General features: G+C 39.6%; 6 protein-coding genes and 1 pseudogene across 8 annotated transcripts in view; 4 read left to right on the top strand and 3 right to left on the bottom strand.

Annotated features, from left to right (window-relative positions):
* Positions 1-102: 102 nt before the first annotated feature.
* Positions 103-1,262, bottom strand: LOC149116374 (melanocyte-stimulating hormone receptor-like). The gene has a single exon (XM_089278826.1). It carries the CDS (start codon positions 1,260-1,262, stop codon positions 324-326), a length of 939 nt encoding a protein of 312 aa, XP_089134952.1. The 3' UTR covers positions 103-323.
* A 5,056-nt stretch (positions 1,263-6,318) lies between these two features.
* Positions 6,319-7,534, bottom strand: LOC149116373 (protein carrier GPR45-like; annotated as a pseudogene).
* Positions 7,535-10,225: 2,691 nt separating this feature from the next.
* LOC110047026 (adenosine receptor A3-like) lies at positions 10,226-12,002 on the bottom strand. Its single transcript, XM_089278818.1, has one exon. It carries the CDS (start codon positions 11,462-11,464, stop codon positions 10,526-10,528), a length of 939 nt encoding a protein of 312 aa, XP_089134944.1. The 5' UTR covers positions 11,465-12,002; the 3' UTR covers positions 10,226-10,525.
* A 10,015-nt stretch (positions 12,003-22,017) lies between these two features.
* LOC110047204 (adipolin-like) lies at positions 22,018-32,544 on the top strand. Of its 3 annotated transcripts, XM_089282297.1 has the most exons (9): positions 22,018-22,226; positions 22,374-22,509; positions 27,541-27,663; positions 28,063-28,183; positions 28,774-28,811; positions 29,115-29,234; positions 29,772-29,962; positions 30,494-30,572; positions 31,338-32,544. In XM_089282297.1, exons 2-9 carry the CDS (start codon positions 22,399-22,401, stop codon positions 31,434-31,436), a joined length of 882 nt encoding a protein of 293 aa, XP_089138423.1. In that variant the 5' UTR covers positions 22,018-22,226; positions 22,374-22,398; the 3' UTR covers positions 31,437-32,544. The 3 variants fall into 3 exon arrangements, with proteins under 3 accessions (XP_089138423.1, XP_089138422.1, XP_089138421.1); XM_089282296.1 differs by lacking the exons at positions 22,018-22,226; positions 22,374-22,509 and adding an exon at positions 23,569-23,850 and having other exon boundaries at positions 27,547-27,663; XM_089282295.1 differs by lacking the exons at positions 22,018-22,226; positions 22,374-22,509 and adding an exon at positions 23,571-23,850.
* Positions 32,545-34,792: 2,248 nt separating this feature from the next.
* On the top strand, positions 34,793-39,179 carry LOC110047016 (uncharacterized). Its single transcript, XM_020752738.2, has 2 exons — positions 34,793-34,930; positions 36,121-39,179. Exon 2 carries the CDS (start codon positions 36,141-36,143, stop codon positions 39,054-39,056), a length of 2,916 nt encoding a protein of 971 aa, XP_020608397.2. The 5' UTR covers positions 34,793-34,930; positions 36,121-36,140; the 3' UTR covers positions 39,057-39,179.
* A 1,020-nt stretch (positions 39,180-40,199) lies between these two features.
* LOC110047009 (WD repeat-containing protein 70-like) lies at positions 40,200-63,256 on the top strand. The gene is made up of 24 exons (XM_089282292.1): positions 40,200-40,731; positions 40,900-41,055; positions 41,451-41,516; positions 43,301-43,390; positions 43,813-43,898; positions 44,224-44,298; positions 45,045-45,104; positions 45,968-46,030; positions 46,608-46,748; positions 48,043-48,126; positions 48,725-48,801; positions 49,157-49,227; positions 49,338-49,405; positions 49,863-49,901; positions 50,368-50,467; positions 50,826-50,910; positions 52,510-52,576; positions 53,088-53,159; positions 53,859-53,959; positions 54,232-54,311; positions 58,714-58,830; positions 61,317-61,432; positions 62,358-62,401; positions 62,711-63,256. The coding sequence occupies exons 1-24, from the start codon at positions 40,692-40,694 to the stop codon at positions 62,796-62,798; spliced, it is 1,986 nt and encodes a 661-aa protein (XP_089138418.1). The 5' UTR covers positions 40,200-40,691; the 3' UTR covers positions 62,799-63,256.
* Positions 63,257-68,876: 5,620 nt separating this feature from the next.
* Positions 68,877-70,768, top strand: part of LOC110046776 (phosphatidylinositol 4,5-bisphosphate 3-kinase catalytic subunit beta isoform-like) — a 24,797-nt gene continuing 22,905 nt past the window's right edge. Inside the window, exon 1 of the mRNA XM_089282288.1 lies at positions 68,877-69,798. Coding sequence (XP_089138414.1) covers positions 69,010-69,798 — 789 coding nt within the window. The 5' untranslated portion in view covers positions 68,877-69,009. The remainder of the gene's footprint in view (positions 69,799-70,768) is intronic.

Here is a 70,768-nt window from a genome sequence, read left to right as displayed (position 1 = left end):
CGTTAGTGGGCTGAAGGACCACATGGCTCGTGTACAGATTTCACCTAACCACCTATAACAAATCATCTTTTTGTGAACATTCGTCGAGTTGGGAAGAAAAGCTGCTTTTTTCATCTCTTTATTTACAATTGTAAACCTACAGGATTTTATTGAGACCAGACTTCATTTAAAACAACGCTGAGAAATTTCCCCAACGACTACTTTACTGCTACAGAAGCATGTAACACCGTGTAATTTCACGCGATCTTTGCGACAGCTTCAAAAATCTTTATCTTTAAACTTCATGAACTTTGTTATCTTTTCATCGTACAGATCTACAACATCTAAGTCGAAATACGATAGCAAAGCACCTGTCTGATTGTGTTCTGTAGTGCTTGTCTGACTTCTCCTATCTTCCAACAGTAAAGAATTGGGTTTAACGAAGAGTTCAAGTTAGCCAGAGTGACTGTATAATACCAAGCGTTATAAAGAGATAAAGATCGTCCACCACTGGTCGCCAAAGCCGTCACTACACCAAGGGATGGATAACAAGCGACCAGCGTCAGTTGCAGCCATATTGTATTGGACACTGCCTTTTTGTATCGCGCTATGTTCAGTTGATTTAGTTGGTTCGGTTGTTGAACATGGTCTTTAACTTGATTGTGGTGATGACGGAGGGTGAGGAAAATCTTTGTGTAAGAGAAGAACGAGATAATAACACACAGTGGTATACCTATGGTGCCATACCGAAATGTTATAAGGGGGTTCCAAGCGTACATTGCTGAAGAAACAGTGGACACAAACCAGAAGTTAATGACGACCACATAGACCCGGTTTAAAGTTACAACTTGTCTGTATCTCAGTCCCAACAACAGGGCGAGAAGTCTGTCCACGCTTATTGCACTTAGAGTCGCCAGTGACACACCACACAAAATATTGCTTGTTATAGAAACTGCCACTGATATGTAGCGGCACATATTCCAATGTTCGCTCAATGCAGATATCAACCATATAACATAAAGAGGACCTGAAATAAGACCAACACAGACATCAGTTGTTGCAAGGCAACGAAGCAAGAGTTTGGATGGCGTATGAAGCGAAGGCTCCTTGTGAAGAGCAATTAGTATCAGAGCATTCATAAGAAATGCAGTAACGGACAGAAAAGAGTTAAAAACTGAAATAAATGTCAACTGGCCGCTTAGTTTATCAATTAATCCTGGGGAATATAATAGTTGTTCAAATGTTTTCTGCTGTCCATCTCCAGTAAAGTTTGCAGTTGCCATGTTGATTTGCAAGATAGCTATTTGTAGCTTAACTGCAAACTGGAATCGATCAGCTATCACTGTCTAAAGTTACAAAGCAGCTTCTTAACATCTGACGAACTACTGATCAAGACGCTTTTTATAACGCCTGATTTCAAGTTTGCTGAAATATGTCGGTACAAGAATGATTAATAGTTTTTGGAAAGACAAATTAACTAGCCATAGGTGAGCAGCTGGGTTAAGCCCAATGAGTCAATGGTTGTTGTTTCCCGGGGTTAAACTATCCGCATTTTATTTCATGTGATAATAAAGAATTGTCTAGTTTAAATATTAGTTTCAAACGTTATATTTTAACTGCAGGAAATATTTCGCAAATTCTGCAAACTCTACCGGTTATCCTGAATTAATTTCTTCCTTAGTCATGAATCTAACAGATAGTCCATTTCCGAATTACCTTCAGCCTATGTTTCAAAACTAGTCCTCCTGCAAAATCTTTCATATGAAAATGAGTTTGTTTGCATGAAAAAAAAAAACCTTAGGCGGAACTCATTTTCATGTCAGTATATCAAACACGAAAGACCGAGTTTGGCCACATTTCCAAACACCGAGAAGAGAAGTTGAAAGTACGACACGTGGCGGAGTGTTTTTGAGCGAAGGAAAAAGACGGAGCAAAGAAGGTGGACCAAAGGAAGGAGACAGAGTTCATGGGGAAAAAAAACTCTTCATTCAAATGTATATAAAATGCAAAGAAAACACAGAATTAACATCTGTTTTGATCTCAATCTACATTCACTGAGAGTCTAAATGAAACATGCTTCCCGAATGCCAGAAGCTTCTAATGTCATCTTTATTTGACTTCATGGATGTAAGCTCCAATGACAAAACTTGTTTTTGTAAATAAATTTGCTTTGGTTCTACTCCTCAAAATTTTGAAAACTTTAGCAAAAAATACAATTATCCGTTTTATTGGGAAAAGTTAAACAGCAAGATCTCTGCAAAACGATGCTTAAATTCATGCAGCCGATGCCTGGTTGCGACCGCCTCTCGTAAGCGACTACCTCTCCTCGACGAGCAGTTTTCCAAACTACCAAGAGTTTTCAAGTCAAATCACTATATTTGAAACCTCTTGTAAGCGATCAACTCTCTTAAGCGACCGCGACCACTTTCACAGCTAAAAGTTGGAAATTTCCTATTGTTTCTAGCCTCTCGTAGGCATGCAGCGTGTTGAACTAGTTTGGCTTGTTTGGTGAGGTGGACTTGCCTTTTCCCTCAAGTAAACTTCCCTCAAAATGATCAGATTGTCAATCTCCCCAAAAAAGCTATGAATGCTGGGGAAAAGTCGGCGTGTCTCGCATAAAAGTAAAATTAATTGTCAGCCTTTAAATATCCTCTTGCCATCTGCGCTAAGGATATCACATATTGAGGACTGGATCTTAACTTGCAACTTTCCGTACCTTTTACTTCTGGTTTCCTCCTTCCCGGTTCCTTGGTAGACTCTTGGTGGCTCCAAACGCAGGGTGCTTTATGCATTGCAAATTATTGGGTCCCCGTCCTACGATGGATCATTTTAGTTATTATTTTCTTGACAATGCTATTCAACGGTGCATCTATGCTTTGCCTCCAATAGACCGTGTTCGATATATCAATATTCTAACATGGTTCCAAGGCTTTCAGGACAAAACTGCAAATTTGTTAAGCTTCTTTTGTCTCTCAGTTCCCAAAAGAGACATCATTGGATACAAAGAACACATCTCTATCAGATGACTGACTGACGCATCCTTCAAAAACTATTGGCATTGAATGTCTCGCCATTTAGTGAATCCTTTTCCTCCCTGTGGCTGTAGGCCGAACCCTGGCCGAACCAAATTTGACAGTGAAAGGAATTCTTAACCCAATTATTTACAAGAATCATTGTGATGTGGGAGATCGTGGTATGCTCATTATATTTAGGAACTGGTCGAGATAACTGGGTACAGTGCTGTATGTGCTTGAATTGAAACTAGAAAAAGAATTGTATGAAATTGAAACAGTATTGTAACTGCGACTCGAAAGGCAGACTTCCGAGTACGTTTCGACCGACCTAACAGTTGTTAGATTTTTTTAGGATTCATCAAAATAGAAATTCCTTCCCAAATTAGAGCGCGGGCACTTCACTAGACGAAAGAATAGTTTGGCAACATTTAGCTCATTTCCTCTCGTGTCAAGCACGCTAAAACTTTAGGACAGTGTTTTATCGAGTTTTGCATTCCTGTGGCAAATAGGTATCACGTTTACCTGAGAAATCAATAGCCTATTAACGCTCCCGAAACGCCAAACCGACCGAGGCGACTGTATTCGTAGGCTGCTATCACGTTTGATGGATGGGAAATTGATTACTAAGCTCAGCTCGACCACACGCTGAAAGATACCATGTCAATAATGTGAAACGGAGTCTGATATTCTCGCTAAACAAGCGTAAAATTTCTAAGAAATCTTTGAAAACAGCATTTTTAAGCGAAAACAAGAGATTATCTCTTGGTGAAAATAGCTAACGGCTCCTGTATTTTTTTAATGGTTGCCTTCACTGTTTTACTTTGTTAGCGAGCGTTGACAGACCTTAATAAATAGAAAACATTTTCCCTGTTCCTATGGATTTGAAACACGAGTTTAGTTTGATAAAACGATAAATAGCTTTTACGTTTTCTCACGAATTTCACGAGCGTTTTCTACTAAACAATTAGATTATGAGCTCGAGATTTCTATCGCGTGAAAGTTGACGAGAGCGCAGCTCAAGTCAACTATCACACATCGAAATCGAGAGCGAATAACCGATCTAATTGTTTTAGTAGAAATCTACTAGTAGCTTAAAACTTTATCTAAATCCTCTTCACAAACACTTCGAAAACGCCAAGAATCAGAACTAACCCTAACCCTAACCCCAAAAGACAGTCAGCTGTTCGTCGGAAAACAGTTCTTTTCCAACGCCCAAGATTATGAAACAACGCTTTTCGCTAACACTGTACTAACAGGTGTCCTTAGAGAGGGCTTCACTGTATTTGAATCTTTGCAAAATTGTCCTCAGGAGTAACAAACGAAACGAAACACTCGAAATAAAGCTATAATCACTTTAACTTGCTGGAATTTACCGGGCCCAAAATAAGGAGAAATACGTAGCACATTACATCAACGACCCTCGATCTTCGGAAGCTCCCTTAAAGCCCCCAAAAGTTCCCTGAAATACATGAAAGAAAGCGAGGAATTCCAGACCAAATCAGTTTGAAGAACCCATGACTGTATTGACAGAGGTACCTTGTGCGTGGTGTCTTGCTCAAAAATGACCACAACAAGGAAGCCATGGCAAGCCTTGCACCGAGCCCTCTTGGACTCTCCGCAGCCTCTCTATTAATTTTCAACGTGCGCGAAAGAAAAAGCGAGCGAAGCGCGCGTGAAACAAGCAGGCGTGGGGGCGTGGAGGCGAGCGAAGCGAGCCAAACAAAGAATGGAATCAAAATACAAGAAACTAGTCAGAGGGCTATGAACAGTGTAAGCCCTCTGACATGTTTGCGCTTCACTGAAAACCTTCTCGCTCCATCTTTCCCCACTCAGGCTGTCTATGACTCAGGCTGTCTATCTCCAAGAGAAAATGAGGTGCAGATCATGGTCTCTCGCTAGCTCTTCATCTCCTTCAAGCTTAGCGAAAGGTTTGCTGAAGGAGTGTAATCTTTAAAACTTTGAAAGCTACTTAAGTATCCAAGTATGCAATCTATTTTTGATAATTAATTTCGAACGAATGGAAACGCTTGCAAATAAGCTACTGTTTGTAGAGAAAGCAAGCGTTTTTTCTCATGAAATATGATGTAATTTTCTAGTTTGTCGTAGCGATGGCGACAGTTAACCAGCAATTTGCCAAATTTAACTTTTTTGGAAAATCTTCTTTATTTATCACTTTTAATTAGAGATAGCTAAATAAAGGTTCACTACTAATATTTGTCCATAGATCAGATGTGAATTGCTTCCATACACTTACTCTGAGATGATCCCATCATTTTCAAGCAAATTGGCCCCCTATGCTCATGTTTACGGCATGAATTAAATCAAAAATTAAAAATATGTTTGCAGCATGTTGACTGCTTTGGCTTGCCTGGCCAGGTTGTCTTGTCTCTTCATTTAAGTCAGCATCCCTCATTAATCTCCCTACGTTGAGAGCTAGTCAATGCTGGGGAAAAGTCGGTGTGTTACAAAAATTCTACGCGGAAACGAGGAAAATATACCTTGCGTTCCCTTCCTCTCGGCTACACCCTTTAATATACGAGGGAAATATACATTGCTTTCCCCTCCTCTTGGGTAACATGCTTTAAAACGAGGGAAATATACATTGCTTTCCCCTCCTCTTGGGTAACATGCTTTAAAACGAGGGAAATATACATTGCTTTCCCCTCCTCTTGGGTAACATGCTTTAAAACGAGGGAAATATACATTGCTTTCCCCTCCTCTTGGGTAACATGCTTTAAAACGAGGGAAATATACATTGCTTTCCCCTCCTCTTGGGTAACATGCTTTAAAACGAGGGAAATATACATTGCTTTCCCCTCCTCTTGGGTAACATGCTTTAAAACGAGGGAAATATACATTGCTTTCCCCTCCTCTTGGGTAACATGCTTTAAAACGAGGGAAATATACATTGCTTTCCCCTCCTCTTGGGTAACATGCTTTAAAACGAGGGAAATATACATTGCTTTCCCCTCCTCTTGGGTAACATGCTTTAAAACGAGGGAAATATACATTGCTTTCCCCTCCTCTTGGGTAACATGCTTTAAAACGAGGGAAATATACATTGCTTTCCCCTCCTCTTGGGTAACAAGCTTTAAAACGAGGGAAATATATATTGCTTTCCTTCCCTCATAGGTAACACTCTTTAGAACGAGCAAAATGTATATTGAGTAGAAATACTCAGTCCTGATCGCCTCATACTACAGAGACCGGAGATAAGCGTTGGTGGGCTGATGGGCCACTTGGCTCGCGTGCAGATTTCACTTAAGCAACTATAACAAATCATCATTTTGTGAACATCCGTCGAGTTGGGAAGAGAGGCTGCTTTTTTTATCTCTTTATTTACAATTGTAAATTTACAGGATTTTCTTGAGACCAGACTTTATTTAAAACAACGCTGAGAAATTTCCCTAACGACTACTCTACAGCTACAGAAGCATGTAACACCATGTAATTTCACGCGATCTTTGCGACAGCATCAAAAATCTTTATCTTTAAACTTCATGAACTTTGTTATCTTTTCATCGTACAGATCTCCAACATCTAAGTCGAAAAACAATAGCAAAGCACCTGTCTGATTGTGTTCTTTACTGCTTGTCTGACTTCTCCTATCTTCCAACAGTAAAGAATTGGGTTTAACGAAGAGTTAAAGTAAGCCAGAGTGACTGTATAATATCAAGCGTTATAAAGAAATAAAGATCGTCCACCACTGATCGCCAAAGCCGTCACTACACCAAGGGGTAGATAACAAGCGGCCACTGTCAGTTGCAGCCATATTGCAGTGGACACTGCCTTTTTGTATCGCGCTATGTTCAGTTGACTCAGTTGGTTCGGTTGTTGAACAAGGTCTTTAACTTGATTGTGGTGATGAAGAAGGGTGAGGAAATCTTTGTATAAGAGAACATCGAGATAATGAGACCCAGTGGTATACCTATGGTGCCATATTAAAAGGTTATAAGGGGATTCCAAACGTACATTGCTGCAAAAACAGTGAACACAAACAAGAAGGTAATAACGACCACATAGACCCGGTTTAATGTTACAACTTGTCTGTATCTCAGTCCCAACAACAGGGCGAGAAGTCTGTCCACGCTTATTGCACTTAGAGTCGCCAGTTACACACCACACAAAATATTGCTTGTTATAGCGACTGCCACTGATATGTAACGGCACATATTCCAATGTTCATTCAATGCAGATATCAACCATATAACATAAAGAGGACCTGAAATAAGACCAACACAGACATCAGTTGTTGCAAGGCAACGAAGGAAGAGTTTGGACGGCGTATGAAGCGAAGACTCCTTGTGAAGAGCAATTAGAATCGGAGCATTCCCAAGAAATGCAGTAACGGGCAGAAAAGAGTTAAAAACTGAAATAAATGTCAACTGGCCGCTTAGTTTATCAATTAATCCTGCGGAACATAATAATTGTTCAAAAGTTTTCTGCTGTCCATCTCCAGTAAAGTTTGCAGTTGCCATGTTGATCTGCAAGATGGCTATTTGTAGCTTAACTGGAAACTAGAATCGATCAGCTATCACTGTCTAAAGTTACAAAGGAGCTTCTTAACATCTGACGAACTACTGATCAAGACGCTTTTTATAACGCCTGATTTCAAGTTTGCTGAAATATGTCAGTACATAAATGAATGACAGTTTTTGGAAAGACAAATTAACCAGCCAGAGCTGAGCAGCTGGGTTAAGCCCAAAAAGTCACCGGTTGTTGTTTCCGTTTTTTTGTTTTTTTGTTTTTTTGTTTTTGTTTTTTTTTTGTTTGCAAAAATGATACTATGGGGTTAAACTATCCGCAAAAATTTGCACGTTATCTGTTAGTTTTAAACGTTATATTTTAACTTCGGGAAATATTTTGCAAATTCTGCAAATTCTACCGGTTATCCTGAATTAATTTCTTCCTTTTGTTTGCATAAAAATGAACCTTTGAGAGACATTTAATATCATATTTATGTGATTCACAATGACGGAACTAGCCTGGAGACACTTCTTCGGAAAAACATTAGCAAAATTAACATAAAAGGTGATGAATATGCAACAGCTTTACGGCTCTAGACAAAAACGCTTTAAAATTAATCATTACGAGCTTCCTTAGAAAATGAAAACTCTGGAGGCAGCGTAGCCGAGTGGGTGGGGCGCCGTACTCGAAATCCGAAGGTTTCGAGTTCAATTCCCGCTCTGACCACTTAACTGGAGTTGTGAGACGGGAGACCCTAATTCAACTCCTTGGTCATGCTTGTAAATAGCGAACTGGTCTGCCTCCCGCCAGTTGGGATTTTTAATTCTATTATGTTTGGTTTATATATTTGATTTTTTCCATTTACGTGGCATGCCTGTGAACTAGCTAGGTGTAGCTAAGCGCACTGACCACTATAAACAACAACATCTGAACATTTTATTTTGCACCAATTTCGTTGATTCCGCCAACACGTCCAAAGCACTGTGGCTGCTGTTCATGTTATCGAAGACAAAACCTTTCCAGCTTTACTGTTTCTTTGTCATTTAGAATTAAACGACTGATTTCTCTCCTTTTTAGTCACTCTGGCTGATAAAAAAATTCTCTTTAATATATAGATTTAGGCCAGCCTAAAAGCGTAGCTCCTGGGCCGGGTTATTCAGAGCCAAATAACCCAGGAAAAGGTAGCATTTTGATTTGAGTTTTGTAACTGCATCGAGGTTTTCTGTATATTGTTTGGCCTTCTGTTTTGGGTTTTAATGATCACTATATACACAAAACAAAGCAGCAAAAAACATTTGTATAGAAGAAAAAGTTATAATTCGGTTAACTGTTAATCCTGGGTTAGCGTTAACGGGCTTCCGAACAATCCTGCCCTGTTTTCAGCAAGTTAACCTGAGATGAGCCCGCGATACAATCGAAAACCAGCACTTGGTTAGCGCTCAACTTCTAAAAAACACGCGGCCTCGATGAGCTATAAACTTGAGCCCGCGATATGGTCACGTGATTCTGGTCAGCGGATACCTTATTTTGGCAGGTGTCAATTGATCGTAACATGGATGTCCAATATCAAAGAAGTACACGGTAAACCGAGGCTCCATGTCTCTGTCAACCTATTATTTGGGGTATGGCCGCCATGTTGCGCGACTCCGTCGACGTCGTCGCTGTCGTACGTACGCGCCCACGAGCAATACCGCTAACCATGATAACCATGAGAAATCAACTCATGGGTTTTTTTTTCTTTTCCTATATGAGTATGGGGCTCCGCTTGGCGGCCCTTCGGGCCGCCGGAGCTCCGCTAAAAACTCTGCATGCAAATGAATGATGCAGAGAAAACAAAGAATTAACCATCTGTTTTGAACTCAATTTACATTCACTGACAATCCAAATGAAACGTGCTTCCTGTGTGCCAGAAGCTTCTAATGTCATCTTTATTCAACTTCATGGATGTAGGCTCCAATGACAAAATTTGGCTTTGTAAATTTGCTATTGTTCGGTCTTTAAATGTGGAAAAAAAAAGACTAAAAATAAAATTAACCGTTTTTCCCAGGGAAAAGTTGAGCAGCAGTCTTATGAAATATGATGAAATTTTGTAGTTTGTCATGGCGATGGCGACAGTTGACCTGCAATTTCCGAAACTTAATTTGTCTGGAAAATCGTCTTTATTTATCACTTTTAATCAGAGATGAAGGCTCACTCCTAATGTTTGTCCATAGATCAGATGTGAATTGCTTCCATACACTTCCATACTCTGAGATGATCCCATAATTTTCAACCAAATTGGGCCCCCTATGCGAATGTTTATGGTATAAATTATATCAAAAATTAAAAATGTGTTTGCAGCATGCTGACTGCTTTGGCTTGCCTGGCCAGGTTGTCTTGTCCCTTCATTTAAGTCAGCATCCCTCATTAATCTCTCTACGTACAGAGCTAGTCATTGCTGGGGAAAAATATGTTGCTTTTTGTTCCAATGAGGGAACACGCTTTAAAACAAGGGAAATATACATTGCTTTCCCCTCCTCTTGGGTACCATGCTTTAAAACGAGGGAAAAATACATTGCTTTCCTTCCCTTTTAGGTAATAACCTTTAGAACGAGCAAAATGTATCTTAAGTAGAAATACTCAGTCCTGGTCGCTTCATACTAAAGAAACCGGAGATAAGCGTCGGTTGGCTGATGGGCCACTTGGCTCGTGAGCAGATTTCACCTAAGAACCTATAACAAATCATCATTTTGTGTAAATCCGTCGAGTTTGGAAGAAAGGCTGAAGGAAAATCATGGAAAAACTAGAATGGGGCTAAACTCGTGGCGACTGCTGTCAACATTTTGCGTAGTCCACGAGGAGAAGAAATTTTTTTCATCTCTTTATTTGCAATTGTAAATTTACAGGATTTACAGAAACCAAACTTTATTTAAAACAATGCTGAAACATTTCCCTAACGACTACGCTACTGCTACAGAATCTTGTAACACCGTGTGATTTTAGGCGATCTTTTCGACAATTTCACAAATCTTTATCTTTAAACCTCATGAACTTTGTTATCTTTTTATCGTATAAGTCAACAACATCTAAGCGGAAAAACAATTGCAAAGCACTTGTCTAGTTGTGTTCTTTACTGCTTGTCTGACTTCTTCTATCTTCCAACAGTATAGAATTGGGTTTAATGAAGAGTTTAAGTAACTTAGAGTGACTGCATAACACCAAGCGTTATAGAGAGATAAAGATCTTCCACCACCAGTCTTCAAAACTGTCACTACACCAAGGGGTAGATAAGAAGCGACCAGCGTCAGTTGCAGCCATATTGCAGTGGACACTGCCTTTTTGTATCGTGCTATGTTTAATTGATTTGTTTGGTTCGGTTGTTGAACATGGTCTTGAATTTGATTTTGATGGTTACGAAGGCTGCAAAAAATCTTTGTATAAGAGAAAATCGAGGTTATAAGACTCAGTGGTACACCTATGGTGCCATACCAAAAGGTTATAAGGGGATTCCAAATGTACACTGCTGAATAAACCGTGGACACAAACCAAAAGGTAACAACGACCACATAGACTCGGTTTAATGTTACAACTTGTCTGTATCTCAATCCCAACAACAGGGCGAGAAGTCTGTCCACGCTTATTGCAGCTAGAGTAAACAGTGACACCCCACACAAAATATTGCCTGTTATGAAGCCTGCCATCGATATGTAGCGACACATACTCCAGTTTTCATTCAATGCAGAAATCCGGCTGCTAACATAAAGAGGTTCTGCAATTAGACCAACACAGAGATCAGTTGTTGCAAGGTTTCGAAGCAAGAGTTTGGACGGCGGATGAAGTGAAGACTCTTTGTGAAGAGCCATCAGGATCAAAGCATTTCCAAGAAATGCAGTAACGGACAGAAAAGAGTTAAAAACTGAAATAAATGTCAACTGGCCGCTTAGTTTATCAGTTAATCCTGCGGAACATAATAGTTGTTCAAATATTTTCTGCTGTCCATCTCCGGTGAAGTTTTCAGTTGCCATGTTGATCTGCAAGATAGCTATTTGTAGTTTATATGCAAACTGGAATCGATCAGCTCTCACTGTCTAAAGTTACAAAGCAGCTTCTTAACATCTGACGAACTACTGATCAAGACGCTTTTTGTAACGCCTAATTTCAAGTTTGCTGGAATATGTCGGTACAAGAATGATTGACAGTTTTTGAAAAAAAAAGATTAACTAGCCATAGGTGAGCAGCTGGGTTAAGCCCAAAGAGTCAATGGTTGTTGTTTCCCGGGGTTAAATTATCCGCATTTTATTTCATGTGATAATAAAGAAATGTCTAGTTTAAATATTAGTTTCAAACGTTATATTTCAACTGCAGGAAATATTTCGCAAATTCTGCAAACTCTACCGGTTATCCTGAATTAATTTCTTCCTTAGTCGTGAATCTAACAGATAGTCCATTTCCGAATACTTTGAGCCTCTGTTTCAAAACTAGTCCTCCTGTATAATCTTTCATATGAAAATGAGTTTGTTTGCATGAAAAAAAAAAAAAAAAAACCCTTAGGCGGAAATCATTTTCATGTCAGTATATCAAACACGAAAGACCGTGTTTGACCACATTTCCAAACACCGAGAAGAGAGTTGAAAGTACGACGCGTAGCGGAGTGTTTTTGAGCGAAGGAAAAAGACGGAGCAAAGAAGGTGGAGCAAAGGAAGAAGACAGAGTTCATGGGAACTCGAACGGGGCTGGGTTGCATGTCATAACGCCTTGATAACTCTAATTTTTTCTCCTGTTTTCCATTGATAAACTTAATTGTCCCCCAAAATCTTCACAGAAACGTTCCCTTTTTCGATGAATCGAATATCAAACGAAAAGGAATGCAGTATCTCCAAAGGTAATCCAGAAATGTCCCTATAAATGATCATGTTGATCTGTTGCCAGCTATGCCTAGGAGACTATCATTTACCAAAAGACGTAATTTTCAGTTTGAGCGACATTTAATATAATGTTTAAGTGATTAACAGAGACGGGACTGGAAGAGACATCACCTTTTTTTCTGAAACACACTTACAAAATTTAATGTAAAAGAGTGAACATGCAACAGCTGTCTCCAGACAAAATCGTCTTAAAATTAATCATTACGTTGTCTCAGAAAATGAAAACTTTGCACAGGTTCCTTTGAATTCGCCAACACTTTAAAGCACTGAGTACAAGCTGCTGTTTATGTTATCGAAGACAAAATGTTTCCAGCTTTACTGTTTCTTTGTCATTTAAAATGAAATGACTGACGTCCTTCCTTTGCTGTCTCTCCGGCTGATAAACAATTTTCTTTTAAAAACTCTTCATTCAAATGTATATAAAATGCAAGGAAAACACAGAAATAACATCTGTTTTGATCTCAATCCACATTCACTGAGAGTCTAAATGAAACATGCTTCCCGAATGCCAGAAGCTTCTAATGTCATCTTTATTTGACTTCATGGATGTAAGCTCCAATGACAAAACTTGTTTTTGTAAATAAGTTTGCTATGGTTCTACTCCTCAAAATGTTGAAAACTTTAGCAAAAAATACAATTATCCGTTTTATTGGGAAAAGTTAAACAGCAAGATCTCTGCAATACGGCGCTTAAATTCATACAGCCGATGCCTGGTTACGACCGCCTCTCGTAAGCGACTACCTCTCCTCGACGAGCAGGTTTCCAAACTACCAAGAGTTTTCAAGTCAAATCGCTGTATTTGAAACCTCTTTTAAGCGATCACCTCTCGTAAGCGACCGCGACCACTTTCACAGCTAAAAGTTGGAAATTTCCTATTGTTTCTAGCCTCTCGTAGGCGACCATTTGACAGATAATAGAGCGGAAATTGGATAATAAGGTGTTGTAACATCACTTGAATAAAACACTTAAAACATGAGGTAAATCTCTCTAGTTACCTTATGCTAATGAGACAAAAATTTTGACCCAGTGTGGTCTAAGCCCTCGTAAGCAACCACCTCCCGTAAGCGACCACCTAGGCTTTTGGGTTGTCGCTTTCGGGAGTTTCGACTGCATGTAGCTTATCATAGCGATGGCGGCAGTTGGCTCGCAATTTGCCAAACTTATTTTTTGGTGAAAAATCTCCTTTATTGGTCAGTTTAGAGATAGTTAAAGGGGCTCTCCTAATTTTCAAGCAAATTGGCGCCATGTGCTCATGTTTACTGACAACATCTATCAAAACGTTAAAGTGCGCATGCAGCGTGTTAAACTAGTTTGGCTTGTTTGGTGAGGTGGACTTCCCTCTTCCCTCAAGTAAACTTCCATCAAAATGATCAGATTGTTAATCTCCCCCAAAAAAGCTAGTGAATGCTGGGGAAAAGTCGGCGTGTCTCGCATAAAAGTAAAATTAATTGTCAGCCTTTAAATATCCCCTTGCCATCTGCGCTAAGGATATCACATTGTGACTGGATCTTAACTTGCAACTTTCCGTACCTTTTACTTCCGGTTCCCCCCTTTCCGGTTCCTTGGTAGACTCTTGGTGGCTCCAAACGCAGGGTGCTTTATGCATTGCAAATTACTGGTTCCCCGTCCTACGATGGATCATTTTAGTTACTATTTTCTTGACAATGCTATTCAACGGTGCATCTATGCTTTGCCTCCAATAGACCGTGTTCGATACATCAGTATTCTAACATGGTTATAAGGCTTTCAGGACAAAATTGCAAATTTGTTAAGCTTCTTTTGTCTCTCAGTTCCCAAAAGGGACATCATTGGATACAAAGAACACATCTCTATCAGATGACTGACTGACGCATCCTCAAAAAACTATTCGCATTGAATGTCTCGCCATTTAGTGAATCCTTTTTCTCCCTGTGGCTGTAGGCCGAACCCTGGCCGAACCAAATTTGACAGTGAAAGGAATTCTTAACCCAATTATTTCCCAGAATCATTGTGATGTGGGAGATCGTGGTATGCTCATTATATTTAGGAACTGGTTGAGATAACTGGGTACAGTGCTATAAGTGCTTGAATTGAAACTAGAAAAAAATTGTATGAAATTGAAACAGTATTGCAACTGCGAATCGAAAGGCAGACTTCCGAATACGTTTCGACCGACATAACAGTTGTTAGATTTTTTTAGGATCCATCAAAATAGAAATTCCTTCCCAAATTAGAGCGCGGGCACTTCACTAGACGAAAGAATAGTTCGGCAACATTTAGCTCATTTCCTCTCGCGTCAAGCACGCTAAAACTTTAGGACAGTGTTTTATCGAGTTTTGCATTCCTGTGGCAAATAGGTATCACGTTTACCTGAGAAATCAATAGCCTATCAACGCTCCCGAAACGCCAAACCGACCAAAGCGACTGTATTTTTAGGCTACTATCGCGTTTGATGGATGGGAAATTGATTACTAAGCTCAGCTCGACCACACGCTGAAAGATACCATGTCAATTGCGTGAAAAGGAGTCTGATATTCTCGTTAAACAAGCTTAAAATCTCTGAAAGCAGCATTTTTAAGTGAAAACAAGAGATCATCTCTTGGTGAAAATAGCTAACGGCTCCTGTATCTTTTTAATGGTTACCTTTACTGTCTTACTTTGTTAGCGAGCATTGATAGACCTTAATAAATAGGAAATATTTTCCGTGTTCCTATGGATTTGAAACACGAGTTTAGTTTGATAAAACGATAAATGTCTTTTACGTTTTCTCACGAATTTCACGAGCGTTTTCTTCTAAACAATTAGATTATGAGCGCGAGATTTCTATCGCGTGAAAGTTGACGAGAGCACAGTCCAAGTCAACTATCACGCATCGAAATCGAGAGCGAATAATATAATTGTTTTAGTAGAAATCTACTAGTAGCTTAAAACTTTATCTAAATCCTCTTCACAGACACTTCGAAAACGCCAAGAACCAGAACTAACCCTAACCCTAACCCTAACCCCAAAAGACAGTCAGCTGTACGTCGGAAAACAGTTCTTTTCCAACGCCCAAGATTATGAAACAACGTTTTTCGCTAACAGTGTATTTGAATTTTTGCAAAATTGTTCTCAGGAGTAAAAAACGAAACGAAGCACGCGAAATAAAGCTATAATCACTTGACCTTGCTGGAATTTACCCGGCCCCAAAATAAGGAGAAATACGTAGTACATTACATCAACGCCCCTCGATTTCCGGAAGCTCCCTTAAAGCCCCTAAAAGTTCCCTGAAATACAAACGAACTACAAGCAGAGGAACAGCCTGAGAAAAGGTTCCGTATAACACCAATTTTTGTGCCTTCTGATTTGTGGTTTATAGATGGATGATAGAAAACAAGGAATTCCTGACCAAATCAGTTTGAAGGACCCATAACTGTATTGAGAGAGGTACCTTGTGAGTGTTGTCTTGCTCAAAAATGACCACAACAAGGAAGCCATGGCAAGCCTTGCACCGAGCCCTCTTGGACTCTCCGCAGCCTCTCTATTTTTCAACGCGCGAGAAAGAAAAAGCGAGCGAAGCGCGCGTGAATCACGCGGGCGTAGAGGCAGGGAGGCGAGAGAGGCGAGCCAAACAAAGAATCGAAAAAATACAAGAAAATAGAAGGCTATGAACAGTGTAAGCCCTCTGCGCTTGACTGAAAACCTTCTCGCTCCATCGTTCCCCACTCAGGCTGTCTATGACTATCTGCAAGAGAAAATGAGGTGCAGATCATGGTCTCTTGCTAGCTCTTAATCTCTTTCAAGCTTAGCGAAAGGTTTGCTGAAGAAGTGCAATCTTTAAAACTTTAAAAGCTACTTAAGTACCCAAGTATGCAATCTATTTTTGATAATTAATTTGGAGCGAATGCAAACGCTTGCAAATAAGCTACTGTTTGAAGAGAAAGCAAGCTTTTTTTTTTTTCTTTACCGGAAGTTTGCACGCGAGTCAGTTTCTCGTCTTGTTACTGTCCTCTTAGCAGCTTCCTGGCATAGTGCCGCGGTTCTGAAATTCCAATTTAGGAGATAAAACTTTCAGATCGATCATTTTAGGTACCTAGAAGTGATGTCCAATCAGTGAAATACGAATAAATGTAACACGATAAAAACATGCTTGGGTGTCCACCTCTGGCCAAATGGCGTTTGCGTCCTGCTAAGTATTTTGTCCTTCTGAAAACACCGCAAATATTTATTTTTCTTGAAAGTGCTTCAAAACTCAAGAGGGATTAGGCCTGAGCAGCTTATGAAGGGCAACACTTGGTCAACTTATTCGATTTCCAAAGGTGTTTTATTGAGACACTGGCCATACATGTTTCCTCCCAGTCTGGCCGTTTTAATCTTTAATGAGTGAGCTGATAACTTAAACGCCACGGGAAATTTAACTGATAACTGGACCGGGGGAGGGGGGTTTCTACCAGAAACATTGTGTGGAGGTGTGCGGCCCACTTCTCAAAACCCTTACTCTATTTAAGACAAAAATCTGCTATTTTCCCCATCCTATTTATGACCTGACCAAGTTAAATCCTATTCAAGACCTGTGCTTAAATCAATACCCTGTTACAGACCTGCCCTATAATAAGTTCCCGTGTTCAAATTCGATGTTAAAGGCAATATTTATATGCTTTAATTAGGCAGGATAGCTTCTTCTGAGCAACATAACCAATTCAAGACTAGAGTGCCAAACCTTACCCTGTTTGATGCCAAAATGGCCAAAATCGGTGCCCTATTTCTGACCAAGAAGGTTAAAAAAAAAACCATATCCTTTGGGGCCGCACATACCCATGTAACAGAGCACCCCCCCCCCCGTTCCCGGGTGACTAGGACTCCAGCACCTTCATCAAGACCAATCGAGAGGGATCACAATGTCGCAATTCAGTTTTCTCAAGATTAAACCAGATAAACACTTAGGTTGTTATCCCGTGTGCGGACCTGGGTCATTCTTGTCGATAATTGCCGTTTCGTGCTAATAAGACGTTATCTCCTCGAGATAACTATCGTGCAGACATACAGGAAAAGCCCCTGACGCCATGCTAACAAGTCAGGAGGTTCAGATAAGATAAACTTTAAAACACGAAAAACATTCAGTAAGTATTTTGCCATTTTTCTTCGTGAGTAGACAATCGTAAATCGGAAAACCTCCTCCAAAAATTTTCCGTTAAACGATAGTTTCCTTTTCAGAGGCAGTGCAGTTGTTTTGAATTTTCTCTTAAGACCACACTTCACTTTGGAGTTTAGCCAACGCTGGGTCAATGCTGCAATCGGACCTGCTATTCTATTAGTTTTGTTTTAAAATCAGATATCAGTAATCGTTCTATTTAGCAAAAATGTAACCTTTTGATGAGGTTGACGAGACAGCCATGTAGCTTTAATTCGAACAGCGAAAACAACAACAAATTAAAGCTAAGCATGTGATTACGTTTTCATCTTTTTTTAAGAAATAGAAATAATTTTCGTGTTTTTATCAAATTATGGAAACACGAATGGAAGTTTAGCAGAATGAAGACATGCTGCGTTTCCTCAGCTTTTTAGTTCTCCTAAACTACCACGACTGTTTCTATAACTCGACAGAAATCCGGAAAAAAGTGTTTTCTATTCCTCTTACAAAACACCGTGAGTAAAAAGAAAGGTTAATCACTCGTATATTGCCATTTGTATGCGTTTCAGTGCGCGATTTCGTTCAAGGTGTTTTGTAGTTCTTCGTACAATGTCAACAGTCTCAAGGTTCTTGTTACATAAGATAACAGAAACAGCCTTATTACACGCAGCTGGTTCGCTGATAGTTCGTCAGTCGCTTTCCAGAGGACCAACGGGTACAGACAATACATGACTGAGGCGAGATAATTGTTCTGATATCTGAGAAAGATTCTTCTTTACCTAGCACCCAGTTACGCGTTTGTTTTCGGCTCTCACAGCTAAGACCGGTATAACCATATCGGTTATCTTTTCTGAGCCTTTTCGAATGGCCTCTCAGTAGTTCTGGGTGGTAACATCGAAACGACAAACTGTTTGACTGAACAGGCCAGCCGACTGACTTTAGTTAGTGGGTATTCCTCAAAATCGAGAAGGTTTGAATCGTTCTGCATTTCTGACTCGACTGTAAAATCTTCACTCTGTGTCATGACTAAGCCACTTTTGACGGCTTTTTATGAAATCGAATTACTTTTATTTTTCTGCGTTTACTGTCCTTTTTCATACGTTCTAAGACCCATTCCGAGCCAGAAAGCCAAAATTCCGGTATAACCCCTTTTTCAACATTCAAAACCCATGGCCACCACTAGATGAAACATGGCGCGGCTATGAGGGTGGGAGGGGTAGCGCCCATGCCCGGTGGGGTTGCCCCCAAAAATAATTGTGCGGTGTGCGGCCCGCTTCCCAAAACCCTTACCCTTGTTATGATCAACATTTGGGATTTTCCCTACCCTATTTATGACCTGAAAAAGAAGTTTCTTCTGAAAAAAACACACCCAGTTTAAGACTAGAGTGCAAAAACAACACCCTATTTATGATCGAAATGGCCAAAATCGATACCCAATTAATAACCAAAACGCCTGAAAAACCGTACCCTTTGGGACTGCACATACCTATATGGCCCATATAAGGGAGTCTCCCCCCCCCCCCCCCCCCCGCGCCCGGGGCGCCCATGTTCGTATATATCAGTGTTTTGGCGTTACGTATTTACCGAGAAGTTAATTAAGATATCCTCAGTAGCTTTGGCACAATCACTTCGCTTACGACTGTCCCTAGTAACTCGGCGTGACAAGCTGATTCCGGCTGGCAAGGTTGTTGTGGCTTTTCACGGACACGCAGTTCAACATTCCGTGCAACTTTGCGCATGGCAAAAGTTTAGCCTGTGTCAGCATTCAGAATTAGCACTGTCGACTTGATTTTTTGCCATTTCGTCAGTTTGCCGGTTTCAAGTCCCACTTTTCACCTTTCCAAACAAAAGCCTAGTAGGAGCCAATTTGTTTCAATAGCATGTGTTTGATAAAACGGGTGATGATACTCTATGGAATAAACGTTGATTCGGGAGAAAAGAAATGTCTTGTCGAAAATTTTAAAAGGAAAATGCTGGGAATCAGGAGATTCGAAATTTTCTAAAGGAATCATTCCAGAGACACATTCAGATTGCATTTAACAAGATAGCGGTAAGTCTAATTAGTACAACAAATTATCCTGCTATCAGAAAAATGTGTGTCTTTTAATATTTGAACTTCCCTGTGTTGGCTTTGCTAAACGGAAACAAGGCGGAATGTTTTCAAACGGAAATGAACTCGACAGACCAAAGGCCGGCTATTAAGAGATAAACTGGTCGCACCACAAGAATACGAGCAATGCGTCAATATTTACCGTGGTTATGAATTCCAACCAAACAACACAGCTTCCTCGATTTTTCGGCTACTGTTGAAATGTCAGTCGTGCTGAGAGCTAAGCTTGTGTTTTCCTTCCTCGAAGACAGTACCCATATTGTTAACTTTCAGGAGCCGTACTTTCTATTAATTAAGCGATTTCCACATCCCATGGAGAGTAAACGTAGAAACCTGTTTACCGTCCGATTTTATTTTCAGAGGGGGGTGAATACGGGTACATAAATCCGCCGATCCGTGCTATTTTTTCGCCAAATCTGCGGATCCGCCAATATTTTCGTTCAAATCCGGAACCGCATTTTTTGAAAACTTTCTGTGGCATGGTTTCACTGCAAGAGTAGTATGTAAGACTATTTTTTCCCTCCCCCGTTTGGGGTATGTGCGTACAAAAATGTGCGGCACCAAAGGCCGTGGTTTTTGAGCCTTTTGGTCTGACCGGAGGACATCGCAGTATTTTGGAAATTATGGGACGATACCTCAATTCCTAATGTTAAGACAATGGATAACTGATCAAACAGATTTGCCACTTGGTTTTGTGTGAGAAAGAAACAGAGGTGTAAAAGTTCCTCGGTAAATAAACTGCTAAATGTGGATGCCATTGTCAAGTTCGCAAAAACTGTACAGAATTCAACACACTGGATGAGGATCACACAATTCCAACAACAACGTCAAGCCGGAGGGTTTAAATAACTGAGTTTCGTCCGGAAAAAGAAATAAAGTCGATGAAACTTGAACGTACCGACCAAAGATCTATGATCACATCTTCGTTTAGGATCCATGATCCGAACTTCAAGAGATGTAGAGTCCGGAATCCGCGCTGAAATTCACAGCTGATCCACGATCCTGCGTTTTTTAGAAATCGGCGAATCTGCTCAATTTATCGCGAAAGTTCGCAATGCGTGCGCTTTTAAAGGCCAAATCCGTCGATCCGCAAACCTATTCACCCCCCTCTTTACACTTGCCTAAGGCTAGTCTAATATATTCAAAACTGCATCTGCATGCATACGCTTAAAGATTTCTCGGCGTGAAATTCTGCAGCCGCCTCCCCGCGACGTAGCTTTTTGCAGTAGCCAGTAGGTGCTTTTGAATTTTAGGGACTACAACTTCTATTCCAATATTAAAGCAATAGCGTAGTGTTTTTAAAAGTGTGGTTTGTTCTTGAGCAAAATATTCACATAAACGATATTTGATCAGCACACCTCAGGCCAATTAAATCCTGCTGAAAACAAACTTAAAATGTTCTCAGAAAGTCTGTAGGCGAACAGCCGTCGACGGATGGACTGCAGAGCCTCGCTGGACATGAAGCGAGAACGATTTCCCGAAATATTTTCTCAGTACATCCTTTAGGGATTTTCCCAAATCAAAAAAACTTTCAAATGCGTGTTTTACAGAGTCAAATTCAGTAGCCAGTAGGTGCTCTTGAATTTTAGGGACTACAACTTCTATTCCAATATTAAAGCAATAGCGTAGTGTTTGTAAAAGTGTGGTTTGTTCTTGAGAAAAATATTCACATAAACGATATTTGATCAGCACACCTCAGGCCAATTAAATCCTGCTGAAAACAAACTTAAAATGTTCTCAGAAAGTCTGTAGGCGAACAGCCGTCGACGGATGGACTGCAGAGCCTCGCTGGACATGAAGCGAGAACGATTTCCCGAAATATTTTCTCAGTACATCCTTTAGGGATTTTCCCAGATCAAAAAAACTTTCAAATGCGTGTTTTACAGAGTCAAATTCATTAAATAAATGTTCTTACGACAAACGCTACGTTAAAAGGGGTTTGTGTGTTGATAAATAGGTTATAAGGTCTTCCGTCCTGAAAGAAATAGTGCCGGTATTTGCTAATTATAATTATAAATGTCTCTTAGGTTAAGCTCTTGCCATCCAGGATGATTTATGTACTGCTGAAATCCGGGAAACAGAAATAGTAGAGATTATTACACTTCAACCGGAAGTCATTTCGAGTTCTTAAACTCTCCAAACTAATTTCGCGGCAAAATAACATTGTTTACTAAAATCGGAGGCAACGTGAAGAATTCCAGGCCAATGGCTGAACACAATGGAACATTGAGACAGAAATTCACGCAGCCCCGGGTATTTCCTCTAGAACACGTCGTATTTCATTGCAAAGGTACCGCAAATTAGTCGCTCTCGTTTTATCTGTCATCAATCTTTCTGGATAATTCACACAATTACCAAGAGGTTCTTCTATGAGTGGCAATGTACTAGGTAAGCGCCTTCCCATTGGCTGATCCTCGACTCGATCACGGATTCCAAGGCTTGATAAGCGCATTATCGACGGCTCGGCGGGTCTATAAAGCATCGTATTCACCCTGTCAGAAGGTCATTTTGTATCCATTTGTAGTCATTATCTAGCTCGTTGGGTGTTAACGTTATAGCGACCATCGGAGGCCATCATCTTTCGTTTTCTTAAACTTGTCTATGTGAACATCAAAAGTCTGCAAGAAAATTAAAACCTCACCTATTTAAAGTATTCGACAAAGGTAAGCTTCGTTCTGTCACGTTTTGGTGCAGGTCAGCTCTTAACACGCGGTCTCCGCGTGGCCCTGGCACCGATTAGAAACGTGCTCATTGCAAGGTGATCTTATCGAAATTAACGCCTTCCATACCTTCTGTTTTCCACCTGTTAGGTCTGTCGAGTTTACATCCGCAAAAATGCGAGTAAACCTCATCTTCGCGTTTTTACTGGTGATGGAATTAGCCAACGTAGCATCATGCGGCAAGAAGCTTTCAGGACCAAGGAGATCCCGTAACTCATTTACACTGGTAAGATACTTGTACATTTTGCGTTATTCTTCACTTAAAAATTTAACAAACTTCAGCAAAGACTAAAAAAGCTTTGTAAAGGTCAAAACTATGTACTAAGAAATGAATCATTAGAAACATGACAAACGCAAGAGGCATATCTTGACCCCCCGTTACCACAAACAAATTTCATATTTCCCCCATGTCCGCACGATATAGTCACACTCAAAAAATGTGAGAAATTGTTCTAATGAAAATGCGAACATTGTGGTCGGAAATAAAAAGGTAAACAAATTGTAGTCTTTCAGTTTATTTATAGAAATCGCGAGAGCAAAAAGTAAGGAAAAGAGACATTTTTTGCAAGGCTACATGGTTTTTATCAAGCTTAGTACAAAAGAATGCCTGGACTTTTTACTTGTGTTAGAACAACGACAACTGACACGACAAATTGTTTCCGCGGTGAACTTTCAACGCACAGTAAAAAAATTCCCGTTTGGTTTTCCTTAATTTAGACGGAATAACTATCCAGCTGTGTTGTGGACGGTTTTCTTTTTTTTTTTTTTTTTTTTCCAAAGCGTCACAACTTGGCAAAGTGACAGAAGCATGCTTAGTTTAGAGGCGGGCGGCGATAGATGTTCCTTTGCTGGCATGTGTCAATCGCATTCCTGACTCCTCCCCATCAATTAGGAATACAATCACCAACTTAATTGAACCCTTATTGTTAATTACTTGGGCGGGGCCTAAAAAGAACCTGTGGGGTTGAATTGTACATTTACTAATTTCAATTTTGCAGCGCCTCAAATATTTTCATAACCAATTCTGTGGCTTCCTTTCGCAGAACGATTAACTTCGTACGAACGTGGCGCGTGGGTTGTGGCAAAAAAGGTAGCTTTCGCGAAGTTTTCAGCAGATGTAGGGTTCCGTATTTCAACGCCGCTGGTATCCTGACATTTGCATATCGTATGAAAACTGCCAGGGCCATTGGCACACGGCTCAAATTGATCCCCAAATAAATACATTCGAGAAATCGATGGTATCATCGCGACCTTCACCCTAAAGGGAAATACCAATATTATATTTCTTAATTCTCCGACCTCCCGTGCTACACGGGTTACCCATAAATTAAGCGCCACGTTGGTTTTCAGCCAGTTTCTTTTGAACATCGTTTGTGGCGCGATGGTTGAACTTCAAGCTTTGGGCGGTGCTCGCTCTCTGTTCTTTGGTGTAGTCGCCTTTCTGGTTTGCCTCCAAATTACGAAAGTTTCCCCCGCTGGGAGTTCATCTGGAGTGTTGTCTACCCAAACATCCCAGGACAGTAAAGGAAAAACCAAGGATATACCTGCGAGCCTCGAGAATTCAAACGTAAGATATTCTCCCTGTTTGGGCTATTCTTAAAGGACTGCCTGATGAAATACTTAAGTTTCTGACCAACATATGGTAGGCATGCATACGTGAGGGACTTTCCTTTCCCACGCCCCAGTGTTCGCCAACTCAAACAATTCGATTCGTTGTCAACGAATGGCGAGCAAGTCTGCTGGGATTCTCGCAGTGGGGTGTCTCCTAGCTCTGAGAACTCTTGAAAACACGAGTCATTGACGTGAAGATAAAGGGCTGGGATCGTATTGGATAGAAGCGAACATTTTTTTGCATCAAAATTTTGGAGCTCGTTGAATGCCTTTTTCGCACGAACACCGTGCAGGGAATTCTATTTTTGGACACAAAAGAACCTGCGATAGATAAGCGAGCATTAATTGCAACTTTATGTTTTCGTTGTTCCTAATTTCGTAGTCAGCGGGAAGGTTTTAAACCAAAGATAAAACAGAAACATTTTGAAACCGGCGTTTATCTCCAGTCGGTCTCGTTTTCCGAACGCGGGGTTCCATCAGTTCGGTACATTCAGCGCGGCCTCTTGACATGCGTTTAGACCGGCTGCAATTCGGTCAGAGGTTTTCGCTTTAGAATTATGACACGCACATATAAAGTTATCGTTTACGATACATTAGAGTTGAAGACGGACAAAATTCTTTAAGTGTAACTACGCTTCTAATTTCTCTTTAGCTGAGGAGATATCACCGCATTTCGACAAAAGTGAAACTAAAGTAGATAAGCCATATCATTTAACTCTTCTAAGTCATTTGTTTTTTAGGTTTCCAGCCAACAATTTCAAAATTCACAGCAGAGTTCAATCTTGCTGTCAAATCTGGAAAAACATGTTCACGATTAACGAATGCTAGATAGTTGTTGTAAAAACAGGTAATTAAAGATTTAGAACCGCTGATTGATTGTACAGGAACCCGTGCCACGTTTATTTAAGTCGATGACATTTTCGATTCTAGGTTATCGCTTGTAGAGCGTGTCATATAATCTAATCTAAACCGTTTCACGTCTTAAAACAGAGGTCTTAACCTTTGGGGAAAACTTTCTGAAAAGCGCTGAGCAGACCGACTTTAATTGACTGAGGAAGTTAGGCAAAAATCCAGTACATTTCTACAAATCGTCTCTTTGCATAACATTATACGATGCGTCCAAAATATCTTTTTTGTCAGCCGAACTTCCATACAAGGGAATTTTTCTGCATGTTTTCTGAATTTCTTGCTCGAAATTCCAAGCGCATTCTTTTGTAATTTATCTTGCTAAGCTGGAGATGAAAGGCTATTTGTTAGCTTTCAGAAGCCCATAACTCAAAACTAGTTTAGTTTGACGCAGATTAAAAGATCGATAAGTGCTCTGAGAGGGTGCTGTTAACGCAATTTATGTTAGGACGTTACTTTTCGCTCAAATAAAGTAGCGTCGTTGATCATTTATTGCAAGGCTGGCTATTACATAATTTATACGTTCTTGTGGACCGGTTTGTGATGTTACAAGATCCAAATTTGAAAATTCCGAGCACCAGACATATTATTTACGTGGGTTACAACGTTTAAAAAACGGCGCGCATACAAAACCGCTGATAGATTCTAGGAGCTTTTGCGTAGAGTCTTGTGGACGGATTTAAAATCCCGCTTAGCTTTTAATAGCGAGGTCAACACTATTGCATAGTTCTTGACTAAGGACAAAACTCCTTAATTGTCTTAATTAAGAAGATTTGTGCAAATAAAATGTCGGCGGATAATTAATTGAGTTTGCATGTAGCCACATTCTGATTTTTGAGGCTGCTAAGTACACGTTCTTGAACTAGAAGGCTTTTTTTAGACCGAAAACATTGAGTTTCAATAAATCAAGCTAGCCATCGATAAATGATACATTCTCAAGGCATGGCGACCCAAGTCGTGAACTGATGTGGCTAATGTGGTTTTGATGCGGTGCACCCGGAGGCCATTCTTGTTACGTTTTTCCTGACTGGTTACGTTTCATGTTTTTTTGTTTGTTTTGTTTGTTTTGTTTTGTTTTTGTTTTTGTTTTTTTTTTTTATGTAAACCGGTTTTTCTACCTTAAACCAACGCTCTGCTCATGTAATAAGTGTAATTTGACTACTATCAGCTTTCGAGTTTTCGAAGGCATAAGGTCCAAAAACCATGGTACAATAGCATTTTATGGCTGACATCTTTCATCGGTTTTATAAATTTGGTCTGCTATATTTTTGACAATAATTTAATATTATGTTTTCAATTTGATAAATACCTGCGTCACTGTGTCTGCTGTCTACTTTTCAAATCCATGCCTGTATGTTCCGCTTGTTGTCATTCAACACTAGCCAAACTTATCCAAAGTCCGCCCTTCGCCATTTGCGCGCACTGCACTCCTACGATGGGGAGAAGGGGGTGAAGTGGGTGTATGTAATGGACGTCTCTTTGAACCTTCGTGCTTTTCCATCCAAAAGATATGATTTTGACTATCCTTCTTTGATCTGCTCCCCCCCCCCCAAAAAAAGAAAAATTATAATAATAACAATAATAATAATAATAATAAGATAATAACAATAACAACAACAACAATAATAATAATAATAATAATAATAGTAATAATAATAATAATAATAATAATAAAACACTGTACGCTTTCCTAGCTTTGTGCTTCACTTTTAGGCTGTTGAAAATTAGTTGAAGGAATCCAAACGACTCACTCCATTCCCTGGTTTAGTTTTGCAAACCTTCCAGCCGTTTCTATAAGTCATTACAGCGACTTGAGGTCTTTTCGGGTTCTTAACAATTAAGTATATAAACTCCGATAATTACTAAGTCTTACTTGATTCTTAAACAAGATTGGCCACTACAAACATTATGTACAGGAGCTTAAGTTACTCTTTAGTATGTATTGTGGATCTCCTTGCTAATAACAAGAAACGGTGAAGAGTGAGGCATGTAGTCCTTCATATTGCTTCGTTTTTAAGGTAATCCCTCTCCAGTTTTTTTCTGCATCACTCCCGACTTCTTAAACCCCAGAAAGGTCTAGAAATAGTCCATCCTGTAACGCGGAGTTTGCTCATGTTCAAAGTCCAGGCGGCTTTAACTGCCTTTTTTTCATCCACGAAAACATCCAATCAATGTGTGTGATAGCATTATCCGCGGGAGGACTCAATACCATATCTAAAAAAAACTTGACAGGTAACAAACTTGAGAATACCCTAAGCCTCTCTTAACTCTGCTACTCTCATGTTAAAGTTTCCCTGTGATCAAATTTTTTTACTCAAAAATGCGACACGGGTTGAAATTATAATAACAATTAGTGTGGAAAATTGCACGAATATAAGAGCCAAAGTTTTTGCTATTCTCCATGCAAATTGCTGTATTAATTGCTATTATAATTTCAACCCGTCTGGTAGTTTTGAATAAATGATGTCATTTACTCCAATTCTCAGCCAAGACTTAGAACAAGAAAAATTAATGGCGGCCGTAAAATAATTCTCGGACATAAAGTTAAAAAAAAAACGTGAGTTCTAATGCTCGTAATCAGGAGCCATATGGCTCCTGTCGTAATAGATTGAAATTTGGCAAGATATCTAGGAAAGACCTATTGTGTACGAAAATGTAAAAAAAAAAAAAACGGATATCGAAAATTTGAGCATAGTGGCATTTTAATAACAATATGTGACTTATTGGTTTCTTTTTAAAGTTGCAGGGTGCTGATAATGGCTCCGATTCCGTGAATCCAGCAGAAAGTTGGAACTTCTTCAGAAAACGAGGTGGCAAAGCAAACAAAGGGAAAAAAGAAAAACACAACAAAGAAAACTCTAAGGTATTGGGAGTCCCGCTGTCCAAGCATTGGCACGTGACCGTGTCGATTTTTGAAATCTTTTCGGCAACCTATCGTTGGATTCTGTTTAGTGAGGCAAAATATTACCCAGAAAGTTTAGAAAGTGTGGGTGATCTACTGAACTCTAACGTTGGAAATGTGAACCACACCAAATCGTGTAAGGTATCCATCATTCAATACAAACGGAATCCATTGAGAATGTGTCAACCCGTTGACGAATGAAAGAATGTGTAACCTTGAACGTGAAAATGTCTTCAAATGTGGATGTGAAAATGATGTTAGTGGTTCTATGATCGTTTCACAAACATAGATTGGCTAGCTTATTACTTGGCCTATTTGATTCTTTGTGTATAATTATTTCTGAATATTTATGACTTCTAGTCGCAGTGTGACCCTAGTCCTGGTCCCCCAGGTCCTCCCGGTCCACCCGGTCCAGTCGGGCCTCCTGGAGCCCAGATCACCGAGGCTACAATGATGGCTGAGTTTAGAAGCATGGTACAGGGTGAGTATCATTCAGTAAAGCGAAACTCTGGTCAGACAAATATCTTGTAAATAGACTTATGAATAGACAGTATTCCATAGTAAAGGTACCCGTGAATTCAACGCTAGGGACAGGAAATAGTTGATACATGAAACAAATCCCACACTTTCCACTCCTAGCAGCGCACAGGATGTTTGCCCCATAAAACTAATTTAACAGCCTCAGTTTCCATAAGTCCTCTGTAGCTCAGTGGTAGAGCATCTGGACTGGTGACCAGAAGGTCTGAGTTTCGACTCCGAACTCTCGGATTTCGTTTTCCGAGGATGCCTGTGTCACTGACAAAAAAATCAAATCCTCGTTAAAAAAAAGTGTTTCGTTACAGGTTTTACACACTTAATTAAGAGAAATAACTGCCGACCTCGCGGTCTGGTCTGAACCATAAAAAATCATCTCTAGGCCTGATTATCTAATCCTGTCTACTTTCAAAATGGTTTGTTTATGAGCCCCTTCAGAAAACGTAAGAGTCAAATTACGATTAGTCGTCAAGCTCTTTTTGACCTGTGAAAGTTATATTAAGTTTTTAGCGTTATTTCTTATTTTCCTTTCAACAGAAAGCGCAAACCGGCGATCAAGGCGAATTGCAGACCAGGTACAGTTAAATCACTGCTATTTGTTGTTGTTCTATGTTATTTTTCTTAGTAGAAGTGAACTAATCGCCAAGAGGAAGTTTTGCTTGATACATAATCGGATTTTCTCAAGCTGTTGCAACAGCAATATAACAAGACCTGAGTCACGTCAGTTCCTCATTTGTCACGTGCTCATCACGAGCTTATCACGTGATATTCTAACAACTCATCTCGGCTAAATGGACCTTCCGAAAAATCTTTGCCAACCTAATATCAGTTCCCTTAACGATCTTGACAAATGTTGTTTTTGTATTTTATCTTTTTAGAATATTAGTCTCATGGCTGCAGGAATCCCAGACCTTTTGTCTGCTCACCATATTGTCCTGCGATATGATGTGACTGTCCCAAAGAAATCTCATCAGGAGTTGAAGAACTACAAGCAGCCAGTATGTGGTGATAAACTTTTATAATAATTTTCTTATGACGTTTTTTAACTCTTACGCTAGCAGGAGTACCTTAGCTAAAAGCTAAAAAGTTTCCCAAAATATTTTGTTTTGCAAAATGATGGAAAACAAACGGCATCCAGTGAAGGTAACGCTCAACGTTAGGGTTTTATCCACAGACCAACTTGCACAACACAACAACAACAACAACAAAAAACACCTGAAGGGACTGCCTTAAAAAGCCTTCATGAGAGATTGTTCAAGCGCTTGGATACACACGCCTAAAAGTTAAAAAAGAAACGTCGAACTAAGTAAAGGAAAGCTAAATAGCATTCATTAAAATTGTCACACCCTAGGATTTTATCCACAAATTCTAAAGTTAGAACCATCTTAAAAAATATCTCAGAAAGCACCGCATTAAAGTATTTCTCTATAGTTTTCATTCTAACGAATGCACACTAGGGTTTCATTAAAAGAAGCTCGATTCTTTCCAGAATATATGTCATGAATATATGCATGTTTTTGGTTATTTTTTCTTAGGGCGAACACTCTGGAACGTTTGTGCGTGGAAACGACATAGACCTCCGTTCCGGTCGATACGCCATACGATATACAGGTGTATATCAGCTAACAGCCCAACTGGTGATCTCGCGCGACAGGGAAGCAAATCTGCGTCCGCGGGACTATGTTAAAATCAGTATCTGCATCAGCTCCCTGTGTGAATTAAACACGTGAGTAAATTTTTTGATGCACAGTGGCTACATTACAGGGTTATGTAGCAGCTGTCGTTAGGTCTCACATCAATGGCTCGAGACCCTTTAAGGGAACAATAGAAAAAACAACAGAACAAATACCACTAAGCCCTAAAAAAATAACAGCTGCTACAAAAATAAAAGAATAGCAGCTTACGAGAGCTGCTGCATTGCTGAAATCATCCAATGTCGTAACTCACGCCACTTGGTCATCCAATCAGAATTCAAACCAAAACCGATCGTCGCTCGCTTGCACACGTTTTCCGGCATCTTGCGTCAGTTGTATGTATTCACTTCGAGTTCTGGTTGGTTCGTTGCATTGTCTGTGTCCTTCGTTTGTGACTGAGCTGGTCAGTCAATCAAGTGAACAACGCTTCAACAGGAATGTTGAATATTACAACAGAGAAACAAGTATACTTTATGATGGTCTTGTTTTCACGATTGTTGCTTTTGGAATTACGTAGAAAGCAGAAAAATCATGGAATGAAAGCTTGCAATTTTATTTTCTAGGTCTTTAACTACAATAACAGGAATGGAAAGCAATAGCCTCAAGTTTACAGTCTCAGTGACTGGTATGCTCATGCTCAAGGTAATATACTATAGGCGCAAACGCAAACCTATAGGTTTAAATTTTTTTCACGCGAATTTTCCTTTTTGAGTAACGAGCACTTAGCGAATAGTCAGCGATGAGGAAGCCAATCAGATTCGCGGATTCACTGATAGCCGACGTTCGTGCAAAAGCAACCTCGACCCTGGGAACGAGGTTGGCGCACACGCTTTTGAAAGCTGGAAAGTCTTCAAATACCGTAAATCCTCCAATAGCGCCCGGGGCGCTTATTTCAAATTTAGGAAAAGACAGGGGCGCTTATTTAATTTTTCCCAAATCCTGGCCTAACATGATCATTTTTTTAATACATCATCTGCACGTAAACACCAACATAAGCTGTTTATTGACATAAAAAGCTGATCATAAAGTTTAAATTGCGGCACTGTTAGCAATTAACGTGTTCAAAGTGTTCACTAAACGTGTTCACAAACTGAAACAATGTACAAATCTAATACTACATGACGAAAACTATACACCCTTTGTTGTCTCAATACTCGTCCAAAAAATGGGGGGGAAGGGGGCGCCTATTCGAGGGGGGGGGGACGCTAATTCGAGGATTTACGGTATAGCCTTTGAACAAGGAAAGTTTCAACCAAAACAATAAAGCGTCCGTTTTCTTTTTCTGCTGGCGAAATCAGTTTGAATACGTCTCATTGACTTTACTCTCGCCAGCAGAAAACTGGGTTTTGACGTTTTATACGGTCAGTTAATCAACTGATCAGCGTACTATTGTCGTTTTTCCACTAGGCTGGTCACTATGTATCGATTTACATCGAGAACAACACCAACAAACCAGTCAGCATCATGGAAAAGTCTTCTTTCTCTGGCCTCATGATTGGACGTTAAGACGATGACCTGAGAGAAAGCGCATGCGTAGTTGATACAAACGCTGACCATGGGACCTTAGTTCAAGACTTTGGATCGATCGAACTGAAAACTACGGGCGCTCTTTTGGTTGTAAAAAAAAAAAGCCTGGAAACAAGACAGATTCTCCTTTATTTTGCGGTAGTTCAACTGTTAAGTTTTTATTATGGCTGTTTAGGAGTTTGATTGGTGGAAGAAAATGGCATGAAATGCAATATTATCAGAGACGTTTTGACACTTTACCAGCACTGTTTTTTTTGTTGTTGTTTTTTTTTCATCATTGTAGATATTTAGGGTGTTTATACGTCGTTCGGGGAACAAGCGCAGTTCTCTGAGGAAACTTCAAGTACAGTGGAACCCGCTTTACGGCCACCTTGTTATTACAGCCACTTCATTCTGGCCCGAACAAAAGCTCAGTCCGTGATTTTCTTATTTAACGTACCCCTTTTATACAGCCACCTCGTTAATACGGCCAGGCTTTTATGGCCCGTTGTTGACCGGATTAACCGGGTTCCACTGTAATTAGACATCAAAAAGTTTGATTCTTATATTTCGATAAAATTTTTATTTACGAAATCCCGAAATTTTTCCTCGTCAAGGTATCTCCATCAAGATGCATCGTGTTTCTTAGCAACGCTCCTTCTGAAAAAATCGCAGACAGTAGTTATTGCGACTATATAAGATGGTTGTTTCCTTAATTGACTATTACCATGGTTACCTGTATAACTGAAAAACATACATATGATTGGGAGTTTTAAGTCTGGTGGAACAATAATCAGCAAAAATTATTTTTTTAAACTATGTTCTTGATCGTGTAAAAATGAAAATTCCATTTAATATATAATGAGCAAACAATCTGCGTAGCATTCAGCATCTTTCCGAGGTCGCGAGAGGCACAAATACTTGTGGCGCGAGACGTGACATGGAACAAAAAGATCGCGCGCGCCTTCGCATGCGCGCCTGTCGCGTTCTCGGAATGAAGTCAATCCCTTCGCAGACTGCTGAACAACTGGATTGTAATGCTGTAGTCTTAAATTAAGGGACAACTAATTTGCACTGAATAAAAGTAAATGTGAAAACAAAACGTTAATCTGAGCCTCCTTGACAATTTTCTTAGCTCGTCACGTTACGCTGGAAGGAAAGACTGTATGACCTTCCGGCCAAAAGAAGGTTTTTTCTCGAGATAATCCTGCCATTCTTAAATACTAAATACGCTTTTAAAATGCAATGTTAATTTCCAGTCCTGCTACCACAAGTGATATCATGTCTCCTTTGGTTGGTACGTATGGCGAGTAATAGTGTTCGCGGTAAATACAGCTTAGCACAGAAATTTCTAAACAAATATTTAGAATGAACAAAATAACGAAAATTGTTCTCCCCGGTTGATGCGTGACACTTAATGGATATAAACGTTCAAAAGAGAATATAAATTGAAAACTTATAAGGTAGAAAAATGTCAGTGTCTTGTAAAAAATCACAAACGTTCGGGCATCATAGCCTTTCTTCCTATCAGAAATTTCTATCAGGGAAATCAAATAATTGCCCCCTCCGCAATGAGGCCCCTTTCAGGCTAATTGACGTAAATAAGTTTCCCTTTTAATTGAAAGGACTTAACTTCGTAAAAACGTGTTTCCAGGGGCTCGACAGTAACTGTCTGAAATTTATTAATGGTAATAGTTTAAGACAAATTGCTCTGATCAACAGAAGGGCTAAGATGTCAAATTTATTAAGTTGTGTTAACGACTTCAAGTACCAACATTTTTTCAACCACTTAAAGTCACCTTTCTTCTGTAAAAGGCTTCAGAAAAACTATCTTTTCTGTTTCCAAGAGAAACTTTGGGAAATTAAATAATAAAAACTAAAGGCAGCATATCGAACTACGTTTAAATTTGCTTTATTTATTATTTTAGTCCGTCCAACACGACAAAGCGTGAACGCACGAGGACGAGAAAGACGTGCTTTTTTAAAATTCATAAAGCCAACAGGAAATAACTCCTTTATTTCTTTTGTTCTCCAGCTTCTTTTCCTGTTCATTGAGCAAAATTAGTAGGCGTGTCTTTGTTCAATCAACTTTAGCACCACCCGTGACAAATGAGATCCAAATAGATGTTAATAAGCACTTGACCGCGCTTTTATTTGTTTATTATTTTTTTCAACCACGTTGTTTACCAAATTATAATTTCACCCTTGCTTATCTTATTTCAACTGAGACGACACAAAGGCATTAATGCAACAATTAAGTCACTTTATTTCTTGTACGTACAAGTAACGTTGTCCAGTCAATTCTATAGACCACCAGCTACCAACAGGTTATGAGTGTTGAGGCAAGTTAATGAAGCTATTATATTTGTCGTCAGCTCAGTTCTTCCATGTGGTTCACCTTACGTTGGGTGACACTGGAAGCGGTTATATTAAGAAGGAATCCACCAGAAGGTCGAGTAACAAATGGAAAAAAACTTTAAACCGAGTTTACTTACGCTGCGTTACAAACTTCTGTGCGACTGTTTCAAATAAATCCTCAAAAGAAATCACATTTCTGTCAACACCAAATGTCAAAAAAAAAAATTGAATATCATATAAAACACTTGAAAGTACTGGTGAAATGAAACCGACGACAAAATTTTACCTATGTTTAAACAATTTCGCTGTGCTTTTTAATTTATTTTCTCAAGTTCCCACGGAAAATTGTTTTCGGTGTTATTTCAGGCAACTATTTATGTATTTAGCTTTTAGAAAATGCAAAAAGGATAGTAGTATACTAAAAAATTATTTTGGTCCAAGATTTTTGTCCACTAAAAACTGAAATTAAAATTGCTCGATTCCCTATCGGATCTCGTCTTAATAGTTTCTTCTTCTTTCTTTCATATTCCAATATGGCAATTAAAAAGGGGAAATGTACAATTATTTTTTTCGGAACTGACCTTATTTATCGGTTTTTCTTTCGCAGTTCGGAAGTCACAGAGCGAACTGATAATAACATCAAAACTGTACATGGGATTTTAATTAGTTTTCTAGCTGGTTTATTTTCCGATTCATTAGCTGACGGAAACTGCTGGTTCTCATAGCTCACACGTAGCTCCCCGTTGAAAAAAAAAACCGTGCTAGATGAAAGCCAAAAGGGGTTTTTTAATTGCAATTTAGTGATATTAGTTTCGTTTCTTTGTCAAGTACATTCACACACAAAACTTTCGCCAAGAAATAGTGGCTAATTACGAAAGGAAATGGAGAAGAATAAGCAAAATGGGCAAAATGTTGCTCTTTCAAAAATTGCCAAATTAATATATTTATGCTTTTGTCCCATCCCACCATTGGAACATGTGATGAGAGAACTGAAGCATGAACTTCAATCCTTAAAAGCAATTTGTTCATCAGAAAATCAGCTAAACGTTCAACTTCAAGTTTAAAGAAATCACTTCTCACAAAAACTGGAAACTTGTTCAGTCGGACATTTTGCGAAATCCCCCCCAAACTTGGTGGTAAGTTATTTCAGTATTTACTTGTTGTTTACAAATTATTTCTAGCTCCAAATATTATCATATTTTTTAGACGGGTGCAGTAATTTTTGGCACAGTAAATTGGAACACAGTAGAGGGAATACTATCTGTAGTGTTTGCATCAGTTCACCATTTACGGTCATATTACGAACTCACAACGTGACCAGCTCCCAGTTGGCTTGATAGCTTAGTTGGTAGAACACTGCACAGGTATCGCAGAGATACTGGGTTCAAAATCCCGTTTATGATCGAATGATTTTTTCAGGCTTTAATTCCACAACTGCTTAGTGAGTTGAGTTGTGTAAATAACTGCGATGATCAATTAATCATGTCTTCATATCTTTCCGCCGTAGTCCAAGTATGTAATCTTCCATATATTCACTTGACAAAGTATATATTTGTGTTGCGTATTAACTCTGTGAAAGATTGTATTCTAGGGAAATTTGATAATTATAAACAAATTAAAAATAAAAAATAAAAAAATAAAAAAATCAGAAAACACGGACAAGCCCAACTGGAAAACACTGGCAGTGAACTTCAAACAACTTTAGACAACTTTGGAATGTGAAATCTGATTTAAATTTAACCTACGGCCACAATTTTTATATCCGTAGAAATTTACCTTAGTCAAATATATATACACTGACCTTGTAAAGATAGGAAAACGTTGTCACTTTTACTTTCAAACTTACATTCCTTTACGAAACCACAGCAGGTATGTGCTGTGTCTTAAATCAACTTTGATCAACCTCTGAACTTTACACATCAAGCAATTTAACCTCAGTTCCTTAGAACTGATGATAATGCTTTTTATTTCGCGATTTCAAATTTCGTCAATCTTTTTATTTTACTTTAAGTGACGCTTGTAGATCCATCAAAAATCCATCGAAAATTTATTTTTTCAGCTATTTTGTCTTGTCTCCTGTTCTCTTGTCATTGCGAGGGCTCGTGCTAGGATGGATTTTTGGAGTAATATAAAGTTTAATATCTGTCTGGAATTCGACAAATAAATAGCAACCGGTCAATCGCTGACCTCAGAGCAGAGGGGGAATATCTGAGATATTTTTCAAACAGCCTGTATGGGAAAAGAGTTGACCAACGTGCTAGTTGCTAACCTGTCGTATTTGCAAGTGTTGTTGACTTCTGACCTGTCTTTTGTGTTGTATTTTAAGGTGAGACCCCAGTTTTGAGGATGGTCATTTTTGCCCTTTTGTGGGGAATTCTGTTGGTTCAAATTTCAACAGCTCAAGACGAAAATTCCGGCGAGAGTGAGCCGATCAGTTTTGACAACTTCTGCACCCACTTCGATGAACTTCGCTCCACAGGCTCTATGACTAACGTCCTGAGAGATCTCGAGAGTATTCGTGAGCAGCTTCTAGCAAACGGTGTTGTACCTGAAAGTGGAGCCGTCGATGCCGTTGAGGAAGTATGCCGTGATCCCTCAAAGTTTTTTGATACAGAATGCTTGTACAGAAACCGCTACTTGATGACCATACCAAATTCTGATTTCTTACGCCTTCACGATGCCACGTTACGGGGATTTTATGTCGATCTTTTCCTGTTACACCCTGTGTTTCGAAGCTGTCTGCCCACTCTGAACAAAGACGTGAAAAGCAACGATGTAAAAGGAAGGCTGGCGAAAGGATTAGCAGGGGACAGGCCACAAGATTTTGCTGCCCTTTTTGATAAGAGAAAGGGAAGATTCCTCAGGAAAGAGATAAAAAATTCGTGTGAAGAAAAAGACGGCGACGAAATATTCTGTGCATCTTTACCTGACATTGTTAAACTGGTTGATACCTTCGAAAGAGTTCGGAGGGAGAGCAGAACAGGTGTCAAGTGGAATGCCTTTCGCTTGCACTTTGTGATGTTAAAGCATAACAACCCAGACGAATTCCAGCAAGTATACCCCACAACGACTGAAGAGCTCAATAACCTCCTTGTGAAGAACTTAGAACAAATCTTTAAATACGTTGGCAAGGGCCAGTTTGCTGAATTCTCAGAAATGATGTCTTTTGTACCAGATTTAGAGACCATTAAATCGGGTTGCGAAACGTCATGGAACCTTCCAAGCAACACAAAAAAGAATGCCTGCATGTTCTGGAAAGCCATCATTCAGGTAAGCGCTTATATTCAATCAACAAAACCTCCAGCGAGCGGGCAGGTCAAGAAGATACTGAATACCAGGATTGATTATCCCACCTTTTTACGTCTTACGGAAATGGATAGAATTCTAGAAGTTGTCCAAAATCAAGAGACTGCGATCACCGAACTTGTCGAATGGCTGAACAGGGAGCTGACCAAGACAGTCAACGAGAGATTCAAAGGTCTCCGTACTTATTTCGAAAAGGTGGAATCTTTCAACAGAGAGAAAGCTGGTGCTGACATTGGCTATATAAACGGCCGGTTGTCCAAGTACACCAACAATATCAACTCACTGAGTACTACGCTTGGAGGCAAACTCAATAAAATTATAGAACTCGCTATTGCAGCAGTTTCTTTGGAAATCGCCGAGGACACCATCCAGGTAGGATTGGCAGCTGCTGTTCTAATGAACCCACTTGAAAAGCTATTTGGTGGCTCGAGTGCTGGAGATTTCATAGATCGTTCAGCGAAATTGGCGTCAACACTGACTAGAGTAGGAGAACTGGTCCGGATGTCGAAAACGTTTGGTGAACTCAAGGACAAGACAATAAGCATTTCAAGCAGGTTTAAGGAGAACAGCGAGTTTCTGGAAAATATACGAGTCTTAATTACCAGTGAAGGACAAGATAAGTCGACGACCGATTTTGAAACTCGGAAACAAAAATTTCTTACTGATTACGGATGTTACGATCCCAAAGTTGAGAAACCAGAGTTGACTGGTATGACAACAACATGGGAAAATCTAATTGATGCCGCTTGTGATGTGATAACCGATCAATCAACGGCCTTGGCTCAGACAACTGTGGCATGGGTGCGGTCCTCTGGTTTATGCTCAAAAACAAAAGTTCTTGCACAAGAATTGATTGCGACATATGAAGAGATATATGACTTTCAGTTTGAACTGGTTGAAGCCATGGCGACGTACATGAGAGCGGAGACGTCTCTAGATGCTGCAGCCAGCATAACGGCTGGTTATGAAGAGAGTTCCGCCCAGGGAGAGCAAGATGAAAGCGTTGTGCACGACCTAAAAGTCCTGACTATGGTCTCATTTATCTCCTACAAAACCAATATCTGGCAAATCACCGAAGCATATTGTGACATCTTGGAGTACAAGGAAGGTGGAGTACGACCCAGTGTGTGCCAAGGCATAAATACTAACATTGCAAACCTTGTTGCCCATGTCAGTCCATTATGCAGGAATGTAGAGGAATACCAAGATGTCCCAACCACATCAGAAAGCGACCAAGCTTTTATGGATATCGCTGATCTTTATTCTGGCAAGCGTGTTATATTCAAGATACCCAACAGTCAATGGCTGGTTGATAAGGGATGGATTAGCCAACAGGATAAAGAAGCGGCTATCTTCGTGAAGAAATTTGAGGTATATGTACCAACTGTTAGCGTCACTGAACGCAGGGTTCGAGTTCAAGCTGCAATCACAGGGATGAACCAGCTCACACTGCCAGATGGAAAAAGCTACGCTATCGTCCCAGAGAGAAACTTCATTTTTGAATACCTTGAAGGCCATGGTGCCCAACCTTGCAGAAAAGAAAGCGAGGCATTGAGCAATCCCTACGGAGCAGATAAACCTAAGATCTGCCCCTTGAATGTGGATGAAAACAACTGTCAGGAACTTCTGGAGAAGACACCTTTGTTCCCATCGGTCTACTCACATTGGAAAGTTTCTTTACTTGGTTACGAAGCAGCAACCGTCCCAGACCCTGCAACTGTCTTGAACCTGAAAGTTGGAATGAGGCTCTGCATCTTGGACCGCGGCTCGATGCGGGCCAAGAAGACAAAGGTTAAAAAGTTTAAGAACAGGGCTAAAAAGAAGCACCGAGATAGGACCAGCTGTCCTGAGGGTCAATACTGGGCAGCAGGGTCTGGTGCCTGCACCACTTGCCCTGAAGGATCCAAATCCGTTCTCGATGGCTACTATTGTGAGAAGATTCGAAAGAAGAACTAAGACGATTTCAGGAAGTAATCGACCGTCACCATGGCAAAAGTTCCAATACAGAATTAGATTTCAAGTCAAAGATTTGTAGATGATTTTGGAACTGAATAAAAACTTTAATTCCTCATCATAGAATCCTACAGTTTGTTTGTCTTTCTACAGATGTATTGAACATAAAATTCTTTTTTATCGTCATGTTTCAGTTGGATCTGGTTTACGCAAATACCGAACGGATGTTGGTATGTTATGTAACTATGGCGAAATATTTTGGTTATTTACCGAGCGTGATTCCAAGGAGGGTTGTCTAGTACACGTACGCACAAAGAGAAAACGTGGTCAAAATCCTACAGCCGTGTTGGTCATGTTTTATTCATTCACAGCGCAAAATTGAAGTCTTTTTTTCGACCCTGAAAAACTGACCTTTGCCATTAGCTCAGAGCATAAAACTACACAATAGCGCTCTGGTTCTTATTCCCAGCCTTATTCCCTGCAATCGCTGTGAGAAATCCGTAAGAGAATTTCGCAACTCTCACCTATTGATCATGCAACATAACAACATCCACGCGAGAACCCGCGACATGTGCGCGGATCCACGCGGATATACGTCGTCAGGGTGGCGCAATTTGTTCTAGAAATAGCAAAATTGTCCCATATCATAGGTGCGTGTGGATCTCAAGACTTACGGTCTCCGTCCCTGATTATGGCTCCTGGCTTGACTGAGGTTCGGATTTTCTCGCTTTTGTCGGTATCGGCGGTACGCGTATTAAAATCGTTACAAATGCTAATAAATCAGACAACGCCAATCCTGCGTAGGAAAAAAGATGGTGACTGGTACGTTTACCCAGAATTCTTTGCCCACGAAATCTTTAACAACGCCAGGAGCCATAATAATAGTCCTCGATTATGGCTCCTGACAACGCCCATAAAAACGTAGAGAAAAGTTGTAAAATCTTCAAACCTAGCAAACACAATGTCGTTAGCTAGCACAGCGACAAATATTATTAAAATATGGCTCTCCTTGTACGTTATTGGTTGTGTAAGGCTCGAATGGTGTTGCGGTAAAATGTACATCCGAAACCTTTTGTCCTATGGGCAATAAACTGAAGAATGCGCGATTCTTGGGGTCAGGTTTATTGAAATGCTGTACCTTTGAATTTGGCTAACTCCGCTGTCCTTTTTTTTTTTTTTTTTGGATAGAAAGGCTTCGGTTGGAGAGCTGAACGTTTTGATTTAATTTTACCATGTCCCTTAGACTTTCTAAAAGTCCTTTCCGATAATTCTTCCCTGGCCTGTTGGCTTCGTCGACTTCACTTACGTCGCTCGCACTCGCCCTCGCGACTTCGTCGCTCGAAGATCACTCTCTCGCTTCGCTTGAGGAAGATAAATAAGTCAAGGATTAAGAAAAGGTCGACTTGTGACAAGTCTACAGGTCCCTGTGTAACGAAGTATTAGTGGCTTGTAACACTGATCGCCGAGTTGTCCTGGGGTCAAGTGTCCAATTTCTAGCGAAGTGCATGACGACGATTTTCCTTTACAGCGGATGCAAAAGAGATCGGAGGATTATGCGCATTGGGTCATAATATTCAATATGGCGGACTAAATGAGTGAAGAATGTTGTAAATATAAAATTTGACGAGAATTAATACGATGGACGACGAGGATCTTGAAGAAATGAGGGCGCTAAGAGGTAGAAGTAGTGAGAGATTTGATTTCATCCATATTTGTTTCATATTACATGTATTTAAAAGTGAAAATTACATACAGTCACGCCGAAGTGTCGTCTTTGCTTTGAAATCTTTCGTGTAAGCTTGTACGTGTCTATGTCTAAAGGATTTTTGTTGTTGATTTACGTTAGCGTCCTCTAAATACGCTCAATCTCAGTCTCTTATCCATGGTTTTCGCCCGGCTCGAAGTCAACAAAAAGAAAAGACAGCAACAAGCACTCGAACATCAGGGGAGTCGACACAAGCTGTGCCAACAACGACTTTAAGTTCTTCTTCCAAGGATCGAGGTAAGGTTCCACATATCTAAGGTTTACTTAGCACAGTAAAATACTAGTGTAAGCTTACATAAGGCGCGAAGACCCACCTGTCTGTGCAAATAGTTTAACAGATAGCTTTTACGTTTGATAGTAAAGTTGCATTTGTGATTCTGTCAACTTTCCAAGGCAGTTTTTCGCAACATTATTTTCCTACAAACACCAGTCAACACTCTTCTTCTACAATAGTCATTTAGGGGTAGGTAAATAGAAGTGATTTAACCACCAAAGAAGAACATTTAGAGGATAAGATTGCTGTTGGAAAGACCACAAACAATTGTACATTCAGCAGGATGGCTGAGCATATAAATTTAATTAAAATTGAAGGTTCATCTTAATACAATTGATGGAGATCAGTTCTTTGTTAGGTGATTTCAGAATGGAAAGTGACTCATCTGCTTCAATGGAGGCGATGATGGGATTCTCAGGTTTTGGTGAGTGTTTTGATGTCACTTTATTTATATCACTCAGATTGATGTCTTCAGAATAAATCTCAAGCCAACTCGAAAACATTTTGTAATGAACTGTTAATGTAGCCTTAACTGAGACACTTTTGAAAAATATTTTAATTCAAAACAATGGAAAAAAAGAAAAGATCATTCACAGATCTAAATGATGTTATGCTTCACAACATTTTCTCATTTTCAAGGGGAAAATAATGATAACGGAATTAATGCGTTATGTTTTGGCAAAAACATCCTTGCTATATGTAGTATTAGGACTGGGAAATATCTGGAATGACTTTGGGAATCTTAAGAACAGCCTTGGAAATTTTTGGACATCATTTGATAAGGCCTTGGCTTCTTCTCTTCTTCAAAAATGGCATGTACTAAAGCCCGAAACAATGAAACAAAATGAGTGAAATGAAACCACAGAAACGACCGAAACGAAACTACCGAAAGGAAGTGACCAAAACGAGTGAAACGACCGAAACAAGTAAAATAATAAGTAAATAAATGAGAAAATTAAAAAAAACCAGCCTTGATCTCTGGCACGTTACTATGACAGCCAGATCTCATACCCAGATCTACACGTGTGCCATCGTTACATCTCAAACCTGAAAGATGGATGAGTGCAAGGGTGTCGATGACGACCATGAAGACATCGAGAAAAAGGTGAGTGTTTTTCACATTTTGAATGGCATTCTAGCTAAAGCAAGAAATGTAATTTCAAAGAAAGGTTTTCTGGTCGTATTGTGGATTCGTAGGCGGTGGCAAATCGACAACGCCGAGCCCAGGATGTACGGAAACACAATCTCAAGAATATCCGTGAAGAGCTGAGCGCCTAATAAGAAATTACTTTGAGAACTGCAGGAGTCACGAAGGCCTGACGTTAATATGATTAAAGCCTGTCAAGTCGCCCTCATTTTTCTTTAGAGATATATATCAAAGAAAGTCCCGGTTCATACGAAGAATGCTGCAAAGTCATTCTCGAAAAGACCATTCAATTCGCCACTGTCTAACAATCCACAATACAGCCAGAAAACCTTCCTTTGAAATTAGATTTCTTGTTTTAGCTAGAATACTATTCAGAATGTGAAAATACCCATTTTTCTCGATGTCTTCCTGCTCGACAGGCTCGCGCTCATCCACCTTCCAGGTTTGTGATGTCACGATGTCACACATTCAGCTGAAGAGCAGGATCTGGGTACGAGATCCAGCTGCCATAGTAACGTGCTAGAGATCAAGGCTTTTTTTTAAACTTTTTTATTTATTTTCTTACTATTTTACTCGCTTCGGTCGTTTCGCTTGTTTCGGTTGTTTCGTTTCTGTGGTTTCGTTTCGGTCGTTTCGGTGGTTTTGTTTCGGTGGTTCCGTTTTGTTGTTTCGGGTTTTGGTTCATGCCTTCAAAAATTGTGTGGCTGTAGAAGATATCCATACTCCCCCCCCCCCTCCCCCCACAGAAGGGATTGGAATTTTCTGGGGGGTGGGGGTTCTGTAAGACCAAAAACATTAAAGAAATGAATGAAGCTTACTTGGAATTTCCGGAGGGGTGGGGTGTTCTAGAAAAACAATCCCTTCTGTGGGGAAGGTGTGGGTATTTTCTGGAACTAAACATTCTACCAAATGTTGCCAGGATAAAAATCTCATACTTGCGGCTTGACAAAAAATCGGCAAGTACATCTATAAAAGGGATGTAGCAATAATGTTTTGCTTCCAGCTAATAAGAAAAAGTGTAATAATATTGTACTAACGATTGCATTTGATTGAATATACAGGAAAAAAAACAGCTAAACAGTTTAATGTGGAAGACATGTTTGAAAAAGCGAAACGAACAGCCATGGAAATGTCAAGTAGCAGAAAGAAAGGTATAATTGAGATACTTATTTTGATCCTCACATAGTGCTATGATTGAGATGTTAGATGTCAGACGCTATAAACCTGTGATAATTATTACGTCTCAATTTCCACGATTGAGAAGTGAGAAAATGATATTTTAAGAGAGTGGAGCACTAAATAAGAAAAAAGAAAAAATCTGAGTGAAGTACTAGGGAAATGCTCTATTTCTCTCCAAGAGAGGTGACTGTAATATTGTTTTATTTTAGGCAGTCTGATCTGACGTTAGAATGCACTAGTATTGCTACCCAACATCCCAACACATAACCTATTAGATTATTAGTAAAGGAGCTCATATTTAATTAAGCACTGTACTTGTACAGTGTAGCAGGAAAGCAAGTAAGTAAGTAAGTAAGTTATGGAGCTAGCTAAGATTTTTATTTTTCTCTCGTAGAATCTTCTGAAGATTATGTTAATGATGATGATGATGATGAGCCTGCACCATTTGTTATTATGCCGCCACCATCTAATAACACTGAGGTGAATACTACAAGACATGTAAATACATGTACTGTACTACATGTACATGTATTACTAACAGTAATATCCTGTTTTGTGGATTTAACTAAATATCTATAAGTATTGCTCATAGTTTTGTTACTATGAACTTTCAGTCAGTCAATTCCAGCCCTCTATCTTGCATCTGAAGTAGTTCATTGATTCTTATAATACGTTTCTTTAGTTGGTTTGGTCATTAATCCATTTAGTATATTTTCATTCTTCTGTTCTTTCATAATTAAATTTCCATCCCTTGCAACTGATCAAATAGTGACCTTAGCATGGAGGAATATTCGTTTCTTTTCAGAAGTCCAGTAGAAACAATGATGCAGGTGACAATAGTGATGATGGTGATGACTACGACAATGATGAGGACCAAGAGGTAATTTTGCCTTTCTTAGCTTGTAATCATAACATACAGTGTACATACGTGTGTACAGGTCAGGTACACTGTATTGTAGGTTTTGTCATCTCATGTACATGTAGTCTCTCAAACTCTGCAAGTTCTATATGAGGGGAAGGAAGGCTTGTGTAGCCTTGAAATCTGGAGAAGGTGTTGTGCTCTACTGTCTAGTTTTCTGATTTGAACCAACTACGTGTATGAAACTTTATCCACAGTGCAACAAGATTGTCATTGTAGTCATTAACTTATTTCTGTCATTCATGCTAAGGGTAAATTTCTCTTTTTTGGACATGATTTGATTCACATCCTTGGCTTACACTGTATTTCCTTTCCCACAGTTGGAAAAATAGCTAGGGAACACAGACTGATTTCCAGCTTTTTTATTAAAAGCCGGAAATCAGTCGTTGTTCACAGGCTTTGGGAAAAATTCACGGAAGATGTACAATTAGTTAATACTGTATGTAAATCTAGTTCATTACTAACATTGATCAGTGTGATAAAACAATGATCAAATGAAGGTAATTGTAGTTTAGTAAAAGATGTTGAAAATGTTTTGAGTTTTGAATGGTCCAGTCTCAGGTCACCCAAGCATAATATCAGCCTTTGTATGGAGGATAGGAGTTGAAGTTGTCCACTGTGTGACAATTAATGATATATTGAATATATTACATACATGGACATTTGAACTATATAATTATATTATTTTGTTTCTGTTTGTCTGTCAGAGTATTGAGACAAGGATACCTATCAGCCATGAAATTTCTTTGGACCATGGGAACAAAACAGTTGAGTGTACAAATATTACTCACAGTTATAGTAACTAAATACAAGATCATGGTACAGTGCTCTTATACCTAGTACTGATATGATCAACTTGGTAAAAGTTTTTTTAGCAGTGATTGTTTTGTTTTTCTATGACCATGAGGTTTATTTATAATTCCTCTGAATCTCAATGTACCTTATTACATGAAATTTTCACGACACATTTATTTCGCGATTTTGGGATGCGCATATTTTGCGACACTTAAGTTCTGCGATTTTGCGAAAAATTTAATGTTGTATTTTGAATCACTTAAACTTCGCATATTTGAGTAACACACAATTTATTCCCTTGGCAATGTTGCTTTTTAAAACATGTCCTTAAATTTTGCAAACTGACTTTATCAAAGGTACAATAACGTCAAAATTAACAAACAGCAGAACTATTTGTCAACAGTAACATAATGTGAGTCACTTAATTTTTGCGTCATGTTATGTTTGCGACACTTATTATTTGCATCACTTTAATTTTGCAATTTTTTTTAAATCGCGAAATTCGCGAAATTAACATGTTGCGAAAATTTCATGTAACACATGTAAGATACACAATCTTCTTAGTACACTGTGTACTATCACTCGGTTTCATACTTTTCTTTTATTCATTCAATCATTTTGCACCAGTTTTTGACTAAGTGCTAGGTGTAAGACTAGTGGATATCCAGCACATAACAATTAAATGCAAGAAAAGCAAGCATGTTTTTTTTTTACTTGTCAAGCATGCAATTATTTATAAATAGGCATGCTTTATTCAGTAACTGCTCATGTATGGATACATGTATACATATTTTGTGTAGTTAACCAATCGTAAACTGTTGTTTTATCAATTTAGGTATCTGCACTTGCTTTGGACCCATCTGGATCTCGGCTTGTTACAGGAGGTTATGATTTTGAGGTAGTTAATAGTACACAAATGTACATGCAGTGCCGTAAATTTTTATCTAATTATAATTTTCCACTTACCCAGTGCAGGTCTACATGTACATGTGTAATGGATTATGATACATGCTAAACTTTTTTTATCTGACTTTCAAATGATGAAATCAGAGCTTATTTTTGATTCAACATGAGTTAACTAGCTTTAGTTAATAACCTACAACCTTTTCTCTAAGATTTTTTGTAATACGTTCTGCTGCTTTCCTTCTCTGAATTTTCATTCTCTGAATTTTCTGTCCACCTTCATCAAAGTTGCAATATTAAAGTTTGTTACTGCTCGTGCTACAACCCCACCTGTCATTTATAAATTGACTTTTTAAATCAATAATAAGTAAGTGCGAGGGAGCAGTTTCCTGTCATTGACGGTGGCACTGTCCAAAGTTGGGTGCCATGACTCAGAGAAAAGCCTCTTGTGGTAGTTGTTAACACCACATTCAAGGATCTGGGTGTCTCCTTTGTTTTGTTTCACCTGAAGCTTAAATTATTACGATCAAAGAATCATAATTATTACTAACTAGAGTTATTTTGCTCTTCAGGTGAAATTCTGGGATTTCAATGCAATGGATGCATCTCGTCGAGCCTTCAGAACTCTACAGCCTTTTGAGTGTCATCAGATCAAGTCTATACAGTACAGTATTACTGGTGATGCTGTTCTTATTGCTGCTGGAAATGCACAGGTGATGATGAAATATTTATCTCATACTATTCATAACAATTGCCATTTAAGGGGTACCGAAAGGGTAGCAAATGGTATCAGGAAAATCTTGGTTCTTAGACAATTTTTGAATGCTTGATCTCAAACTCTCTCTCAGCCTTGGATTTTTAAAGGAGAGTCTAAGCAGCTTGGTGAGTTTTGTCACCCTCATTTTTATGTGACCCACAAAAAATTCTAGGCCTAGTCTGGGAGTAAGCTCTTCCAGACAGAAAGGTGAGCTTTTTTGATACCCCCTAATCTTTTTTCCAGATGTCCTTATTTGTATCAATGCTTCAAGGTTGTATCAAAACACAAGAACGCCCAAAAAGAAATTTGAGTTCAAAAGTTGTGGTTTTCATTACAAAATAGGGGTATATGTATTTGTTTTAAGTTTTTTTCTGATGTGCCCAAATAGTCTGTCTGTAAAACACAGATAATAGTAATATAGTTCTAAAATAATATGTTTCAAGGGTGGTCATCCATGCATGTGAATGGCTGTTGTCAAACCCCTGGAATAGAACTCTGTATATTACAAAGTCAGAGGCACAAATCTACACAAAATAATTTAATAAGATATCCAGGCAAATAATTTACCACTTTTAAAGTTGATGACTTATTGAATGAGTTTGGGAACTCCTTATAAATACAGGCAGAGTGTCCATTGTACACTGATATTTAAACTGTTTATTATTGTTATTATTATTATTATTATTATTGTTATTATTATTTCTTTATTTTTAATTATCTATTATTCAAAAACTTGTTACAATACAATATGTTACAATAATGTTTAAACTGTTTTGTTAATAATTATGTAGTTCCAGAAAATGCTCATACCTCCCCCACAGAAGGGATTTTCTTCAAGACCCACCCTCCCCCACCCCTCTGGAAATTCCAATGACAAAGCATACAAAGTCTAAAACTGGAATGCAAATTATTGAAACCCCATGAGAGTCAGACAACATTAGCATGTTCTGAGAGAAATAGGAGGAAAATGAAGGCCAAATTTTTGTTTTAAAAATTGTTTTAGGAACACTTGCTTACGCACTTGAAAAAGCGTCAAAATTTTCCACCATTCCATTTTGTTTGTCTGAGTTATGATGTCACTCGCGTGCTTCGCTATTAAGCTTCATACATTTCTTTGAATTTTTTGCTTTCAAAGAATCCCTCACCCCCCCCCCCCCCTTCCCAGGAAATTCCAATTTGATCCATTCTGTGGAGGGAGCATGGATATTTTGCGGAACTGCAGAATTTGTAATAAATGATTAAATTTTCAGGCAAAGGTGATCGACAGAGATGGGTTTGAGGTTCTTGAATGCGTGAAAGGAGATCAGTACATTGTTGACATGACCAACACTAAAGTATGCTCACTTGAAGAGTTTCAATGTGTTATTGTCTTATTTTTTGTGACTTTTTACACCCTTCTCATGGTTTTCTGCATGCCTCTGTTTCACTATACAATAGTCTGGCATCTAAAAGATGAATTGTTTGTATCTAGTGTACATATGTACACGTATCTGTAGTAATTAAAATTGTGTCTATCATGAGTTTTGAAAAGCACCTCAGAAATGGAAACTGTCAAGTAATGCTGCCTGGTTTGGAATTGAGCAGTTGAACAGAAGCATATTAATAAAATGGTTTCAAGCAAAAGACAACTGCAATTTTATAGGGTTTGGGAAACATGCTGTTCATACATTTGATACAAGTCCCTTGTACGAGATTGTCTTGATTTTTTGAAGACTTGTAATGTACTGTGGTCATTTTTTATTTTTATCAACTATTTCAAAGTCATTAAAACCTCCTGTAACATACAGTATTTTGACATATATTGCTCTGCTCTTGTGATGTACCAGACATTCTAGCCAGTCTTTTGTTTACAGACTAATTTCTGTTGTAATTTTGAATTTAATTTGCTCTTTGTAATCACTTTTAAAGTAGCAAATTCATTTGTCCCTCCAGGGTCACGTGGCCATGTTAAACAGTGCATGCTGGAACCCAAAGGTTAAAGATGAGTTCATATCATGTAGCAATGATGGGTACGTGCAGGGTTTTTTCCTTTTTCCCTCCCTATGTCATACTTGTAATTGGTCCTTCCTGTGCAATGGGAGGTGTTTAATGCATTCACTTTTAGGTACTTTTGTCATATGTAAGTATGTGGCATTTAGTTCTTTTTTTAAGCTTTTGCCTATTGTAGTCCTGTTCTATATTTTATTTTTTGTGCATGACTTGTATAAGGCATTGCCATTTGATAATGGGTTAAAGTAATTTGGTAAGAACACCTTCTCTGTTTCTTGTGTGATTCTGAGCTTTCAGTGTGATGTAAAGATGTATGTCATTATGTAAACATACTGTATTTTTTTGTTATTTTCTCAACATTCTCTGTGGCTATAGGACTGTGAGAATATGGAACACAGAAAACCCCAAGAAAAACAAAACTGTTATCAAGACCAAGAACAAGCAAGGCAAGAGAATCTATGCAGCTCTATCCCCAGTGTACAGGTCTATGGCAATGTGTCAGCTTTAATTTGCAAATTGCAAATGATGTTAAAATTGTTTTTGTTGATTCACATAGGGAAGAAGACAATCCCTACACACTGCTGCTTTAGTAAGGATGGGCGAATAATTGCAGCAGCATGTCAAGTAAGCTAGTAATAAGTGGGTTCCTGTAATTTTATCAAGCACAATTAATTTTTACAATAAAGTATGACCAGAAATGAAACATTAAATTACTTGGTTTCATGAGACCCTGTACATGTAATAGGAGCATGTGTTACTGTGTTGGACAGAGTTTCTTAAACTTTTGATACTACAGTGGAACTCTCAAACCTTTAAGGGAAAGAAAAAATAGTTCAATGAGATGTCAGTGGTTTGACGTAGCCAATAGTGAGTGACTGAAATTTAGGTATATCCAAGGGAAAATGATTTGAGGTTGAGATATTGGAGAGTTTGAGATAACAACATTCAAGATAGCAGGATTCTGCTGCAGTAGTAATACCTGTGCTCTAAACACTTTTGTTTAGTACTTCATCAGTGGTGTCATTTGTATTCTCCACTGCAGTGTTAATCTTTATTTTGTACATATTGTATTTCCTCCTAGGATGGATCCATTCAAGGCTGGGACACAAGAAGACCCTTTGTAAGTCTAGTGAAATCTCCTTAAATCTTTACACAGTTGGTGTTTGTGTAAACACCAATTTTTTCCCCTTTGGATTGATATCTGTTTCCACAGCTATACTTGAAAGTAGTTTACAGTATAACATAACTGATGTTACACAGTAGTACTGACGCTTCAAAGGAAAGTGGGGTCACGAAATGGGTGTCATGCAATGCTCTTTCTGATGCTGTCACACAGCACTTGTTTTTATTACACAACAGCAATGTCACACAATGTGCTCACACTCAGCATTGCTGTCATACCACATTGGTATCACACAACAACGATACATGTCACACAACATTGTGCTCACTCAGTGGCTGTCGCACAATGTATGCTGCCACACAAACTGTTGTCACATGATCAGTTATTTTCTTTAATTGTCAGCTGTCATGATCATTCAGGAACTTTACCAATAGGAGTTTGTTTCTTTGTTTTCCTTAATTAGATCCACACCACCTATCTACAGCGCACGGCTCATGCATTAGGAAGTGACACATCATGTCTAACTTTTTCACATGAAGGAAACATACTGGCATCAAGAGGAGGTAAGAGCAAAAGAATAAATTCAATTTATAAGGATGTTAAAACCACGTAGGGATCAGGTAGTACGCACATACACACTGTACACATAATCTTACGGACTGACCTCAATTGATATGATTAATATAATTTCCCAGCCTTTCCCTGTTCAAACCCAAACAAGTCAGTTACCGCCTTTCGGATATTGTTGCAACACATCTTTCCTTGTTTCTGTGGTTTCCATGGTTACCATACATGTAGTTACCATGGTTTATATCTTTTTCCTTTAGTTTTGGCTTAAAACACCTGTAGAGAAAACTGGGCTTTTGAACTACTTGGCTCGCAATTTCTCATTGGCTCACTGTTGTTTTTTATTTACATGAGGTGATGATACTCTGAAAATCTGGGATCTGAGAAACTTCAAGGAATATCTCAATGTTGCCATGGATTTAACAAATTACTATCCACAGTAAGTATAATTACCGTAAATCCTCAAATTCGCCCCCCCCCCCCACCTCGAATAAGCACCCCCTTCGAATAAGGGCCCCTCCTATCAGCCAAAATCTAAATTAAGCGCTCCCCTTGAATAAGCGCCCCCTCTCCTCCCCCCATTTTTTTGACAAGTAATGAGACAACCAAGGATGTATAGTTTTTGTCGTGTAGTATTAGATTTGTGCATTGTTTCAGTTTGTGAACATGTTAAGTTTGGAAAAAAATTACAAGTACTAATGGTGCCACGATTCAAACTTTAAGATCAATTTTTTTTTTATGTCGATAAACAGCTTATGTTGCTGTTTACGCGCAGATGATGTACTAAAAAATGATCATGTCAGGCCACGATTTGGAAAAATTAAATATGCGCCCCCCTCGTCTTCTCCTAAATTTGAAATAAGCACCCCGGGCTTTAATTCGAGGATTTACGGTATATCAATCCCTGCGAAAATTCGAACTCTGTTTTCTAGAAGTGCAAACTCTGGTCCAAGTTGATTGTCACGTTTATTAATACTTCAATGCTCACACTGGTTTACGGCTAAATGGAGATTCATAAGGGATTCTTTGCATAACAACTCATATGGTTGGAAGACCATAAGTTTCTGTGTTTTGTAACAAATGTAACTCATATAAACCTATTTTAGCTATCCCAATAACACGTTGTCAATCGAGGATGAAGATTAAGAGAGTTAGTCTCCCATATAAACTGTCTGTAGGCTTTATTACAAACTAAAGGTAATCTCTCTCAAGTCAGTTTTAGATATGGTATTCAGTCCTCCTCCCGCTAATATTTCCACGCGTGTTGCGTGGATGTTTTCTTGGAGAATGAAACTGCGTGTAAAGCCGTGTGGGCTGTCCACGTGAGCGGAATTCGCGTCTCTTGATTGGTTATTTCAGGACCCTTCTGGATCCCATCTGTCGGGGGGTCTTTTCTTTCGCGTAGCAAGGCCGATCCTGTTGGATATACAAAAGTGTTTGAACATACAGTATGTCGAGATGAACAGGAGACATTTTCTTTTCACTTTTCAAAAGAATTTATGTGGCTTGAAAAGATGTTATTAAAGATATTGCCTTTGGAATAACAGTTATCTTAAAAATTAAAGACACACAGCAGTTCGGCTTGGTACAGCAACAATATTGTATCTGTCTTCTTCCAAAACGAGTGTTTACTGTCAGGTAGGATGTTCACGAGAGAGACTCTCATAATTATGAAAAGGTCGGAGATGCTCGTCTCTCTTAGGTGTGTAAATCAAGGATTCTGGTCTCACGTAAGGTGTTCAGCACGAAACACCGCTTTGTTTAGTCGACAAAAAAATGGCTGCCTTTAGTGGTATCTTATTCTTTACGGGGTTAAGTAAAGCTTGAACCAAGTCAAGATTGGTCTCCTTTGGAGGTTTAATTCAAATTTTCCGATCAGCATCCCCGACCTTCTCATATGCGAGTCCCTCCCCCGGGAGATGTTTATATAGACCCTTGTGGAAACCCAATCCCAACCGTCCGTCCTTCCCGTTTTGGATACTGTAGAGTGTAGATTATAAAACTTGGATCAATGTTTGTTTGTGTATTTATTTGCCAGGACGTCATGTTTGTTTAGCCCAGATGGTAAAATGATTGTAACAGGAACTTCAATAAAGAAGGGACAAGTAAGTTATCTCGTAGTTAATAGAGGGAAATGGTTATGAAACCTGGCAAAAGGTTTTTTTTGTATGTTTTTGTTTGCTATTTTGGGGGTTGACTCTGCACAAAATCTGGCAAAATACAAAAGCTGGTAGTGTATGCTCATACAACTAACCAATAGAAACACTGTGATTATGTAATTCATGCATAGTCATTGAGCATAAAACAAAAGACGTACAGGGTCAAGGACCTTCCAACATAAATCTTGGCCTGTTTGTTTGTTTCTTTGATGTTTACCGGCGTTCTTAACCATTTCCCTTTATTAACTATGGTTACCTTTGATAAACTGATGTCTTTTCTTTACATTGTTATGGCAATTTAAAGCTGTTTAATACTGTAGGTAGTGAGTTTTGGTTCTAGCAAACATAAAATGGCAAGTGTTAGGTATTCACTTGCGGCTGTAACACAGGGTACATGTACAATACACGAAGAAAGTTTGTACTTACTGCACTGACTTATTTCTCTTTTCATGTCCAGGGATCTGGCAAGCTTGTTTTTATGGAAAGAGACTCTTTACGGAGACTTTATGAGTTTGATGTGATAGAATCAGTAAGTAGAATTTGTATTTATGTGCCTGTTTTATGACTGTTTCTGTGCCTTTTCGGGCTTCCCGTTGGAACCATCGCTAAACGCTACACTCTTATGCAAAAACTCTTACACTGATGGTTTAAGGAGATCTCTGCAACCGCATTCTTCAAGAGTTGTGCAGGATAAATCTGTAAAAGTTTTTTTGTTTTGTTTTTCCTGGAACATTCGTAGAACGCTTCATTTGCGTGCATTGCACTCATTCGTATTCGACATCTGGTCCCTTAGAATTAGACTCGATAGTTTTCCGTGTGAAAAACCAGAAATTAAAACAAGGATAACGAAGTAATAGAACATTTTAGAAAACGAGAACGCTCGAAAAACGAAGCAGCGTCCGAATTTTAGCAAAGTGGCCTAGCTGGTAGCACGTTGGACTCCGGATCGAGTGGTAGGTTCGAGCCCTAGAGGAGATCAATGCGTTGTTTTCCTGGGCAAGACACTGTTCTCTCATTGCCAAAGTATCTCTACCTACGAGTGTAAATAAGTTTTAGCGAACTATTTATGTAAAACCTGACAAAATGGTTAGGGTGACCCCACGATGGGTTACCATCCCATGTGGTAGAGGCGTCGTAGCTATGCCCTTATTTATGTGACCCACTTGTTAGTAAAACTGAAATTACTACTGAACATATATGTAATAGCGCTATATGCTTGCTTATTCAGAGTGTCGTTAGCTGCTTATGGCACCCAAAATTGAACCAGATTGTGGTCGGATGTGGAAATGGAACCTCTAAAGTTTATTTCGACCCTGAGAAAAGCAACAAGTGAGTATTCCGCTGCAAGTGTCGCTGCAAGTCTTTCTCTAGGCTCGATCACCAGCCGCTGTTCAAGAATGGAGCCGGCGCCCCTCCCCCGAACTCACGGCGAGGAACGAAGAGCGGACTCAAGTGAGCGGTGAAAATCAAGCCTAGTCTTTTTCCAGGCCACGTGTATCACATATAATCATGGGTGAAAGTTGTCAACGTCTGCACTGTGCTTTTCTGTTTTTTCTCGTTGATATTTTTTAACATTGTTGGTTTTTCTTTCCTTTGTGAAGGGGAGCTAAACTCTGTGTTGGAAAAGTTAAAAGAAAGGTGGCATCAAAGGAGATGCCCTTGAAGGATCAAATCATTACACGTGAGTTTGTCTTGAATAAAATCATTTTTGTTTTTTGGATGATAAATTGTAAATTGCCCTTTTAGATAGCTAAATGACAGAAATCCAACATTTTTCTATACTTAAGAGCCAGTGCCCATAACTATGGACCAAACAACGGCACAAGTCGAAAAATCGATTTTGCTCATTTTTTGCCCATAGATTGGCCCTAGCTAGTAAACAAACGGACCATAGTTAGTTTCTGCTAATGCAGCTTTTTTGGGGAGAAATTTGCGAAAAACGATTTTTTTTTCCGATTGGGCTCAAAATCTACTTCCGGTGTTGCTGAATTTTCCGAATATTTGATTGCTTCGCGCTCCGCAGAACAGCTACTTGAGAATCTTTCAATGGTTTTTACATTCAGCTCAGGTCTTCATGGTATGACTGAGCGAAAAATAAAATAAATCGAGGTTTCGTTTGAGCCCGAAACGAGATCGAACACAAACGCAAAATATTACGATGTGTTTCAAACGAATTATAGCACTAAAATATCGCCATAGTTTTCTATGGGCTATAACTTTAAATGCCATAAAAACACTTTATACGGGTTAACTGTACACCCACCTGTTTGAAAATCAAAAAAATATCTCTGGGCAAATGGTTTTGAGTCGCTCGCCTTGTCCTGTGCTTCTCATAAATTTTTCCCTGAGCCGCCGTGGGAATGTAAACAATTGCGTGACGCTGGCGGTCACTCTGAATACATAATTCGTTTCCAACAAACCGCAGATGGCTATCTTAGAACATTTGGGCGATAAAAGAAAAACATAATGGACCACTTTTAACTTTAATATTTTGAAAGTCATCGCTTTGGAAATTTCGTTAATTAAAAACGCAAATTAAAAGCAATTTACTTGGAGTTCGGGTGTTACTGCTATGTCGTTTTAGGCTGTTGTTCTTTCTTTGATCATTTTAATTACAAGAACGAGTTCTAGAAAGAAAGTCGTTCTGAGTTCATTTGTTAAGCGTAATGACAAGTTGATATTGTTGGTTTGTAGCCTTACGTGATCTGAAGGAACGCTACAGTGATTAAATTTGTATTTGTTGATTTCGACGGATCGATTTTCAGTTAAACCTTTTTATTTGTACCAGCACATTTAGTGCCTTTTCTCCTGCTAAAAAGTCGGAAGAAGTAAAGTAAACAAATCCTAAAAGTCATAAATAAGAGGCATCGACAGTGTGAGTGTCTCGGTAAGCTGTTAATTTGAACAATTACTGTGCTGGACGGATTGCTTTCCTGGTTACGCACGTACTATACATAGTTCATTGTGCACGAATGTTGCTGTTTCAAACAACTGAAATGCTCAATGTTAGAGTTAGGCTAAACCCTAAACTGTTTTGGCGGCCAACCTATTTTTGGCTAATTGCTTAATCAAATTATATATATATTTCATTGAAATTCGCTCTTCTCTGACCGACTTCCGCGAACAAAACGAGATGGATGTTCGCTGTTCATTTAAGACTACAATCCTGGTCAAAAGTGTTGGGACAGTTACGGCACATGACTTCACAGGCAGCCTCTCTTAAAACCAAAACCGCGCAAGCCCGCCTACCCCCCTCCCCCCTGTCAATGTTGATAAAAATCTTGAAGAAAAAAAAAATCCTTGATAATAGCTTCAGAATAGCCACGTTTCAAGAATTGTTTGTCTCCTAGAGCAGTATTCTCGAACTAAAGAGACGATAAGATAGATATTTACATCTTATTCCAATAATAGCGATTTTTCAGCAATCGCGTTTGGTTCCAACACAACTGTCTAACCACTTTCTATTGTCCCTTTTTCCTTTTTTCCCACATCCGATCTAGTCTTCAGAATAGCTTCATTTTCATGCAACGTTGCTAGGGGGGAGGGGGGTCAATTTGCTTTTGTTCTAAAACGTTAAGGACGTAGTTGAAGTCGTAGGTTTTAGCGCGCAAAAAGGGGAGGTGTCCGAACAATTTATGGCCAGGATTGTAGGTTTACACAAGAGGAAATTGTTCCGGATTCGTTATGAATCCGGAACGTTTTAGTGCCAGATTGATTTTGCCGTTTACTCAAAAGTGGACGAATCCGAAATAGAAACTCCCTGGTTTGGTCGTGTCTCCGGAGATTTTGAATCCGGAATTTAAAGTGGGAACTTTGAATCCGAAAACTTTTGAATCCGGGGAGTTTTGTCGTGTGAACGATTTTCTCTCGAATCCGGATATTTTTCCGCCTGTGATCTTTTGAGTTTGCGGCGGAACGAAAAGGGCGGATTACATAATCCAGTCGTAGACGAGTCGTAGGCACATTGATGGCCATTTGATGGCGGTCGCTGGGTGATTACCTCGTGCTGTTTCAGGTGTAGGTAATCACTTTTATAATGGGTAATGCCATACTCCTCAGAAACCCAATTTATACTTTACTGCGCAGATGACGACGATGGCACGATCGAAAACCTCGACGGTGTTCGACCCTAAACCCTAAATAAATACCTGGAGGGACCTGACATGATGGACAACAGTACCGTGGTCAGCGAGTTGAAAGAAAACTTCAGACTGTCTCAACCTACCCCTAGCCTTATTTTCGGAGGCATTTTGTTTCTCGTTGTCGAGGCAACAAACTGCTTGTTAACCATTCCATCATGAATGTTCCCGGAGTTATCGTCGTGTATAAACGGTTAAGAATCCGAATATCCTTTCACTGTAAACCCCTACTAATCCGAATACTCTAAAATTGATGAATCCGGGAACTCCTTTAGTGTAAACCTAGTCCTAGATCGACCACTGTAATGTTTATTTGTCTACCAGTGTTATGATCTGCAAATTTCAGTTAATTGATTAAACAACCAAAGTAGAAAAGATGGATTTTTTTCCCAGTATGATTGAAACTTAAACGCAATTTCTTCCTCGGCTAATTCAATTCAAGAAATTCCGGGTTTTCCCAGCTGAGTTTGAACATATTGTGTAGGTACAAATTTTCTACACAGCTAGAAGAGCTAAGATGCCGTCACGCAGTTAGTAGTTTATAGAAATTATGGTATTTCCACTTGACTTTATTTTTCAGTCAATGATTCAATTGCCATAAACCATAGAGGATTGGTTAAGTGTATCTCTAAAACTGCCACTGTATTGTAAGTTATCGGTGAAATCAATAAAATAAGCAAGTGTTAAAATCATTTCCCGGAGTACTGTAGTAACGTTCTTTATCATGGATGTCGTGGGTGTTGCAATGCAAATGAAAAAACATATATATTTATACTAACTTAAACAAAAAAAAAAACAAAAACAAAAACAAAAACAAAAAAAAACATTTTCCATTATTTTATCCACACAACGTTTCAAAAATTGCTTTCATCGGATTGCTGGAAACGAATATTTTATTCGAGAGTGGCTTCCGCGTCACGCAATTGTTTACATTCCAATGGCGGATTTTTGGGCAAAATCTATGAGAAACACAGGCCAAGGCGGGCGACTTGAAATCATTTGCCCAGAGATATTTTTTGATATCCTAACAGGTGGGTGTATATTTAACCCGTAGAAAGTGTTTTTATGGTATTTAAAGTTATAGCCCATAGAGAAATATGACGATGTTTTTATGCAATTATTCTCTTGCGACATACTGTAAAACTTTGCGTGTCAGTTTTATCTCTTTTCAGGCTCAAAACTAACTTTGATTTATTTTATTTTTCGCTCAGTCATACTACGAAGACCTGAACTGAATATAAAATCCATTGAAAGATTCTCAAGTAGTTTTTCTGCGGAGCGCGAAGCAATCAAATATTCGGAAAATTCAGCAAAACCGGAAGTAGATTTTGAGCCCAATCGAGTCGAAATCGTTTTTGGCGTATTTCTACCAAAGAAAGCTGTATTAGCAGAAAGTAACTATGGTCCGTTTCTTTTCTTGCTAGGACCCATCTATGGACAAAATACAAGCGAAATCAATTTTTCGACTTGTGCCATTGATAGGCGATTTAGGTCCATTTTTATTGGCATTCACTCTTAAACTCGTGAAACCCGTGCCTTTTTATATTCCTCTAACCTGAATAAGGACCCTTTTAGAGCGAAGCCTCACTGTTTTGTCCAATGTAGGAGGTAATACCCGTCCCCCCTCCCCTCCCCTCCCCCCCCCGGAGTTCAGCTAGTGACTAGGTCTTGGGATGTAAACCCACGAAGTCCATTGCTTTCAGCCATTTACAATGCCGATTTCAATTCAGATGTTTTGTGTGTTCCTTTGTCCAAAGTGTAAATGTATGAAGACCATGAAATCAGTTCTGTATGTTGAGACTTTCATGTTGACCAGCGCTTGGAGTCTCCTAAAGAGAGCTGCAATCAGCAGTGGAGCAACACAACCCTTGTTATCTTTGAACTCGAAATATCTTTTCAGTTTACTCATTCACATTTTTACCTTTTTTTTTTTTTTTTGTAAAGCGCATTCCCTGCCAATGTTCCGTGAGAAGCGATTCCGAAGTAAGAAGAAAGTGAAGGAGGCAGACCGAAAAGATCCTGTCAAGTCGCACAGACCAGACCTTCCAGTCACTGGGCCAGGTAAGAGGTTCACTTTCTTTTGAAAGAAAACAGTTTCCCTTAGTGTACTATCCTGCCCGAAAAACTAATTGAGCCTACAATTCTGGTCAGCGATATCCGGGATCATTACAAGCATGCGCGACATTAGTTCCCTTTGCGACATTCCTCATAGCGCGATGTTGACGTCAGTCTGTGCGATGTTTTGATTGAATAAGAATGAGTTCCCGAAAATTGACTACTGTTTCTACAAGTGTTGCAACAAACGTTCCTTTTTCTGTCCTCGTCAAACAAATACTGAAAAACAATGTCAACATAAACAAGCAAAACTAAAGCAGCGGCAGCAATGACAACCTCGTTCCCAGGCTCTCTCATCTTACCGCCCCCTGGAGCGAGCGAGGAGAGGCGGTAAGATGAGAGACCCTGGGAACGAGGTTGCAGCAATGACAGGAGGAACAATTACAACTACAGTAGTGATACGCAATTATGGAATCAAGGATGGTTAGCAAAGAACAGTCTGCCCAAATTATTGTAGATTTGAACTGTTCATCTCGCTTCCGTCCCGTATAAGGTGAAGCAGTTTAGAATGCTATTGTCTTTCGCGACATATACTTGCAGTGCTCAGTTTTTCAATGCGTGGAATAATAATTACAAAGATTAGCTGTCGGAATTCCGACTGCTCTCGACAATGAATCGGCGGCTGTCAATCAAACGGTCTGATGTGTGAAGTAAATCCCAAGGTGCAATAAGTTAACAAAAGCACTCTAATTTAAAGGCGGCCTGCGCTCTTCACAAAGACTTTTGTCAACAAAGTCGTGTGCAGCGACATTTTCACTTTTTTTGTTGACATGTCACACTCGGAATGGTTTGAGGGCGAGAGCAAAAAGTTCTCCCACAAAAAATTCTTTTTCCAAAGCGTTGCCAAATGGAAAGAACGGTGCGCAAAAAACTTTCTTCTACTTTATCGTTGTCCTCTTTTACTCGACCGGTCAAAGCAGTTCATCAGACGTAGTCTTTTACTCGATCGGTTTACGTAGTCTGTCGTTGATCGAGGACTTAAAAGACAACACAGGTCTTTTTCTATTCGAAAGATGAAGGGGAAAATAAATGACATTTCTATTTGAAATTTCAGAGCCGAACAAAAAAGCAAAAAGTAAAGGCACGCAGCGCGTCTTACGCCTGAGCGAGCATTGTTGTCCATTGTTTGTGTGAGATAATTATTCAAAATTGGATCCGTTTTAATCGATCAAAACATTTAAAAGGCCCAGTTTGGAGTATTCAGTTAGAATCCTCTTTGGAGTAACATGTCAAAGCGTGCGAGACACCAGCTCGGCTTTTACGCATCACTATTTGATGACGTTTATGATCGTAAATGAGGACCAGATGACATGCTGCACAGATGACATGCTGAAAATTCGTTTATTGCAACTCGCGCAAAGCGTTACTTTAAATACTATGGTTAAGTGATACATTTTATCACCTCTCAATTTCAGTGCCTTATAGCGTCGGCGTGTGTCCTATTGTTTGTGGAGGCGGAGCTTGGCATATATTGATATTCTACCGGGAAATTCAAAAGAGTTTCGCTCTATTGTTCTTCTAGTCTCCGAGGCGAACGAAGGCTGAAAGATCGTTAGGAGTGTTCGAAAGTTGGACAGAACGACCACTTCGAAACATTATTCTCCGTTAAAACTTGGCATAAAGCTTCCTTTAACAACATAAATTCAAAGCCGTTAAGAAGGGCACTTTGAAGGAGTAAAATACTTCCTCCAAATATTTCCTCATATAATATTTTCCCTCAAATGGACCAAATTCAGGAAAAGAAAACGACTACATCTACTTTTCGTAACATTTCAAAAAATGTCTCCTTTATTCCATGAATGTCTCATCTACAAAAGCCGTATGATAACCACTACGAAACACAAGTATGAAGCGCGTAAACTCTAAACAAGTATGCGTAGTCGGCCATTTTCTGGTCATTTTCTTTATTGTTTAACCATCGGCAGCCTAAAAAAAAAAAGTTAAAATTAAATTTCGCGCGCACTCTACATTTAAGTCCCGGATGTGTCGCGGCATTCTGCGCGATAGTGGCTGTCAAAAACACTAGTGTTACTTCAGAACTCCTAAGATTTTTGCTTTTTAAACTTTTGTCACATCAGAAGAGATTAGAATAGTAGGGAAATCATAGTAATGAAGAAAATATTGATTTTAGTAACTTTCCTGAGTCAGTGCGAGTCCTAGTTTTTCTTTACTGTATCGTGATAGCAGGAACTCAGTCACGTTATTTTAAGTTATTTTGGCCACGTACAAAAATACCTTTAGATTGAAGGTAAACTGAAATTAAACGTTTACTAAGATAGAAAAACACCAAAGAGATAATAATAAACCTTAAAGGAACAAGGATAGTTAAGGATGGAGAAGACAAACACGGATTGCAAACGGCGAACTTGAAAAATTAGGGCTAAACTTTTCAAGTTGCGCAAACCGTGACATTGGTGTTGTGTTATTTGCAGGTCACGGTGGTAGAGTTACATCTGGTATGTCTCTGTCTGCTTATGTGGTGAAAAACTTGGCGTTAGAAATGAAAGACGACTCCCATCCTAGAGAGGCCATCCTTAAACACGCTAAGGTAAAATATATAAGGAAACATAATGTAAGGTGAAAAAAAAAATCGCGTGTACTGTACAGTTGAAGTTCTTTCTGCGATCGCTCTCGTAAGCGGCCATTTCCACCGCTGCGACGACCGTCACGACGCCCGGTTTATATTCTCAATAAAAAAATATTAATTTGAAATTAACTGCGACCACCTTCAGAAGAAAAGAAAAGAAAATACACTACTGCATTAAGAAAATAGACTACTCCCACATAAATTTGTATACACAAATATGTTTTTATAATTACTAATTTCGCTTGCTTCGGGGCAATAGAATAGTCTATCGTCTGATGAGATCACTATGCGTGATGTATAGTGTATGAGGTAGAGTGTATGATGAAAGTTCTCGAAGTCGAGCAACTTTTTAACTTTTTCAATGCGGATTCCGATAAGCCAACGAGATTTTCTGTCTCTTTTCATTCTCAACCAGCTCCAGTGGGAACAGTTTTATCAGATCCTTGCGATAGTCGCTTACAGGAGCTTTGACTGTACGTCATAAAGCGTTTTGTCAATACCGAAAGAGTCTGAGATTCGCATAGGAAGAGAGGGGACAGGGCTTACAAACAAAGTGTTGTGGCATTGAAGAGGACATTGTATAAAGGCCAGGGTGGGTGTATATGATGCCCTAGGTGCGAGTTTGTGTCTATGTGGCCTGAACCGTTTTAACCTGGGAGAAGAAGCAAGAAAAGTTGTTTCTTCTTGTTCTCTGTTGTGGTTCAGTGTGACTGTGCATATGTTTGTCTCTGGTTTTGTACGAGTTTCTTCTTGTGTGAAACTGTGTGTATGTTCGTTAGCCTTATCCAGGCGTTTAGTGTTAGGGCAACGCGAGCAATTGCAGAAGGAAGATATTTTTTCCGTTTGTGTATACCTGTCTTACGTCTTCCTTTCTTTACGCTTCTAGGCTGCAGCTGAAGATCCTTACTGGGTATCGCCAGCATATGCACAGTAAGTTTTGTTTCCAACATTTTCATTAGTCTTTTCTTCGGGGGGAGGGGGAGGGCAAAAGTACGTATGTTTTAACGTACGTTTACTCCTTGGTTTTTGTTTCGATTGAGAAGATATATCAAACACTTGAGACAGTGTTTCATCGGCTATCCAAACACCTCGAATTTCGTCAAAAATACTCCGTTACGCGTAGTATTTTCAACTCTCTTCCCGGTGTTTGGATGTCTCGATGAAACACTGTCTCGCGTGTTTGATATATTGCCAAACAAACTAAAATTCTGTTGTTAATCGTCGATGATTTTCTCACAGCACTCAACCCAGAACTGTCTTCCACGAAGAAGAGGACGAGGAGGAAGATGAGGACGAATCTCAACGCAAAAAGATGAAAATATTGTAGCGTACCTGAAGAACACGAACAAACAGATGGAGAAGAACTGGGACGGGATGAGCTGTGCTCGTGATGTCATCAAGTGGACCTTTATAGGGAGTCCTCGATTATGGCAATTTCACAGGAGGTGGTTTTTGTAAAGCTCTCAGCTTCGGTCAAAGTCAATCGGTGGACTGCATCAGTTAAGAAAAACGCTTAATTTTGGAAAGAGTTTTTTTAACCAAACCTATCTTCCAGGTTATAATACAAGTTTCCGTGTACATGAGGCTCCTCACTGTCTACTCCACTGAATAATCATTTAAGCGGACAATGGGCTGACATTTATGAATAAATTCCATCTGTTGGAATTAAAAGTTTTATTTCCTTTTGTTCTTTTAAGAGATTATTTCTTGTTTTTAAATTTGTCGTTGAACGTTGTTGGGAAGAGGAGAGTAATGATTAAATGACTGTTGTCAAAGGGGTTAAAAGTTTCAGAGTTTTCTGTTGCGTGGAATACTGTCTGACGAACGAAGAAAGGTGACGTTCTGCCGTCCACGCTAATGAGTTTTCGTTTGAAAGCGCATACTTTTCAATGCATTCTCGCCTGCCGTGCGCACGGTTCTTCGTTTTCATCGAAAACGCCTTCATTCAGTTGAAAATGCTGTCCAGGGTGGAGGCAGCAACTTCGTCCCCAGGGCCATCCCCTCGACGATTTTGAAAATGGCCCTAGTTTGAGGAATGGAAAAGACCCTGGGGACGAGGTTTTGGCATGAACAGTGGAAACGGAGCTCTTGGCCAGCGTCGTTCACAATTTGTGTGCGTGCGTAAATTTTCTCATAACGTATCAGTGTTTACAATTGTTTTAGCGTGGCCGCGCAGCTTCCTTCATGCGTTTTCAGGAGAAAAACGCGTTATAGCCCGCGTAGCTGGTGGTATCGTGGGCACGCGAAATAACGTTTTGTCGGCGGAGCCGCTAAAAGCGAGCGGCGAAGCCGCGAGGTCGATGGGGAGGAGGACTTTGAAATACCGCCTGCACGAAAACCATTGGTTTTTGAATAGTCCGCACACCAGTGTGCGGGAAAAACGGATTGGTCGAGAGAAGTACACACGTCAATCAAATGTTAGATGATCCTTCATATATTTCTCCTGGAAATGCTTCATGGTCATCATAGATAGTAGAAGATACTCATGTTCGCAACAGTGTTCCAGTTTTTTTCGACAGGCGTTTAGAATGATCGACTTCGTTTCATCGTGGAAAGAACAAGTCGAATCAATACGGCCATTCGGATTTACGATCATCAGTGGTCTGTTTACCACACAAATTTTCTACATTCAACTCTGCGGAGAAGTGTGAAACGCGAGGTGTGATTGTTTCCTGGTTGACATCCAAAGGCATGTTTTCTTTATTCGTTGCATTTGAAGGAGTCGATTCTGAGAAATTTAATGATTTCTTAGTGGTCGAACGGTCCTTGTATAAATTCTTTTTTGCTTGAGGACTCCTGTCCGGCGAGGACACAGACGACGGAAGAAGACGTTTAATGCTCACTTGCGTATCTTAAGGCGAAGAAGAGAGCGGAACCTCCACATTTCTTCCTAGGACGGAGTGAATGAACCGGACAAGTTCAACGGCGTTGAATATTTTCCTACCACAAGACTGACAAACTCGACTCAATAGAACACTAGATTCCACAATGTTCGGGCCAATTTCCGAGCAAAGTTCTGCTAATGTCTTGCCTTCACGCTTCGCGTGACCTGAAGATTTAAATAAATTTTCCGTGGAAATGTATTTGGTACTTTTCTTAAAGTTACCGAATTTTATCTTATTGACACCACACAATCTACATAAGTCGTTAGTGTTTTCCTCTTGGCTTTTTGTATCTCCCTTCGCCATGCATGCATCAACAACGAAGTGTAAGACGATCGCCTTCACGCCTATATTCCGCGCGAAAATAGTCGGTTCTAATTGGTTGGTTCAATTAATTGGGGTCAGTTGAGGTCAGTGAGGTGATAAAAGTGGACGGCATTCAAAAAAACCCAGTTCTCTGGTAGGCGCTATTTCTCGTAGTCTCCGCAGCCGTTTTTTGGGATGTCACGCAACGCTCCCCCCAAAGAAACGGCTGCTCACATCCAAACAACATTCTTTTCCTTTTGTGTTTGTGGTTTGTTTGCGCTCTGTTGAACAGACCAATTACATAATAGCAAAGTGTGAATGATGTAAGTTTTCGCGCGAAAAGGCCTGCGGTGCGAACACGCGAGGGATTTCTGGCTTTTGTTTCACGCCGCACATCACCAAAAGTAGGCGGTGTTCGCGGACTACCATCATGACAGACGAAAACAAAAGATAAATGAAAGCCCTAAGTACAAGTGCTTCATGTGCTCATCGCTATGTTCAGCTAATGAGAGAATATATATTTTCTGGAAATGTCAAATTGTAAGCGTCAATCAAGGGCTAAACGCTTCCTACAGATTGAAATGAGGAGGAAAGAGGACAAAGAGCGGCATTCAGAACTTGCTGTCAACAAATCGAGCGAAACTACTTGATTTTCTGATTCCTTTATTAAATTAAAATAGATATCTTCCTTCTCGACAACAATTTTTTGAGTTGAAAGCTTCTAATAATTAGCTTGAACTTTGAAGAGTCTTCAGCTACATAGAAAGCTCGTTCAAGCGTCGCCGGTATTTTTCGGCGTCCATAAACAAAAGCCGGAAATCTGTATGTTCATTTGTGGCATCTCCCACGACGGGATACAAAGATAAAAAACATTCTCTGATTGGACAAGTTTCAAAGGGCGAATTTGGCGCGAAAACGTTCTTGAAAATGGAACGGAAGCGGTGATTGGCTAATTTGTTGAAAGGAATGTTGTTCGGATGTGAGCAGCCGTTTCTTTGGGGGGAGCGTTGCGTGACATCCCAAAAAACGGCTGCGGAGGAGACTATATTTCTCGCGGCTTCGTCGCTCGCGATTAGCGACTTCGTCGCCATAACTGTCTACGCCAAAACTTTATTCCGCGCGCCTACAACACTGCCAGCTACGCAGGCTAAACGCGTTATTGAAAACTAATTTCTTGCAGCATCAATAGCTCTCTTGGAATGTTATTGGATGATAGTAGTTGTTTTGACTGGAGCCTTGGACGCGGGAAATAAAAAGAAAGCACAGATGTATGCACATTACACGAGCTCTCACGAACGCTTACGAATATCCTGCTCCTGGGGAGGGAGGGACGGGATATATATGGGCTATATAGGTATGTGCGGAACGAACACTTGATGAAAAACTGCTCTTGGACAAGATTTCGCCGCCAAATGGCTCAGTCTCTCGCATTTGTTGTTCACACTTGCATGTGACATATTTATATGAAAATCAAATCATACATCAAATCATATCATCTATTTGATGATAAAATCAGTTTATTTAAATTTTTCTTTTGTTCAGTGCACAAAGAATAATTTGTGTGTGGCTTTTTCTCGCGCCAAAATGGCGAAAAAATTTCCGTTCGTGCTCGCTGTTATTTTTTGTAGAACAAAAACAAACAATTACACTAATTCACCGTTCGTAATTAAATTTCCTTATTTTGAGAGGCATGGAACATCCGTTTGTCTCCTTGTCGTATTAGTGTCGTGGTTAGAGTACAATAGTCGATGAATTATGATTAAAATAACTATTTTCAAAAGTAAAATATGCTTTGAAAGGAAAAATCGACCGTTTTTGGTCCTTCAAGGATACAAACCTTTTAAACAAATGTGGGCAGTGTGAAATTTTCCTTTTCCGCTTCTAGATGGAAAAGATGAGGGAGAAAGAAGAAAACTAAAAAGAAACCACCATGAAGCGATGTGCTTCCATAACGAAGAAAGAGGGTCTTATCACGGGTTAAAATTTCAATCGCCGTTTTTTTTTTGTTTTTTTGTTTTTTTTGCCTTTTCATAGATTTCGTGTGAACTACAGAAAGAAACAGGTTAAATATGCCTTACTGAAATTTATTTCAGGCCACATAGACACAGCCTCGTACCTAGGGCAACATAGACATCCTTTATATAATTCCTGTCCTCTTCAATTTTTAAGGCATGCATGTTAATGCGAGATCCATTAAGAAGAGGGATATTAGTTTTTAAAGAAAAGACACTATTTAGCCGTGGCCGGTAGTCAAAGGAATGATGTGAGTGTACATGGTTTCCTGACTAGTTTTCTGGTAGTCTGAACTGCAAGAGGAGAAGGTTCTACTGAGACAGCCAACGTCAGAGGAACAAATTTTTGTTGCTAAGCTTTTTCCGCGGTCATAATTTGTTACGACAACTCGACTGGCGCCGGCTTAGTATTGTTCCTGCCTATGGGCGAACAGACTCAGTGGTTTCTTTGGCGGATACACTGCACAACGCGGATAACACAACACATCTGATTTTTGCCAAGAAATAAGGTTTCCGGAAGCGGAAGTCTATTGAGAGGCGCTCACAGTGATATGTGTATCCCCGTGATATGTGTATCCCCGCACACATATCACTAGTGATATGTGTATCCCCCGTGGGGATACATAAAACACTGATACGCGCCTGGGCATTCAACGAACAAAATGGCGACTCGGTTGCGAGGTTCCGACGAGCGCTGTAAAGAGTAGAAGAAACCAGAAATGAATTCGCGTCCAACGGAGCAGATTAGGATTTCTTGAGTTTGGTTGAGTTCCAACCGACTCGATTGTATATCTGACTAAAACTTCGAACAGCGGATACGCATATCACTAATTATTTCATGGCGCAGTGATCTCAGTGTGTATCCCCTAAACACAGCCGTTAGATTGGCTATCTACCTGATCGAAGAAAACGGCCAATTATTGCCGAAACGTGCTGGCTGCTTACTCGCTACGACGTTTATACCCAGGTTGAGGTTTGCGGAGTTTGCAACTCGAATGTCTAAATATCTAAACTGAAATCGCGTGCAGGGGATACACATATCACTAATTATTTCATGGCGCAGTGATATGTGTATCCCCAGAAACACAACTGTTATAATATAGCGCATCAACCTTGTCAAAACTGCAGGCAATATTAGCACCCGACGTTTTTACACGGCTTGGGTTCACTGAAGTTTGAAACTCGATAATTCCACTAAAAACGCGTGCACGCGTGCACGGGATAATAAGGGATACACATATCATTGATTATTTCATGAACTAGTGATATGTGTATCCCCATGGACACCGCTGTTATATTGGCTTTCTACCCAAGAAGAAAAATGCCCATGACATTTGCATTCTCAAAACTGGCTTGCTAGAAATATTCACACCCGGCATTTATTCATAGCTTGGGATTTCTGGAGTTTCACTGACCTCGGTTGTACACCGTCGCCGACCGCATGCAGGGGATACACATATCACTAATTATTACATGGCGCAGTGATATGTGTATCCCCTGAAGACAGCCGTAATCTAGGCTAACTGCCGAAGAATAAACGTCGAATATTATGAAACGTGCTAGCACTATTCGCAGTATAGCAATGTATACAGCTTGAGACTTAACATATCTTACAAAAAGTCGAACTGAAAAGCGGGTGCAGGGGATACACGAGTGCCACTAATCATTTTATGGCGATCGGGTCGAAGCCATGATATGTGTTTCACTCCACGAATAATTCAGATGCAAACAAGGCGATGAACAGTGGAGAATATGCGTCACTCGAGGGGTGAGAATGCATCGCGCAATTAATATCGTCCTAGAAATCCGGTGCCGTGAAACTCAAATTGAAATATATCTAGATCCATTTGGTGTTCAACTTTAAATTCATTATATCCTGCTCGCAGAAAACCAGTTAGGATCAAGAACACAATTCCAGCAGCAGATACGTAAACTTTTTCAACTACAAAAATTGAGATTTGTGTTTTAAGCCTGTTTGGGTTAGTCGTTCGTCCAGTAAGCGACCGGACGACGAGAGCGCTTTCAAGGAGGATATTGCTTTTTAAAGTAGAGAGGAGGGGGGCGGGGTATACACATATCACTGGTCGCCATTTTGGAGGGGATACACATATCACTAGTGATATGTGTGCGGGGATACACATATCACGGGGATACACATATCACTGTGACAGCTGCGCCTCAGTTAAACAATACTGCCAAGGCATTGTGGGATTAATAAATATGCGGAAATATGGAGTCGGTTGTGGGAGGATGCATGAATTGTAGTAGTTTTGGTTAGGTTTATAAGCTTTATTATACCTCAAGACCTGCCCTGAAGTCATTCTTGCCAAGACCAAATATGCCTCCAGGACTACGGCGCAATTTCTGGGACAATTATGGACCAGCTTCGTTGGTAAATGTGGACTGTTTTCTGCCAACTGGAGTGGTTATTCAACTGCAAGTTCGCATCGAAGCACCTCTGGGAGAGATCAAGAATCGACTGTGGAGAGAAGCCAGCAGTTATCCCTTGTTTAATTTGCTCAAAGATGCAGCAGCCTACGTGTTTGTGTGCGTGAATCAGAAAGGAAAACAGGAGGAACTCTTGGACGAATCGCGCCAGTTGATCGATGTGCGTCCTTTTAGACCGTTGTTGAAACTGATCCACAGAAAAGGTGACAACGAAGAGAAACTATTCAATTCTCACATCGGCAACCTGATCGGGAAGAGCTTGCATGAATTCGATCAAATGCAGAACAACGAAGTGGACGATTTCCGTCGAAAGTATCGCCAGTTTGCGGAGAAAATTGCCAGCGAGCGACGTCAGCTCGATTGGATAGGACGGGCGATGTATGCTTACCCTCCCGAGATCGAAACCACTGAACCCCCTTCGCATATTGAAAACAATCTAATGGAAAACAGGCGTTTCTTGGTCAATGTGGCCATCAAGAACAATCGAGCTTCAATAAAAGACATGCACGCTTTCAACGTTCCTGCAGATGCGTTTCCAGAAGAGCTCTTGGTGTTGGTGTTGAAGAAGCGAAGTGCTATTATGGGTGTTTTGGACCTGGATAAACCCGCGGATTACGTGTTGAAAATTGTTGGACAAGAAAGGTTTTTGTTGGGAAATTATTCACTATTGCAGTACACGGTATGTAGCTAATTTAGACGTGCTTAAAGAGAATCATTAATTGAGTTTTCATTAGTTTACCTGTAGAACGGTTTGTTTACAGTGTATACAATGGTGCGAGATACTAATGTAACAGTCTCGAACGCGCTACGAAGCTTCAGCTTTCAGTTTAAACGGAAATTCTTTGACATTATTGTTTTTATCGGTCATAAAAAGTGGCTAAAATAACTGTTGTCCCAAGGGAAGGGCAAGACCAAGTAGTTTATATGCCTGACTTTCGTAATGGTAAATGTTAATTGTCCTGAGTTACATGTACAGTGCAACCCCGTTAATACGACCACCTTCGGGCCATGGAAAATTGGTCGCATTAACGGGGTGGTCGTATTAAAGGGGTTTTTAAATAAGAAAATGAATGACTGAGCTTTTTTGAGACAAGAATAAAGTGGCCGTAAAAACGAGGTGGTCATATTAACGGGGTGGTAGTAAGGCGGGGTTCCACTATAATACCCCAGGGGCAATTACTAGTAAAGCCAGTGATGTTTAAGAAAGAGAAAACATGTAGCGTGTTTCTATTGAGTTATAGAAACACGAGTGGAAGTTTGGGAGAATGAGAAATGCTGTGGGAACACGAGCCGCGGGCGAGTGTTTCCACAGCTTTTTCGAGTTCTCCAAAACTTTCAAGAGTGTTTCTATAACTCGATAGAAACATGGAGAACATGTTTTCTATTTCTTTTCGTCGACAGCTTGTGCTAGTTCTGTGTTTCTATCGAGTTATAGAAACACGATTTTCAAATAATCAGCGCATGTTTTTTCTTAGGACTGTTTTCTAAGTGCATTATATTTCAGGGAAATTACATGTATGACAAGATGCTCATTTTATGACAATCCCTCACGGAAACCATTCAGTATAACTTACAAATAAGATTGGGGTGTAACAATCTTGTTAATGACATTGTACAGTGTAGATGGTTTGCCCTCCTAAAGAATTGAG

This window comes from Orbicella faveolata, unplaced genomic scaffold (genome assembly GCF_042242905.1).
Source record: "Orbicella faveolata isolate gen_17 unplaced genomic scaffold, um_ofav_v1 contig_12, whole genome shotgun sequence".
NCBI classification, from domain to species: Eukaryota; Metazoa; Cnidaria; class Anthozoa; order Scleractinia; family Merulinidae; genus Orbicella; species Orbicella faveolata.
This window is presented reverse-complemented; position numbering and strand designations above follow the sequence as displayed.

Bases quoted from the DNA above. Each gene is read 5' to 3' on its own strand.
- LOC149116374 (XM_089278826.1), bottom strand. From the start codon at position 1,262: ATGGCAACTGCAAACTTTACTGGAGATGGACAGCAGAAAACATTTGAA.
- LOC110047026 (XM_089278818.1), bottom strand. From the start codon at position 11,464: ATGGCAACTGAAAACTTCACCGGAGATGGACAGCAGAAAATATTTGAA.
- LOC110047204 (XM_089282295.1), top strand. From the start codon at position 23,665: ATGGTTGAACTTCAAGCTTTGGGCGGTGCTCGCTCTCTGTTCTTTGGT. The intron at 23,851-27,540 runs GTAAGATATTCT...TTCTTTTTAAAG, and splicing joins CGAGCCTCGAGAATTCAAAC to TTGCAGGGTGCTGATAATGG. The intron at 29,963-30,493 runs GTGAGTAAATTT...TTTATTTTCTAG, and splicing joins TCCCTGTGTGAATTAAACAC to GTCTTTAACTACAATAACAG.
- LOC110047016 (XM_020752738.2), top strand. From the start codon at position 36,141: ATGGTCATTTTTGCCCTTTTGTGGGGAATTCTGTTGGTTCAAATTTCA.
- LOC110047009 (XM_089282292.1), top strand. From the start codon at position 40,692: ATGGACGACGAGGATCTTGAAGAAATGAGGGCGCTAAGAG. The intron at 41,056-41,450 runs GTAAGGTTCCAC...GTTCTTTGTTAG, and splicing joins TTCTTCTTCCAAGGATCGAG to GTGATTTCAGAATGGAAAGT. The intron at 52,577-53,087 runs GTAAGTTATCTC...TTTCATGTCCAG, and splicing joins CTTCAATAAAGAAGGGACAA to GGATCTGGCAAGCTTGTTTT.